Consider the following 72,089-nt stretch of genomic DNA (forward strand, 5'->3'; position numbering starts at 1 on the left):
AAAAATGAAATTGTGTGGTTAATGTCACTCGACTATAATAACCAACAGTTTGTCAAGGAAACTGTCGATCCAAATTTAGTTTCTTTTATATCGATAAAATTTGAAATAACCTAGTTTTGGAAACGCAAACCGCGAAAGAAGAATAGAGAGCATGATTAATTTGGTAGTTAATAACAACGTAAATGTAAATAGTTATAAGATCCTTAAATCTGAAATGGAATACAACAATGAAAATGTAATTGCAAGCTACACATGCAATAATCCTATAGATAAACTAGAGTATGGTTGGCAAATTGTCTCTCAGATAAACAGAACTAGGAAACCAAAAAAGAATAAGCACGAATAGAGTAAAGGCGCTAATCCCTTCCATGTCATAAGACAATAGCATTTTAATCCTATATAATTGTTTTTATTATAATCATTGTCTAGTTTAAAATTTTCATGGAAGACATGTAAATCAATAGTTGATAGTCATACAAACTGGTAGAATTAAATCAAACTTAAATGGTTCTTGAACTAAAAATTCAAAAGGTAAAAATATCATAAACTGGAATATATTTTGTTTTTTGCCTCTGACAAGATTGTTTATATATTTTTCTACGACTGCAATACTTCATTGAGTCAACTCTCCGTAAGGGACCAAATGACGTAGACGTTAGCAACTATATGTCACCGTGCGGCCTTCATCAATGAGCAAAACCCATACCACATAAAAAGCTCTAAAAGCCCCACAATGAAAAATGTAAAACAATTGTAGAAACTAAAGCCTTATTTGTGTAGAAAACAATATAAGAAAAACAAATATGCTTTACAGCAACAAACAATAACCACTTTATTACCGGCTCCTAACTAGGGACAAGAATATGTGCCCGTTACAAATACGTTTCTGAAAGTTAACGTGCGTTAACTAATTCTCATCGCAAACATTTAGGTGTTTTAGATTTTAAAAAAAAATCTTATTATGTCGACCACTTTACCTGTGTGACACACCTGTATATAGGTAATCTAATCAGTTTTGATTTTTGTAGTGCTTAATTGAATTGTTTATTCATTATACATATACCTAAACCTTTATCTAGAGATGGAGGTGTCAACTTCATGGATTTAACCCGATATGACATGGACGAACGGACGGACGGATGAGCATATAGGATGATGGCCGAATATACTAGGAAATGAATTACACCTTTACCATCGTAGGCGGGTAAAAAAACAAAGTTCATCATCATCAAGTTGCTTCATTGAGAATAACAGCATAATACGCTACGTCAACTTCTGTTTGTTTATAATATACCCCTTCCCCTAAACACTAAAATGATAAATAAAGGTAACCAGTAATTATAAATCGTTGTTAGCAATAAATAGTATGCAGTATTTTTTTTTTAATTTAGCGTAACTAATTTATTTTTATATAAAATACCGATAATTTTATTTTGTTGTTTTGATTGGTTTCTTACATAAATGTTTCAGATATTTATAACCATCATTATGAGTTCTTTTTATACACGGAAATATCGTTCATATATAACATTCTATAGTGCATTTAATTTCATGTTCTATGACAAAGGAAATGTTATTTTCAATTGGACAGGAAGATAAGAATATGTTTTAATCTTAAACCTCCCTCAGCATTTCTTGAGCCATTACACATCATGTAATGAACAAATACATTGTAGCTGTACTAATATAATTGCTTTGTGTTTTGTAAACATGTTTAGTTGAATTATAATAAAAGTAAAGTTATTAGTCTGTTGTTTCAAATGTATATGGTTTTCTTACGGCGTAACTTCACTTTTAAGATGAATTATAATGGGATTTTGCAGTCAAAGAATATGAATAATGAACGCGTTTAACATCAAGATGTATTCAAAACTGCAATGTCCATTTATACTTGCAACAGCTCCTCAAATAATCATTATGTAATAACAACGTCACATGAACCGGCTTTGCAAATTTAGTCTCTTTCTCAGCTAAGATTCGATATATTCAAGAATATGAAGATTATTGTCGTTTGCACCGCAGCTAACAAGTATATAATTGTCGTTGTAAATACTTAGACAGTAGGGATGAGTTATATTAAGATTGGTTAAATCTAATATACGGAGACGTGCGCCATCAGGGTCCAGAACTTGAAGTTTACTCTGGCATACTTGTAATATAACAAGGTTACCCAAGGGTGTATGTACCATATCAGATATAATGACCGAAGTGCTTGTATCACCGTATATCCATTTTACTTCCCCTGATTTGTTTAGTGTAACCACTCGACTGGAATAGTCAGAAATCGAATCAGCTATACAGATCATTTCGCTTATGGAACTTATCTTATCCGGAAAACAGAACAAATCTCTGTTAAACTCGAAACGCGAGATTTGTTTTCCTGATGATGTCAGAATGTATATCTCAACGTGACAAGGTTCATCCATTGGAATTGATTCTCGACTAGGTTCGACTGTGCATATAATAATGTTATTATCCGGTGAAACATGGATAGCTGTCGGAATTTGTGGATGTGTTTGATAAAATGTCGTTGAGTCATAGAAGTCTTTTCTATGATTGAAATCGATAAGTTTTGATGTGATAGTTCGAATGTCGGATTTATCTGACGAAATAAATATTATATCACCGGAACTAAGAGCTGAAATGTCTTTAACATCCAATTCAAATTTTTCATATTCGTAAAATTTATTCTTGGTGCTATCTATTTTAATTTTATGAATCATATTATTTTCCAGATTTCTTAACAAGATTATTCCACCTTCTAAGGATATAATTTTGTCTATGCAAGTTAATTTCGTTTGAATACACGATACAAGTTTCATCTGAAATATGTCTTTAAATTTTATTTCTCCTAGAAATGGCAAAGCCCCTATTTCCTTTTCACAGAAGTTACCTATTTTGGCTCGAACCTTTTTTGTATGACTTGTAACCTCCACTAGCTGCAATTGTAGAGATCCTCTAACATCGTTGACTCTTTTAACATCACCGCACGACATAACTGTATCAATGTTGATAAGAATATCCTCTATATCTTGTTTAGTTGTTTTCAGTTTTGATATTTCTGGCAAAATTGTTTCTTTGGTTTCAGTGAAATTAAAGTCTAGTCTTTGAATCAATTCCACTCTCTGATTTTCCAGTACGTTGGCTATTGATTCTTTCATGTATTTTTCCCATTTGTAAATTTTCTGCTTTGCCTTTTCATACTTTTGTGTATGAAAAATAATCAGATGTTCAAGACGTTTTTGTCTTCTGGTGAGACCTGGAAGTATACTTTGCTCAATTCTGTCTTTATTATTTTCTATTTCTGATGTTTTATTCAAATAGTAAGTTTTTAAATTTTCTAATGTATGGTTTTGATGTTTTATTGATATACACGATGTACAAGCTGTTTCCTCACAATCGAGACAATACAATACACAGTTTTCTTCTTTATGTAACAAACATGGGAACATAGGAATGTGGAACAACTTTGTTAAAGATGCACTGTCATCTTTGATATTAATAATATGGTGAAAGTCTACCGTCTTTATCTTTTCATGAAAACGCCGACATCTCTCGCACAAAATGAAATTGCACTCTAAGCATCTGTATTTAACTTCAATTGTTTCTTCACACATGTTGCATGTTTTGGGAACCTGCGCTTTGATAGCAATAGAATTGACTCCAGTCATTTTGGATTTGCCGTTTATTGATGTTCTAAATGTATGAGGCTATGAATTATGATATTGTTTGTGCAAGAAAAATTTCCTTATATAATCTAATTTTAAAATTACTTCCGCGATTTATTTATGAGAAAATAAAGTAGAAACACTGAGTGACTATTATTAACAAAAAGCTGCACAAGGTCAACATGTTTCCTGATTTTTAATCATTTCCTTTACATTCAATATTCAATATCTAACAATCACCAACAAATATATTGTTGGATATGATATGATTATTATTGTATACTGCGTTGTTCAAACAAAACTTTAAAAGAAGATCAAGTCACTGAAATTTCATATAACGCAAAAATAAATATGAAATCTCAAATATGTCAGTACTCTTCGCTGAAAGGACACTCAAAGGAAAAGAAATGATAAGAGTTATCATTTCATCAGAAAGAAATTCTGAAATCCTTTCAAATATATTATTGCAACTGAAAGTCTGCCTTTAACAGTCTGATCGAATATTCACAGAACCGAAATTAGCTGGGCAACATTTCTCAGTCATGTCTGATCTCAAAACAATCAGAAATGCCACTGAGAGTTATATGATTTTTGTAAATATCATAAGTTGTTTTAATTGCTACTTTTCCTACAAATATTTATTGTTTATAAAGCGTACGGATCTAGAAAAACACAACTCTTCGAGTATTTAGCTTCGTTAGGCTATATAAGCTCGAATAAGGTATGAACATCATTTTCCTTTGACAATTTTTTTTCAAAAGAAATTTCAGTTTCTGTATTAACAATGGAATTTAATATTAAAAATTACTATTAAAATCCTTATTTTCTATCCCCAAATAAAGATTGCCTTAGCCTTTGCATTTTGCACAACTTATCGGAATTTTCTGTTCTTGAAGCTCTACAACTACATATATGATTTGACCTTCCAACTGTTTTATTTGAAGTACCACTGATAAGTCACTCGCGTCTGGCATACAAAATTATAAGCCTGGTATCTTTCATGATTTATTACAGGCATATTTAATTAAACTTTATATTATTTAATTGTTTATCAAAATCTTGAAATAAAGAAAGTTAAAACACATGTTGCAAATTTAAGTTACCTGTTAACAGATATAACGGTGTTTTTCGTATTACATGCCAACATGGTTTTCACCTTTAATTGTTAAATCTATCCAATAAAGATATCATTGACATTTCTTAATTTCAAATATAGATGACACTAAAGTAATATAACATACACATTTTCAGGTTTACTATATACAAATTTTTCTTAAATCTCGTCCACTTTTTAAAGATTTTGCGTAGCAGACAGTATAATTTGTTTTTGTCATATTTGTGAAGATTTTTAGTAAAATAAAAGAATTTTGTTTCAATAAAGTGAGAGGTTTTCTAGAGTTTTATAATTTGAAAACTCGGATATTTATTTATTACAATATGTAAATACACGTATCTTATGTGTAAAGAACCACTACATTAGTACATGCTAAAAATACATTTAATTTTATTCACTAGTACCATTCAAACAATTTAAATTTCTTTCTAAACACTAAGTACTTGTGTTACATTTTAATTTATCTCAACTTCCAGAAATGTTAGGCGTCAATTTAGGACAATTTTTGAAATATGATTTAAATTCATCAAATTGATTCTGTTAAAAACATAAACTCCAAGCTAAATTTTTCGGAAATTCTTTAAGGTGGAATGTATTATAAACTATTCCCTGTAGTTTTTGCGTTTTCTAGACCTGCTTGACTTCATCTCTTTGAAAAATAAACCAATAGCAGTTTCCCTTTTCCAGAATGTGACCTACCGAATTAGACTTATTACCGGGTTTGTACTAACATGAGCAACACAACGGGTGCCACGTTTGGAGAATGATCTGCTTACCCTTCCGAAGCACATGCGATCACCCCCAGTTTTTGGTGGGGTTCTTGTTGCTCAGTCTTTAGTTTTCTATGTCGTGTTTTGTGTACTATTGTTTGTCTGTTTGTTGGTCTTTTTCTTTTTTAGCCATGGCGTTGTCAGTTTATTTTCGACTTGTGAGTTTGAATGTCCCTCTGGTATTTTCGCCTCTCTTTGAGAGTAAAATCACTTAGGCGTTTGTATTTTATTGCAGGATATAACCCAAATATGCAAAGTATCGAAAATTTAACAATCATGTAACAGGAAGGAGGAAATCGCATTGCACTTGGAAATCATAAACATTTGGTGGCTAATTTATTTAAAAAAACAAATATAGGTGACCTTGTTATTTTGGAATCGACTTTACAGACATTTAAGGCCCTGAATTATCCAAAATGGTGATAACCCGAGAATTTAGATCAATAAAGTTTTTAAAAAAACCTAGATAAGAGGCAGCAGTAGTTAACCGATATTCATATACTAGTATTAAAAAAGTATTAAGAAGATACAATCAAGAGAAAAACAAAAAATGGAATGATTTGCAAAAGGCCCCAGACCGGTTGCGTCGATTGGGTAAGCGTCCCCAACCATGGGTGCATCACCCGCCATTCAAATCCCGACTTAAAACGACACAGTCGAGAATAAGACACAATTTGTAAAATTACAGATCACATGTGTACGACTATTCTGGTATCCAAAGATTTAAGACCGCGAAAACATGTCGGTTTAGACACCGACACTTTGTATTCGTGAAGGTGACATTAAAACATGGCGATTATTTTCGTTTTACCTCATAACTCGGTTCTAGCAGTTTTTGTGTAAGAAGCACATACCTGTATGAAGTCTTTATAGTCCAGATATGATGCAGACTCAACTGTATCTGTGGTATCCTTTATTTTTTTGTTCGATGGGATAGATGCGTTAAACAAAGTCACCAAACTTTTAATTCTTGAGTGAGAGGACAGCATCTATATAGCGGAGTGTGAAGTAAAATGATAATGATAGCTTCATTTCATTCTTCCTTAGAAGCTCCTGTATGAAGTCAGCCTCGTATGGGAAAGGAACAAGTTGACAAGACGAGGAGCCCATGTGAATATCGAGTGTGTGTTGAAAAACACGTCCATCAAATGTTACAAATATGTTGTCAATCCACAAATCAATCATCTTGATAACGTCAATTTAAGAGAATGCTTCCTATGAATTACAGTGTTTTTACGAAGTATGATTCATCCCTCCCTAAAATACAACATTTGTATCTACGCTGGTCATTCTCTTTTTTTTATGAAACAAAGTTGGACCATTTCTTTCAATCTGTCTAAGTTTGGAATGGGGAATACTTGTGCAAAGGGTTGAAAAGTCAAATGTTTTTTTATACTATTGCAAGAGGAAAGAGGCTTAGATTGTATGTACTCTAACAGATCAACGGAATGTTTTAGTATTCACATCTGATTCACACCGCCCCTAGAGAATGTAGTTTCATATTAACTCTTTTTTAGTCTGGCTTTTAATGCGTAAAATAGTTTGGAAAGAGATTTTGCGGAGCACTAAGAAGACCAAGTAATACAACGCTCTTTGTAAGGACACTTATGTTATTTATATTGGTTATTGAGTGACAAAATATCATAAATATGATTTTGTTTTTGAAAACAAAGTTATATATGAATTCTGCTTCTATATGAGAACAATAACAAGTCGGTCAATATGAATGCACAGTTAGTACTCATTACAATACCGACTGTCTGTTGAAATATCAATCCATCAAACTTACGCATTTTTATGATATCATTTTTGTGTATTTGTTGTAAATATAGGTGTTGTTCTTCAGAAAGTAAGATGTTTCGTGACCTAGAACAATGACTTTGTATATAAAATAGCCATGTTTGTTAAACAAGCTTTGTTTGATTAGATGATGTAGTCGATATTTCAATTGAACATGGGAAATAGTAGTGTACAGCCTATATTACTGCAAAATCGTAAAGATAGTGTTTTAAGATTTTGGAGTAGGATCTTAGAATTATATGATTGACAATACTTGTTGAATATGCTTCATCACAATATTTCCAACGGAAATCTTTTACTGCAGAAAGAATGATAGTAAAAAGTTTAGAAATACGTTTAGTCGAACATGTAGACGACACAGCTATTTATTGTTTTTTATATAAACAAAAATGAAGTTTAGGTATCTAGCATAAATACTGGATATTTGCATCGACCTTTTTATGTTCTTGCCAAAGGAGAGTACAGACAACTGTCTTGTACGTTCTTGGATTTACAAAATTGATGTGTAGGCAAACAATATATGAAGATGAAATAAGACAAGAAAAACGAAGTATACAAGGACATTGTAGGTAGGTGTGTCCTGCCAAATTTTGTTCTCGTTAAAAAGTCTGAAATTTCTGATAATCCAGAATTATTTTTCAAATTTACAAGACTATTTTCTTATTATGTAAACAAGCATACTGCAGTATTTGTATCGACCATTGAATGACCATAGAAAACTGTTATCGTCTCCCACTGCAAAATTATTAAAGTTATGCAAGTCTTTCAAACATAAAGCTTAATTCTGTTGATTAATGAACATAATGATATAGTCTGGAAACTTTAGGACATACGATTTCGCTATGACGTCATACAGATGTTAAACTTGACATATTTTATTAAAATGGCCATTTTACATGTAGTTTTCTGGTCAAAATAGAAATAGATATGAGCAAAAGCCTTACCCCAAAAAACACTGAACGCACATTTGCATCTTTGTAAAATACATCTGATAGCAACATTTGACAAGATTTCAAAATAAGGGTATTTTGGCAGTTTTTGCAGTTTTGAACATAATGCAAGTTTGAAGCCCCATTTGAAATATGTAAGACGAAATTCAAAATACTGATGATTGACAGTAGAAAGAATATCTGATATTATTTATTTGGCAAATTTTTAATATTTTTTTATTTTCGAATTCAAGTTGCCAAGAAAACTACCTTATAATAGTTACCTCCTCCTTTGCCAATAATAAACCTTGACAATTTACTTTTTTGGGATTACATACGCGCATTACATAGTATTTGATAATGTAGAATATATTCATTAAAGAAGTTGACGTGAAAATGTCATAAAGAAACATCAGAAATTGCACAATTAAATCTATCCAAAGAAAGGGTTTAATGTATTGCCTTTCAGATACACGTTATAAAAATAAGAAGATGTGGTAGGATTGCCAATGAGACAACTCTCCACAAGAGACCAAATGACACAGAAATTAACAATTATAGGTCACCGTACGGCCTTCAACAATGAGCAAAGCCCATACCGCATAGTCAGCTATAAAACAATTCAAACGAGAAAACTAACGGCCTAATTTATGTACAAAATAATGAACGAAAAACAAATATGTTACAAAGCAACAAACGACAACCACTGAATTACCGGCTCCTGACTTGGGACAGGCACATACAGAATGTGCCGGGGTTAAACAAGCTTGAAGGCGCCAACCCTCCCCCTAACCTGGGACAGTGGTGTAACAGTACAACATAAGAACAAACTATAAAAATCAGTTGAAAAAGGCTTAACTCATAAAATGCATGCAAATAGAAATACATCTAACAAAAACACAGAGTGGACGTGGTAGGGTATTTATACATCACCAAAAAGACACTAAGTACAGATCTGAGAGTACTCGCAGTTACTGACAGCTAGTTCAAAGCCAATAACAACTAAAAAAAAAATCATGCATCTAAGATTAATTCATTTTGGTTGAGGGTGTTCTTTGATGTAATATTTTTAAAAAGAAGTTACTATCAAAATTTCATAAAAACTCAGCAATGTGTAAAAGGCAGTGATTTATTCCGTACTATTCGAATTCCACAAAGCTGCTTCATTCTACGGGTGTGCTTGCGCTGCGAGTAAACAATATTCTTTATTCTGACACAAGTACTGGTTATGTTATGATTCTGTCTACAATAAGAAATACAATCTTGTGAAGGCATCAGATGCTTTCCTACTAGTACTTTTATAGTGATTGTTATTCTAAATGTTACGCTTGTCTGTTCATCCCGAAATTAATCATATTTTGTACTTTAATTGGTAAATTATCATATTTACATTACATATCAAATACTGACTGTATGACAGAAACAAAGGAGGAAATGGCTACGCTTCTTTGATCTATAACAAAGAAAATTTCGGAAACCTTATAACTTGACACCGTTGAAGGTTATATCTTTGTTCTACATTATTTCCTCATTCATTTGGGTAGTTTCCTCAATTTTTTACCTTTAAAGTTAATTGCTTCCTTATCATTTAAGGAATTTTATTAATTTGAAACAAAACGTAAATACTTCTTTAAATGCGAAAATGTTCCTATCATACAATTGTTAGAGTGAAGGTAAATGTGTAACGGGACAAAAATGGTTCATCTTTTTGAACAGTTAGTCGTGTGGATATGTTTAACATTAAATACAGTAGTGTTCAGTGAGTACATTTTAATGTAGTAGAACATTTTTTAAATCAATCAAGTCACTGCACATCTACGCATATCATTAACTTTAGCAACTTAAAGCTTTGAAGCTGTCAACCGACGTAAACGCTCAAACATGGGACAGGTTATATAGCATTTTCGACAAAGACGTGCAATAGTCCACCTTTTGAACCGCACCTTGATTTACTAAGCTAGTAAACTGGGATGGTGGGTTGCTAAATCTTCGGATAGAAATTCTTTTACAAACTTGTAATGATGAAATTTATCTCATTCGAAACCATTTGATTGGGTCCCGAAAATAAAATATACATTCTTGCAACCCCTCTAATTCAATACTTCTCATACACATTTGGTTTATAGAGGATGGAATATTTTTAAAATATAACTCCTCAAACGTCACGTTACATGGATAGTTTATTTATTTGCAGTTATTTTTACTTGAGTTTAGAACAGCAATTAGAGCCTAAGTAATTCCCACCGACAAGGCTTACTCTACAACTCATTTAAAACTATTCAATTTCCTAAATTTAAGATGTAATTAGTCAGCTTCATATTGGATTTTCGAAATTTAGCATTGAATTTCAAATATGATCAGGCGTATTGATAAATTGTTTTCATCTTAATCTAGCCATTAGTTAGTCTCACAAATGAATTCACATTGTGCACAAAGGAGAGGACTGCAGTTTAATGAATTATAGAGACCAAAGTAAGATATGGAGTATAACAGTAAACAAGTTTTGATGTTAGTGTTATATTACAACTCTTAAATTCCGTAACCTATTCTAAAACTAAGGAGAAACTTTCTTTGATACATATTAAAAAGGTATGATAGTGTTCTTCAGTCGTTTTGAATTGGCTTTAACTTTTCTATAAATTCTATCTTTTAATGATCCCATGGATAAATATCTAATTCGAGCTCAATTTTACACATATTTATTAAATGACTATTTTATTTTGGGCTACATTTTGTTGTTGAAGACAATCTTGCGATAATATTATATGTTTTTTAATCATTTCAAAGAATCATTTACGAAAGAGAATTAATTTGTATCTGAAAAAATATAAAAGTCAAACCGGGCCAAGTTTGGTTTTGGTTAAGTCAGCTTACGGATCATTTTCAAAATATGCACAAATCTAATTAAATGTCAGTTTTTATCATTGCCAAAGTGTGAAATAAATTCAGTGAAAATTTACTCTACCTATTCATGAAAGAATCACGATTAAGATTCTTTTAAAAGAATAACTTCGAATCGGAAATAACATCTGACACAAAATTTACATCGGATGATGAACACTATCTCCAGGTTAAAGGAGGAGCAATAAAACACAGATGTGTCCTTCTTATGCCTTCTTATGCCTTTATATGAATTGCAAATAAGAAAATCAAATCCTCAAAGCTCTAAACTCTCAATAGAATTCACTAAGGCATTATCTTCCTCTAAGGTCACATTCCTTTACAAAACTATGCATGTACACTGAAAAAATAGTGTTTAGATCCTAAACACAAATCTAAACACTTTTTCTGTGTACGTTTTGAAACACGTTTAGCATCTAAACATGTTAAGATTTCAACAAGTTTTTAGATGTCAGATGTTTAGAAATGTATGCTGTTTAGAAGTGTTATACTACTAGTACTATGATTTTACAGGAAGGAACTACTTGTGGTACAGCACTATAGATTGGATAGTGCATTGTATTGTAGAATATACAATACATATGTACATTTCTGCTAAAATGTCCTTGCAATGATTTTTACCATCATTCGTCCTCAACAATATAGTATACTAAAGCTGGAAGACTGTAATAATAATAATAATAATAATAATAATAATAATAATAATAATAGGGTTACACATTTTATTTTTCCCGGATGCCCAAGTAAGTCTGTAAACCACAGACCAGGTTTAACCCACCATTGTTTTTAAAGGAAAATGCCTGTACCAAGTCAAGAATATGACTGTTTTTATTTCATTTGTTCCGTTGGTTGATTATGTCAAGCGTTTGATTTTGTTAGGTTTTATGGACCTCTCCCATATTTAGGTTTCATTGTGTTTACGTAAATATCAGTTTAGATCCTAAACGCTTTCCTAAACATGTTGTAGATGCGTTTCAATCCTAAACGCCATTTTTACAGTTAAAGAGTTGAATCCGCTCAACAAATATCCAATACTTTTGTTCCAAAATTGTCATCTTACTTACTGCCCTTGTACGCCATTGGCGTGTAGGGCAGTAACGAAGATTTTCCACTTTTGTCGGTCGTTGGCAGTTTTCTGTAGTGTGCCCCATGTCTGTTGATGTTTACAAGCAGCGCCTCTACAGTTCTCCTCCATGTCATTTTGGGTCTTCCTTTCTTTCTTTTAGCTTCTGGGGTCCAGTGGAGTGCTGTCGTTGTGATATCCTCCTGGTCTTTCTGAAGGACATGTCCAATCCACCTCCAGCGTCTTCTCATTCTAGTTGTGGCTATATCTTGTTGTTGGCATCTGATAAGAAGGTTCTCGTTTGAAATTTTTTGTGGCCAAAAGATTCGCAGAATCCTTCTGAGACTTTTGGTATGGAATACAGACAGCTTGTTTTGGTCGAGGTCTGTCATCCTCCAACATTCTGAACCATACAAAAATACAGGCGACACAGCTGCTGCAAAGTTTGAGTTTGGTCCGGATGGTATATTGACCAGATCTCCATACAGCCTGTAGGTTGTTAAGAGCTGACCTTGCCTTTGATAGTCGTCTTTTGATGTTATATTCTGCTCTGCCATTGGTAGTAACAGTGCTGCCAAGGTATCTAAAGGTATCAACATGTGGAAATGTTTTCCATCCAGTAAAACTGATCCTGGGTTGTTTACGTTTAGCGTCATGATTTCAGTTTTCTTAATGTTGATTTTTAGCCTCATATGTCCTGAATATTTTTGTAGTTCTGAGGTCTTATCTTGGATATGTTGGTGTGTGTGAGACATTAATGCTAGGTCGTCAGCAAAATCTAGGTCTGCCAAAGTGATGAAGGTGCCCCATCTAATACCCCTTGGTGTATCAGCAGTTTTTTGTCTCATTATCCAGTCTATGACTATGATGAAGAGTGTGATGACATGACACACCCTTGTCTTACTCCTGTTTTTACTTGGAAGTATATATCACTGTATCCAACCCTGCACCGGAATCTGGTCGAGGTCTGTCATCCTCCAACATTCTGAACCATACAAAAATACAGGCAAGACACAGCTGCTGCAAAGTTTGAGTTTGGTCCGGATGGTATATTGACCAGATCTCCATACAGCCTGCAGGTTTTTAAGAGCTGACCTTGCCTTTGATAGTCGTCTTTTGATGTTATATTCTGCTCCGCCATTGGTAGTAACAGTGCTGCCAAGGTATCTAAAGGTATCAACATGTGGAAATGTTTTCCATCCAGTAAAACTGATCCTGGGTTGTTTACGTTTAGCGTCATGATTTCAGTTTTCTTAATGTTGATTTTTAGCCTCATATGTCCTGAATATTTTTGTAGTTCTGAGGTCTTATCTTGGATATGTTGGTGTGTGTGAGACATTAATGCTAGGTCGTCAGCAAAATCTAGGTCTGCCAAAGTGATGAAGGTGTCCCATCTAATACCCCTTGGTGTATCAGCAGTTTTTTGTCTCATTATCCAGTCTATGACTATGATGAAGAGTGTGATGACATGACACACCCTTGTCTTACTCCTGTTTTTACTTGGAAGTATATATCACTGTATCCAACCCTGCACCGGAATCTGGTGTAGAATGCTTTTATGAGGTTTATAAGATGTTGTGGAATGCCATATGATCGCAATATTTTCCAAAGAGTATCCCCGTGGATGCTGTCAAACGCTTTCTCAAAGTCGACAAAGTTTATATACAGCTGCCGTTGCCATTCTGTGCATTGTTCTATAATATTTCTTAATGTAAATATTTGGTCGATGCAACCTCTCCCTGGGCGAAAACCTGCTTGTTCATTTCGCAGCAGATCATCAATGGAGTCTGCAATTCGTCTTATAATAATTTTTGCCATGATCTTACTTGGGATGGAAAGTAGTGTAATTCCACGCCAATTGTTTCAATCATTAAGTGTTCCCTTTTTTTTTGGTATTTTGATTAAAGTGCCATTATTCTAGACGTATGGTATCTGGGCTTTATTCCAGATGTCTTTAAAGATGTTATAAAGCAGGATGGCAGATAAGCCTGGGTCTATTTTATACAGTTCAGCATTCACATTGTCGTTTCAAGGTGGTTTTCCATTTTTTAGACTTTTGATTGCAGATATTATCTCCTGCATTTCAGGTGATGCTATGCTGATTTCAAGTTCATTGTTATTTTCTGCAATAATAGGGAGTTCTGAGGGAGTTTGTCTATTTAGTAGCTCACTGAAATGTTCTTGTTCATATTCAGATGTTAACAAATTCCCTAGCTTGTCTTTTACAGGAATATTAGACGATGCTGTGTTTTTGCCACACATAATTTTGGTGATTTTATATAGGTTGCCTTGCTTGTCTTTGCAATCTGCTTCTTCTGCCTTTTCAGCGAGACTATCCATGTATGTTCTTTTATCATTTCGTACCATTCTATTGACATTTCTGTATATTTGACTATATTCATGTTGGTATCTTTCCTTAAGACGTTGTGAGTTTGTCTCGTTCAATTTCTTCTTTGTATTTCTTTTGATAATAATATTGTCCCTTGTTCTAGGTGTGATCCAATCTTTATTTTCTGTTTTTATTTGAATCCGATTCATCTGCACTTTTAGTAAATATTTCAGAGATTTTCTCCCATTTATCATGAATTGTTTATGTGTCTTCTTCATCATTTAAGTTTTCTAAAAGTCTGTATCGATAACATTTTAAAGCGTTCTTTCCAGTTAAGCTCTCTTATTAAAGCGTATTTGCCTCGCCAATGAAACCGTGAAAAGGTGATTACAACAATTTCGCGGCCTATCAACAAAAATATACTGCAAGTCCAAAGACAAACCACAATACCTTTCATACAGAACTGGCATCTAAAACAATGAACTAAAAGCATTCCTTACAGCATGGCTCTCTTAATAAAATTGATTTATTCTACTAATGATATCGTTACAAATCGATTACAACTTCTTAGACACAGCCTAAACAACTTAATCTAAAGAAGAAAAAATAATTGATAAAAGCTTTATGTGTGCAAACAACATCAGTCGAAATGAACTTTTACAGTATAGAGAAAAATACTTATACAGTCTATTTTTTTGCGGAAACAGTTGTAATTATTTCTATACGTCTGTGAATATTTTCCAATAAGTTAAAAACATAATGATATGTTTCTCCTCTCTATTAAAGACAAAATTACAAGATTTGTTTTCAAATGAGGTATTATAAAAGCCTGAAAATAATGCTGTAACTTTATAACTCATGACATGATTTACTTTACTCTTAAAACATTTCATGTATTTGCAGTAATTTGCTCCAATAGCCTACACATTAAGTTCGAAGTTCCGTCTATCATTGTCTATCAAAAGGAAAACCTTGAGCTGAATTGCCAACTTGCATTTAACGCTTCTGTTGATGATTCTGTATATTACATTAAACTGTTGAAAAACATTTCTGGCACTTATAAAGATGTTGTCAAGTTAGCATATTCATCGAAAGCTGGTATTAACAATAGTTTTCTCCTTGTCACATGGAGTGACGATAACCTCAAATACAGAGCGCGCGTGAATGGATCTGTTATTTATCCTGCCTCTGAAGCAAAGTTGAAGTTTATTATTCCTGCTGACAATATGACATGTGGAGATGGAGGAAGCTACCAATGTTTAATCAGTTACTACACTGATAATTCGTTTTCTGAAACGTCTTCCGGAACTGTGAATTTATCAGGTAATACTGCTGAATCATAGAAAACAAAAGTATATATATTTCGTTTTAATTTAGCAAAGGGTATTTAAGCTGAAAAAATTATATTAATAACAAATAAGGAGAGGTCATCCCGTCTATATGTATGTATATTGATTTTTTGCCATCTTCGATTTGAAAAGAACAGATGAAAATGAATCTAAAAACAGATTAGCTGCTACATGTTAAAACAAAAAGTCGATTGAAAATTCAGTGAAACGTGACAATTATCTGGTATAATATTTAATAGTTTGTGTTTCGTATCAGGATTTCCTTTATAGATGATTGCTGCTCAGTCAAAGGTTCTAAATGGTATACTTTGAAAATTATAGATGTTTTGCTTTTAAATTTTGAATTTATACTTTAACCAGATAACCTGCTTCGCAGGCAATTCATATTTGTTTATTTACGATGACATGTGTGTTCAGTCCACACAGTAACGTTACCTGAAATAACAAATCAGTAAAGATCTGACAATACTTAAGCAACAGTTCTAAAATCATGGCAGTGCAATTAAGTGTCAAATATTCTTAGTCAGACAACTTCAACTATAGCCTTTTCGGTGTAAAGTATCCATCATAGTAAATGATAACGAAAAAATAAATAACGATTTTCAAAGAGAGACAATGTACATGCAATTATAATACGCTTCCTATGGACAATTAAAATCGTGAAGCTATCGACCTCTATTCTAACGTATTTTTACTCTTTTTTTTAAATGCATGTGCTGTTTGATATTTCAAAAATTATCATTTTCAGTGGAGTCAACAACAGTCAAAATATCAACAAAAGACTCGTTAGAAAATGATTTCCTGTTCTCAACTGGAATGGTTGTAGATCTGCATTGTAATGGGACAGTTGGTTCACCACCCGCAGACATTTACTGGTGTTATCAACGTATCGGAGTCGACACAAGGCTCATACATTATCCTGGTGACATTAAACAGGAGCCTGCAACTAAAATGGACTGTCAGTATAGTCGTCAGTCTACTTTATCATATAATATCACAAATGAGTCATCAGCTGTCGTATTTCAGTGCAAAGCTGAGTCGAATAATACATGTTCTCCTGGAAGGATTAATGCAAAGTATACACTTATGATAAGTAAGTTTATATGTATCTCATAGAAATAATTGATTTCTGTATAGAAATATGATCAGCCATCCGGCAGCATTACCTATGCTGAGGGAGAGTATAAACATGATCAGCCGTCCGGCAGCGCGACCCATGCTGAGGGAGAGTATAAATACGCATCCACCTCAGATTGGATTGGGGAATATGTATGACATATTGAAAGCAATCTATCAATCACTCCATCACATGTTAAGGTCCGTTGTTATGTTGTCGTTGTTCTCTTTAATATGTGTTCAGTTAAAAATATATTAATTTTGTTTAAGTCATTTTTTTTTTATTTCTCTCTTATGGTCTAACTGTCGACAAAGATAAGATGACTTTCTATAATTACCCAAAAAAATGCAATCACTGCGACCCTACACTTTTTATATCCTCATCTTGGTATCATATTACTTCTTTGACAAACAGTGCTTATCCAGAAAGTTTATATATTCATCAGAAGAATACTTAATCAATATCATATATGTAGATATAAACATGTTATGATTTAAATGATTATTCACAGATACGCTGAAAATTAAACTTGTTTCAAATTTTACTCTTTGAGCAGAAAGAAAAACTAGTATCAATATACAAGACGTACTGAGATATTTATTTATTTTTTACTGAGATTTAATACATTGAAGGTACTTAGATATAAGAAGATGTGGTATGAGTGCCAATGAGACAACTCTCCATCCAAGTCAAAATTTATAAAAGTAAACCATTATAGGTCACAGTACGGTCTTCAACACGAAGCCTTGGCTCACACCGAACAACAAGCTATAAAGGGCCCATAAATTAATAGTGTAAAACCATTCAAACGGGAAAACCAACGGTCTAATCTATATAAAAAAAAAGAGAAACGAGAAACACTTACTGTCTTGTTTTGTAATAACGGTGTTAATTGTTAATTGTTTGTTGTTTGTTGTTTGTTTTATTATTATTTTAATATTTACTCGCTTGCTATATGTATATAGCTTTTGGTGTACAGCTTGATTAACTATGCGCACTATATCGCTTCCTAATTTTTATCTTTATACCAAATTGTATTGTAATGACATAGAACATATTTGACATAACAGTATTATATAATAGCACATAGCTGAGGAGGCGAATCCAAACTTTAAAGGTATGTAATGTTAGTTCGGTTACATTTAGCACCATTATGAAACTCTTAACGATAAACGATTTTTTCATTTTATTTTATTGTTTGAAATAAGAAAATTATTATAAGAAGTAATTGAGAATATATATTGTTGCTTTAAATTGTATAATATTCACTTTGTTTAATTAAACGGTAGAATTGACATCTTTTTCGGCAATAATAGAATATGATTTTTCGCTTTTTTATTGCATCACATACTATAAGGACATTTCTTGTGTGAAAGACATTAATTGTATAGTCAAATCTAAGATGGTTGTTAATTCGAAATATGCTAAACAAAAGGCAGTCGTAATTTTTGCTGTAATAAATAAAACTTTTATTTATGATATATACATATAAAAAAGAGATGGGGTATGATTTATATATGCCTTTATTTTTTGGGGTTTTGCAAATTACATGCATTCAGTATTTAGATGGTAAATGTTTCCTTAACATGCTTAATACGTGTATACATTTTATTTATAGATTGCCCTTGTGTTCATGACTTGCAGGACATTAGCCACATCTTATGAATGAGTTATTCAAAGGACTGTTTGAACTGGTCTATATTTTTACAATTTAGTAAATTGTGTACGTGTGATTAAACGTGTACTTATTTCATGATTTTGTATAATCTGCCTTTCCAAATTTTATTCATTTTCAAACCGTTGAATATATAACATTTCCTTAATGTAAGCACACATTTCTATAATGATATATACTGAAAATCAGAAATTTAAAGAAATGAATATGGATTTTTTTGTGTAGATATTACTATTGATAAAAAGAAAAACTATTTAACAGATTGAAAACGGAAATTTTTGTAGATATAGAGAGAAACGCTTCCCTGGCTTAATGTACAATAAACGTAGTAAAGTATGAACATATAAGTTATTTAAACAAGACTTTTATAGAGTGAAATATTTATGTATGAATATGCCTGGTAAATATAATAGTGAAAATTCATTAGGTGTGGTGTTGCGCCTCTGAGAATAGAAAGTGGTTGTTATGAAGATATTGTAGTATTGCAAATTTGCGTGCTTTTTAATTAAGCCATGCTAGCTCTTTTAAGTGTAACTTTTTGAATTTGTCCGTTGATGATAACTTTAGGTTTTTATTCACTGATGGAAGTGTATGTTATTTTCTACCCAAAGTATGCTGTGATGTGTTATTGATAAGACAAGTTATATTGTATAACTGTAGATAGTTATGTGTTTTGTAGAAATGAGTTTATAGTCTCTAATAACTCTTTTTAGAGTGTCTCTTGTTGTAACTTTGATTTTATCAATATGTGTATGAATATTTGTCTTGTCTTGATTATTTGTGTTTTTGCAATTAATTACGTTCATTAGAGTACCGACAATGACATTTAAACATGTTTCGTTCATTCATATCTAATTCAATTTCGATTTTTTTATTAAGTTTTTCAAATATATTTCAAATTTACCCATTATGTATAGAAACGTATAAAATTAACAAATATAAATGAATTACACAAGATTTTTATGTTATAACGTCACAATTAGGTGACAATACGAGCCTTTTTTCATGAAAATGAAGAAAAATTCTTCATTAATGCAGTTTTGAACCCATATTTTCTATGTGGAAACATCGTTCGAAGCCGAGAAACAGCAAAATGTTGTTTTTTTTTTCTAAATAAGCTGAAATTAGTTTTCCATATTACATGTATTTCATAATAGAAAAAAAGGCTATGGGGTATCCATCCATGACACGAAATCAGTACACATTTCTTTACATTTGATTGACGGTCTCCTTTTTACAAATATTTTACGGAATAAACGGCCATAAATCTAGGATAGTAAAAGTTAAATACTGATTAAATCGATAAAAATGAACTCAACCTAAACTTTAATGCTTTATTAGTTTCATACGATATTCAAACTATCTTCAATTATACCTAGCAAAAGATAGTTCCGATTGGTTTCTTGATGAGGTTGCTTGGATTCTTTTTGTTAAAATGAGTAATAAAATTGGGAACGCATATAAACGGCAAGTAGACGAAATTCTTCACGGAAGATCAGAATCCGGCTTAAATAAAATAACACTATGGGTATTCGAGACCCGATCGATGAATTATATTGACAAAGGATGGCGTCGCACACACACTGTTAGAACACGGCTGATGATCTAAATGATAATCTTATCATAACGCATTCCCTTTGTTGATATGCATTTCACGGAAGCCGGTGAGCGCAACATTGAACAGTTTTGTTGTTTTTTTTTTTTTGTTTTTTTTTTGTCGTTTAAACAACATCCTACATGATATTATTTTGGACAACTATTATCCCCTTGTTAGCTCACCTTGCCCAATGGGTCAAGTGAGCTTTTCTCATCACTTGGCGGCCGTCTTCCGTCGTCGTCGTCGTCTTCGTCCGTTAACTTTTACAAAAATCTTCTCCTCTGAAACTACTGGGCCAATTTTTTCCAAACTTAACCACAATCATTATTGGGGTATCTAGTTTAAACAATGTGTCCGATTATCTCGTCTGCCAACCAAGATGGCCGACGTGGCTAAAAATAAATCATAGGGGTAAAATGCAAGTTTCGTCTATTATTTTGAAAACTGTTACAAATAAAGAATAAATCTGACGGGGCAGAAATGTTCAGAATGATCAGCTCTACCAATTGTCTATTTAAGTCAAAACTGTCAAACGACTCCTTCTAGCAGTTATTGCCCTTATATGACAAATTTTACCATTTTTATTTTTTATTTTTGCCTATTATCATGAAAACTATCATAGATAGGGAGAAACTTTAAAATTAAAAAATGATCAGAAAGACAAGTTCTTCAAATAAGTCAAACATAGTCAAAATCGTCAGTCGACTCATTATTACAGTTATTGCCCTTTGATGATGATATTACCATTTTTTTTTATTTTTTTTTTTTTTTTTGCCTTATAACTTAAAAATTATAATAGATAGATAGAAACTTAAATGAGCAAAAATGATCAGCAAGACAAGTTTTACAAATAAGTATGTATGGTCGTATCGCCAGTAGACTCCTAATTAGAGTTACTGCCCTTTGATGATGATTTTTACCAATGTTTTGACTAATGGAGGAAATCGTTCGATGACTCCTTATTGGAGTTATTGCCCTTAAATGACGTTGTTTACCATTGTTTTTGCATTTTACTTGATAGGATAAAAATTATAAAAGATAAATAGACACTTTAAATCACAAAAATGATTAGCAAGGCAAGATCTACTAACAAGTCAAATTTTGCCGATATAGTTAGTAGAGTGTTACTCTTTAGAGGAGTGATTGCCCTTAAATGAGGATTTTTGTTTTACCCTCTTTTGTGTTTTAAGCAAAAACTATAAAGAAGATAGAGATAAACTGAACAGACTAAATGATCAGCAATACAAGATCAACAAAACAGAGATTTTTGTCATGAATTCTATTCACTTCTACAGTGTTGGAGAGTTTCCTTTGTTGAATATGCACATAGACCAAGGTGAGCGACACAGGCTCTTTAGATCCTCTAGTTATTATTGCTGATCATTTTTAACTGTTAACAGTTTCTGTCTTTAAAATATAGATATTGAGATAATTGCTTACCCTTCCGGAGCACCTGAGATCACCCCCGTTTTTGATGGGTTTCGTGTTGCTAAGGCTTTAGTTTTCTATGTAGTGTTTTGTGTATTGTTGTTTGTCTGTTTGTCTTTTTCTATTTTAGCCATGGCGTTGTCAGTTTATTTTCTACTTATAAATTTGAATGTCCCTTTGGTGTCCTTCGCCTCTCTTTCGCAAAGTAGGCTGAAATTTGTCAACAATTGTCATTCAGAAGCATTTAGTTCTACGAATAGTTATCCACAAATTCAGCCATCTTCGCCTTTTTGTAAGTCTTCTATTTCTGATGATTTCTGCTGTTTACAGTTTCTCTCTGTTTGTAGTTCTTAAGAAAAAGTGAAAGTACAAAAAACAATTCCTTTATATTTTATAACAATTAACTTAGATCTACGTCGTAAGTTATGTCGTTATTACGACAGAAAAAAAAACAACACTTTACATATTTGAAAGCCAAGGATTTATAAAAACTTCTAAATTCATAAACGGACAATTTTAGAAAGGTTTGTTATACACCATGTCATTTCTATTTACTAAGCTGATGATACCCTTGGGGACTGATAGTCCACCAGCAGCGGTATTGACCAGGTGCTGTAAAAATGAAAACAACACTAAAAAGATTGAATGCATCCGCAGCGCTTTTCTGGATTTACCTTCATCAGGAATGCTAAAAGCCGAATACTTGCAAGCCAAGGATGTATAAGAACCGAAACAATATACCTTGTATAATGCATGCCTGATACAAATGATGTGCCAGGTGGCAACACTATTTTATTGTTCTTGGTGGCTGCTTTGGCTTCTGAGAGGAGAAGTTTTTCAGGATTCCCAGTTAGATGACGTGGCACACTGTCAGCAGCATGATGTTTGACGCCTGATACATGAATCATTTGGAAACAATATCTGAGTATTTTCTCTTTCAAATTACGTTGGCGTGAATTCGTGATGACTTCTAAAGATCTGTCAATGAATATTTTCTAGAGAGGTTTATGGTCAAAAGCTATAATAATATCTCAGTACAAAATACCTCGCTTTGCCTAAAGTGTCCACAGTGGCTAGAAATTCGCCCTCTACTGACGCATAACAGGATTCAGTTGGATGTGTAAATCTACTTCCGACTAACGTTATTCGCCATCCTGTGTTACAGCAGAATGGTTCACTTCCAGTGCAGGAACAATGTTTCTGAAATAGCCAGAAGCATATACCATATTTCACCAAGCTGTAGCAAGACATATGGGTTTTCTTTTGTCAAAGATGCGAACGCCTTCTTCAATTTCGATTATGATATCGGCAATAGATTTCGCGAACAGTCTGTTGATGTGTTCATCCAAGAAAAATGGTGTTCCCGGGTTCAATAACCTGAAGGGTAGCGTCTTATCAGCCATTCTGAAGGCGTAGCACAGTTAGTTAACAAGACCAAAGCATGATCGTACATCCGTGATATTCATAGGAGTTGGAAAATCTAAGATCGCTCTAGGTACTTCATACAAGGGCTGACAGTGATGAAGGTGATTTCAAATCCTGCAAATTCTACAACCTCTTGACCGCATACGAACTTCTCAGGATTAAGAGTGATGTCGTGTTGTCCACAGATGTCAAGCCATTGTGCAGATTGCAAACTGCCTATTCTAGAGGTGGCGTGAATCAGGTGTGGATACTAAAAAATTCCAAAGATCTTTTAGAGTACATATAATCTAAGACTCTCTCATCTTGCAATAAACATTAGACTTTTCTACACTTTACACAAGTATTCCCCATTCCAATCTAAAAGACAAATTGAAAGAGTTGGTATTACTTTGTTTCATTAAAAAGAATGGCGAACGTAGATACAAGTACTTTGTCTTGGGGAAGGATAAATCCTACTTTGTAAAGAATCACTCTGATTCAAACAAAAAATTCTCTGAAACTGACATTATCAAGATGCTTGATTTCTTGATTGACAACATATTTGTTATGTTTGGAGGACGTGTTTTTCAACAGACTGTCGGAATTCCAATGGGAACCAATTGTGCCCCTCTTCTTGCCGACTTGTTTCTTTATTATTATGAGGCTGACTTCATACAGGAACTTCTTAGGAAGAAAGTTAGCAATATCTTTTAACTTTACGTTCCGCTATATAGATGTTGTTCTCTCACTAAATAATACAAAGTTTGTTGACTATGTTGAACGAATATATCCAATCGAACTAGAGATGAAAGATACTACAGATACAGTTAAGTCTGCCTCATATCTTGACTTACATCTAGAAATTGACAATGAGGGTAGGTTGAAAACAAAACTTTACGACAAAAGAGATGATTTCAGCTTCCCAATTGTGAACTTTCCATTTCTATATAGCAATATTCCAGCAGCGCCTGCATACGGAGTATATATCTCCCAATTGATACAATATTCCCGGGCTTGTATTTCCTATCATGATTTCCTTGGTAGAGGATTGCTGCTCACAAGGAAGCTATTAAACCAAGAGTTCCAAATGGTGAAGTTGAAATCATCCTTTCGTAAATTTTACGGACGCCATCACGAGTTGGTTGACCGTTATGGAATAACCGTTTCACAGATGATTTTGTATATGTTCCTTATGTCGCAACTACAATACCCTTCCCTTTTCACGAATGTGACCTACCGAGTTAAGACTATTTACCGGATTTGTAATAACATAAGCAACACGACGGGTGCCACATGTGGAGCAGGATCTGCTTACCCTTCCGGAGCTCCTGAAATCAACCCCAGTTTTTGGTGGGGTTCGTGTTTCTTAGTCTTTAGTTTTCTATGTTGTCATCTGTACTATTATTTGTCTGTTTGTCTTTTTATTTTTGGCCATGGCGTTGTCAGTTTGTTTTCGATCTGTGAGTTTGACTGTCCCTTTTGTATCTTTCGTCCCCCTTTTGCAAAACGATTTCCTCAATTGAATCAGTCCATAGAAGAACATCATCTAAACATTTGGTTTTGTTTGGAACATCGCCAGCAATTTCATCATATCGCTGTGTATAGGCGTCGCCTGAAGCTATGTTATCTTGTAACGATTTCTTCCCCAGAATGCAATGAAGGTAGTCAAATGGTGATCCTTCCCTGGTGTGGCACACTATTTTAGCCGTTCCAGGCGTCAAAAACGGTTTTCCTCTTTCCATTAGGTACTGATCTAACCTTGTAAAAAGGTGAAGGCGTATGGTGTGTTTCACGTATTGCATGCACATTTAGGGGTTGAAAATCAACTGTGCGGCGGGTTTTTTCACTCTTCTTGGCACAAACGACCAAGTTATTGTATCATGTGACAGGTTGCCCAACTGAAGCAGGTTCCAATACGCCAAGTCGGACGTTCTGGTCAAGACCAGCTTTGCCTTCCTCTTTCCAATAGATTGGAACTGGTACTTGTGTGTGACAGGCTCGGCATCGAGATCCACCATCAACCGCATTGGTGGTCCCTCAATCAGTGGCAATGGTTGGTGATCATATGAATTGAATGTACTAGATTTGTAATAGTCTATGATAAATTGTTTTATTTTTGTTAGGTTCGCTTCAGATGCTAGATATGGTAACTTCGTAGGTATTGGAGGTGGTAGCTTCCGTTTGGATTAGTTAGAGGTGGTAGCTAGGCCATCAAAACTTCCAATTTTGTTTGTGGTGTTTTGAGGATTCTCAGTACCGAGAGTTTGTTGCGTCTCGTCGATTTTACCAATGACTGGAAAGCTGTCGGAGATCATTCGAAGAGCAATACAAGCTTCTCTGCTAATAAATAGCTTATCAGAGGTGTCAGTAACATACGTCATTTGTCTCGTTTCGACATGTCATTTTTGCCGGAGATGCGGAGTATGGTTGCACCAAGGATCGTGATGCCTTTGTTGTTGGCAGCATGCATTTTCTTATTGACAGGAATTAATTCATTCTGAGGCCACACCAATTTGATTCCTAGTTTTTTTGGATTTTCCCGCTCCTGTTTTGGAGAAATTGACTTTCAATAAAAAAAAATAATTACCGCTTCTGCATATTTTTGGTCCGCATGCCGCTCCAAAATTAGTTTCTCCTTGACATTTTTTTTTCTCACATAGACGCTTTTCTGTTGCATATATTGCTCCGATCGATTTGTAAATAAAATGTCTAAATAAAGGCAATAGTAGTATACCGCTGTTCAATAGTCATAAATCGATTTAACTGAAACAAACCCGGGTCACAAACCAAAACTGAGGGAAACACATCAACTACAAGAGGGGAAAAAACGAAATAACAGAAACACTGAACTGCTACAAAAACAAACGCCAACATACATAGAAACAGACTATCAATAAACTCGGGATGCCAACATATAGTTGTGTCTTCTCACTGCCGTGAACACACAGTTATCCGATATGCTTCTCGTTTTACCTTTAAAGAGCTGTTCTAGGAGGCAAAAATTAAAATTATTTCGTTAGATGACCACAATCACATCAATATTTATTAGAACCATCGTCATCCCCGATCCTTGTTTCAACAGGCATAGACCTATCTATCTTGTATGAAATTAATTGTAAATTCCCATGAACTTTTTTAAAAAATCACAGAAGTAATTCATTTTGATGGAATCCCATATGCCCTCGTTAGTCTTTTGGCATGCAAGCAGGACTCTTTTGTTATCGGGAATTTAAAGAGTTCCAAACGGGACCAAGGTGGTGGTATTGTGATTGGAAGGCTCATAATAATTAGGGGTGTATAATTGGTTCAACCACTTCTAGTCAAGCTAAAGAGTTTTAAATGCATTGCAGCTTTTAGGAGCAAAAGGAAAGAGCATTTTGTTCAGTCAGAATAATGCATGTGAGTGGGGTGACAGGTATTTTAAGGGAATATGTTAATACATTGGGGTCTACATGTATAGCAATATAACTATCTTATTCAGGATGTTGTTTAAGTACAAAGCAAGAAATATTCATCCCACTCATTATTTTGAAATATGGATAAATAGTTCCAACTGGATGTCAAGCAGCCAATAAACAATCATTACCATATAATGAAAACAACTTATATCAAATATCTTGCAGAGGCTTTTTTTGGATACATACACACATTTCAATTTTATTCAACATGTGTCATTTACCTAACTAACATAATTCCTCTTTTAAAAACTGCATCTGCTATGCTTCCTAAATATATATATGGATTTAAATGAAAATTCACGCAGACAAAGCTTACTTGAAGAAACTAACCAAAATTAACTAAACCACAGTGAGACAAGAAAGTCAAGACAAGTAGTTATCCAAGTTTTTGATGCCTCTTTACTCCTACAAACCTTTTCAAAGTGGTGTTCGCGGTTGCAGTATCAACACTTATGTCCATATGCAGGGCTATCTGATTTACGGATACGAGCTTGTGCAATTTTGCCGCATCCCTTTAGCCACAATATTAACACTTTTCGTTTTTGTCTTCACGGCTGTCTGCTTTGCTTTTTATAAGGGCTGCTAGCTGCTTGAACCATTTGAGAATCTAGCAGTCTAGATGCAGAACGTTATTTTTGCTTCATCGAACTGAGTGACATCTTCAAGAGTCATGCCATGTTTTGGATTTTGTCGCCGAGGAGATCAAGTTGTATTTCAGAATCGAAAATGCCCCGTGCCAGAACGTCCCGACTAATTTTGTCTGTATACACTGTAGTTTACATCCGTGTTCCAAGTAGGGCTCTTTATTAAGAATTTGCAGACTCCGGCTTGTCCACGCAAACGTGCACTAAAACTATGTACTGGTTCATCACGGTCTATTATTATTATTAAGTGTGACTCTGACCATCATTATATTTTTCTCAAGAACAGAATTTTTTTGATTGCGGCTAACACTTCTTGTTCCGGTTTGTTAGTTAGGCTACCCCCCCCCCCCCCCCCCCTCTGATCGTGTCAAGTCCTTGTGTAGTTGCGCATGCTCATCACAGCATTCTAGTAGTTGTTTATCTTGTCACGGCCGGTAAATTTAGTTGCTTCAACATAATTGGACCACCGTGATTCAAAATATGCCCATTCCTCACTAGTGCCAGCTGTTGATATAACAGGTCTTTTCACTTTTTCTACTTTCGCTTCTCTGAGTGGTCCTGGAGCGTGTGTTGTGCTATGATCAGTGATGAGTGTAGCAATGATAGCTGCATCAAGATCGTCAGTGACATATTCACATCCAGGTATAGGACATTGTACTGCAGGCATTGTCGTTTTGGTGTTGCTCTCCAAGGTCTTCAATAATTTTGTCCGTGGTGATAAATAAGAACAATGTCTATGTATTCACACCAGTCTTTAATGTTGAACAATGACCACGATCATCTACAATGAACATAACACAGTATAAACATTGATAATCACAGTTGAGTCCATAGTTATAAGTCATAAATGAATAGGCAACTGTTATCCTGTACTAACCAAGATATATTTTCATTAGAAATATACAAGAATTGTTATTTTTTCATAGTATACAATTTGAAAGTATGAATCTCAAATGTGCACGTACAACAAAACCGAGAACATAAGGTAAACAGTGTATTTGCAACCTTCGGAATACAGTTAATTCAAAGCTTTAATTAATGTACTATTCTCACGGTGTACTTAAGCTGACGATTAAGTCGAGAGTATCACTCTAATTTGACACAATGTAATTAACTACAGAGAGTAATCCCGATATTTCAAAATGAACGACATTGCGTGTCGGTGTAATCAAGAGATTCGAATATAACCGCCGACGTAGGTCTGATGAAAAAGTTATTTTTTTTTACCATTGTGTGTTATTCCCTTTCACACTTTAGCCTAATTCGCGACCTCGTGAACGAATGGTCTCACTTTGTGTCATATTATATTTTTAAACAATGCAACTAAAACTCAAATAAGAGTTTTCGAAAATGAAAAATATAGAACTAATAAAAACTCCCTACTTTCCCCTAAAAATCACACAGACACAAAAATACAAGCTGACCAGACGTAATTGGTGATACTGCGAAGCCTTCTGTACCTTTTTAGAAAGGTTAAACTTGTTATTCGTAGTATAGCAGAGAATATAAAAATATATTGGGTTGATGAATATCTATTCACCATCAGGCCAAAAAAACTGTAAAGTGGTAAAAGTGAAATAGCATGTTTTCGAGACCACAGATTTTCAATTTTAACTGGAAAACAATTGCCCAATTTTTACATGGTTAAATGGAAAGAGCAAAAATCGAAAAATTGTATTTCATTGTCAGAAGTTTGTTTAATATTCCTGGTAATTTCAATTATCACTTTCGTTGAGTGATTTTCCATTTATTTGCTAGAAACAGAAGTGTATACATTTTTTGAAAATCAAGCGGTATAAATATTGAATGGTAAAAGATTGAAAAATTTAACAATACTGTTTGTATTTCTTTATCGGTATACAGCTAATACGAAGCAATTATAAATAACATTAAAAAATGCATACATATTTGTGAAAATAAAGTATGTGCATCGTCCTTTTCATTTTAATAAGGATAAGAAAAGGCGACTTCAATCATAATCTGGACCATGTGCAATTTAGAGCGTCAAAAAGAGCTATGGTTGCAGATGAATAAACTTGAGCTATTGCATACTCGGGTTAAAGCAAATTTATGAATTTTCAGAATACGAAAACTCAATTAATTCCAGTACTCACTCATGTGCATACTTTAATTAGTTGCGTTTTTTTCATGTATAGTGTACTTGTATGTACAGGTATGTTTTATAAATATTTAAGTGTTACATTTTTATTGATATTCTGATAGTTTTTTAAGCTAGTATCCGATATTGAAGCAAACCAAATTATCAAGTGTAAATCTAGCATGTACCACCAGCTTATAACTATGACATTAATTTATGGACCAAAACAAGGAAGAAAATATACAATGTATCTAAAAGTATCTATAGAGTGTTATTTGCTTATTACTTGTCTAGACCCTCGATGATAGATCAATGAATTTGATTTGTGTCCTTGTTTATAGACTGTTGATTGGTATATAAGTTATAAATAATTCCATGATTAAAACATCCTACAAATGATTAATTTAATTTGAATTTTGAATTCAACTGTATCACACTTTGTGCTTTATTGCATTGCATGAACATATTATCTATTGCTTGTCAATGCATTTTACTAGCTTTGACCGGTCCATTGAATTTCTTTAAAAAAAAATCTTATGTTGGTCGATTACAGAATAAATTGATGATGGAATCTTGAATATACTTCTATACAGTTAAAGGGGACACAAATTAGGCCACCCTATAGAACGTTATAGGTACATTCAGATATATAATTTCTATATACGTCAAGTTTTGAGTTGTCCCTCTTATAGTACTTTGCATTCCATGATTTTGAACAGTCATACAGTAAAAAGTAAAATCACAAAAATACTGAACTCCGTGAAAAATTCAAAAAGGAAAGTCCCCAATCAAATGGCAAAATCAAAAAACAAACACATCAAACGAATGGATAACAACTTCATATTCCTAACTTGGTACAGGCATTTTCTTATGTAGAAAATGGTAGATTGAACCTGGTTTTATAGCTAGCTAAACCTCTCATTTGTATGACAGTCGCATCAAATTCCATTATATTGACAACGATGCGTGAACAAAACAAACAGACACAATAGGTAAAAATGTCAAAAATAGGGTACAGCAGTCAACATTGTGTTATCATCTTAATCACTATGGATCAGTAAACAGGGATCGATTGTTTACACAAATGTAAAAAATTCATACAAAGTACCCATAAAACAATTTATTGCGGAATAATGTTTTCAAATAACAAAATGTTTTGCTCACAGTTTTTTTAAATATTTTGTGATTTTGTGGATAAAATTATTTAGACTAAGTAATTGGACACGAGTGAGACAATTATGATTTCTACACTATCATGGTTTGTCAGCAACAGATATAGATATAAAACTGCAACAAACAGTTGTGTGGAGGGATGTTGCACTGCTGACTTATTTAAACAAAACCTTTGATTTATATTTCATACACGTTTAATTTAGAAATAGTTGCCGATGAGAACAAAATGATAACTCATGTTCTATCATGCCAACAAAATGCCCCAAAATGAAAATAACACTTTACAACTTTGAGGTTTCCGAAGGTTATTTTGTTTGGTCCTTCATCAGAAACGATAAGATGATTAAAGTACCTTATCGCTAGAAGAGCTACAGGACACAAAGAAACCACTCAGTAATAGCCAAATTCATATTAGGATTCATTTTTCCTGACAAAGATGGAACCTTAGTTTGAAGTAATTCTAAATTTATCAACGGAGAATTAAGAAAGTTATGATAACAAATCATTTTAGTGCCAAAGCACTGACTACTGACCTAGATTACGGAGTGGTCTAAGTATGATGTTGTAAGTTCAAACCCCGCTCGTGATAAGGTGCGTTCGACTCCTATGTTAATTACCTATGATTGCCATGTTTTGCTGCCGAAGATCGGGTCTCTTAAGGGCACGTTAAACACTAAACGTCGGAGTTCCTAAGGCCAATCCGACTTCTTCGAGACCATTAATAACTAATCACCATAAAAAAGTCAAGAGTACTTAAAGTGATGTTAAACACCACGATCAATCAGCACTGATTATAGAGCTAATGATACCCCAGGGACTAACTGTACACAAGCAGTGGTATAAACCCAGTGAAAAAAATTAAAATAACAATTTATAAATTTGGTGCGTCCGAAGCGCTTTTCTGGATTTACCTTAATCAGAAACGCTTTAAACAAACAATAAGTAGCTAATGATGTATAAGTACCTAAACAGACGAAGAGCTAAATGACCAAAAGGGACCTAAAACGAATAGCAAAACCCATCTAAGGTCAATTTTGCCTGAGGGAGTTCCTTGGTTTATTTAAAATTTCTAAATTTATCAAAGGAGAGTTTAAGAAAGTTATCCTAATTGTGTTTAATTGTTATGAAAAAAATTGTGTTGCAAAATAGGCTCATTAATGACATCCTCTTGAAAGATGACACTGAATCAAAAGTGTAGACAAAATATAAAATTCACTGATTGTCTGAATAAAGTCTGTATACAAGTCATGGTTTATATATAAAATTACTTTATTTGGCCTTTTTGATTTTTTTTTTATTCGAGTGTCACTGAAGAACCTTTAACAGACGAAACGTGCGTCTGATGTACAAAATTCTAATCTTGGTATCTATGATGAGTTTGTTATGTAACATCGATTTTTTTTGACGTGTCAACACCAAAAAACAACTGCGTTCTTCAAGATTGAAAAATCTTATGCATGTCAGTTGAACAATTCGTGTTTAAAATGTTCTTTTCGTCATTCAATTTGTATAAATGCATCTTAAATAAAGGCAACAGTAGTATACCGCTGTTCGAAATTCATAAATCGATTGAGAAAAAAACAAATCCGGGTTACAAACTAAAACTGAGGGAAACACATCAAATATAAGAGGAGAACTACGACACAACAGAAACACAACATTAAAATGTAACACACACAGAAACGAACTATAATATAACAATGGCCATTTTCCTGACTTGGTACAGGACATTTTAAGAAAAAAATGGTGGGTTGAACCTGGTTTCCTGGCTAGCCAAACCTCGCACTTTTATGGCAATGTTAAATATAACACTAAAATGACACCATTACATGACATGAAAACAGTACAACATTACGGACAGAGAATTACGAAAATAAACAATACAATATAGTACATTTGGACATCGAAACAACAGAAACACTGAAGTGAACAAACAACAAACGACAATGCAACACACACACAAACAAACTATACGATAACAACTGCCATTTTCCTGAATTGGTACAGGACATTTTTAAGAAAAAAAATGGTGGGTTGAACCTGGTTTTGTGGCTAGCCAAACCTCCCGCTTTTATGGCAATGTTAAATATAACATTAAAATGACAACATTACATGACAGGACTACAATACAAATAAATGGGAGAACATATAGGACAGAGAAACATACGAATAATAGCTAACAAAAGGTACCAGGTTTGAAATTTAATACGCAAGACGCGCATAAGACAGAATTATTATCAGACAATATATTTGCCATCTTATATCCGCAATTTGTTTTTGACAATTGAATTATAGGGTGACTTGTAATTCAAGTCATATATTCTGAGTTGGTATTGTTAAGTATTCATTAAAATTATGCACAGGCGATCGATCAGTTAAGAACTTGATTAATATCACACATTGAAGTGTGCTATTCAATTTGTTCAATTGATTTAGAATGCAGACAATTGAAATTGCAGATCTTCCACATAAATTGCATCACCTTAAATCGAATTAGGTAATAGATTTTGTGGTAATAGGTTTTACGGTACAGAAGAATCTTATATGCTGTAAACACTTCTTACTTTCACCTTATTATCGTAAATATATGTTTAATCAATATCAAGTCAGTGCTCTGTATTGTCATGCTATCAATTGTGGGGAAGAGTAATTAGTTATGATATAAAATAAACATACAATGTCGCAAAATATTCAATTTATGTGCATGAGCTTCAACAGCAAGACAAAAAGCTTATCTTATAGAATAAAAACCGTTTGTTTTTCTCTATAGCATGCTTGATAAACGCTGCACATTGTTTTAGTTCATAATTCATAAAACAACATCAATTATACAATAAAACGGTTGTCAAATGTGGTTCGCACAAAATAGCAGCACCATAAATGGAGAGTTCAACGCCAGTTTTAGTTGGGTTGCTGTTGCCCAAGTTTTGGTTTTCAGTATATTGTTTAAAAGACTGTGGTTTGGCTGATATAAATGTCATCTGATTGATTTAAACCAAATATATCGAACCTTTGCCATCATGTCCCAAAAATTTTGCTTAACTTTGTTTCTTTTCGTGTATGTTCCGTGGTAGTTGAATAACATGTTCAGTTCCTCAATAACGACTTAATAAATTACTCATCAAAGATAACAACTTAAAATAAGGTATGTTTACAATGTAATAAGAATTACTTATCGCGACTGCAACAAATTGAAACTGAAGTTGTCCATCAATAACATCCTATAATCGAGTACGAAATCCAGCTATGCTCAGCGGGAATTGTTCGTCATTCATGTTTGTATTTGGAACATTTGTTTCTCTAATATTGGTAAACAGATCATTTGCAAAATTACCAAAATGAAATGTTTATGATAAAAGAACAACTTTAAGTCCAGTAATGTTCCAATGTTAAATATTAATTTGACTTTTGAAAATATTTGTCTTTCAACTACGATATCACCATATTCATCAACGTCTAGCATTTTAAGTTTTTTTGTTTTGTCATATAAGTAACATTTTTTAAACAATATGTGAGCAAGATCTGTATATTCAAATTCTTAATTCGATTAATTAATTTATTCGGTGAAAGTTTAAACTGTTCAGTTGCGCTGGTTGAAGTTGCCATTCTTCCCTGATGAGGAGCCTGTCGTGTAAGAATTTGACTGATTTACGAGTATTGCCTTTTGTGGGTGTACTACTGCTTGTTCAGGCAATAGCAATAATTGAGGTAATGATGGTTTCTGCTGCCTGTTTCAATTTAATTTTTTCATAGAACTGATGATTCAAGAGCCGTGTCATCAGTAATGACGTTTATGGTGGCCTTTGGTGACTCCATATAAGTTTTAAAAATAATGGTTTTGTGCAAAATAAAAGCCGTGTACTCAAATTTATAATAATTGTATATATAATGTATATATGTATAACCAATTTTATTTGCTAATTGAAAATTAAGCTGAATAAAATAATTGAAGACAGCAGAGAAGATAATTCTGTTTTAATTGTTTATTACTAAGACTTAAATAAAGAGTGAGCTATTTATACTGTAAATTTATGATGTCTCTAGTCTGGTCCAAGGGTCAGAGTGTCCTACTTAATCAAACGATAAATTGTTGAAATTAGATAACATGTTTTCACGTGCAGAGAAATTTCACTTATGACCAGTGCATGATTGAATTACATCTTTCTTATAAGTCAATGATCTTGCGGGGTCAGCACGAGTTCACGTGTAAGTGCTTTGTGGTCACTTCCTTTTATCATCAGCATTTGATGTGTTAACTTGTGATTCTTATCAAACAATTTGTTAAAAATTTTAATTTTATGGATAATTTTGGACTGGAGTGATTTCCTTTTAGCAATTTGAGGTAAAATCGAATTATACTTTTATTTTTTAGCTATTTTATGCTTACATTCTGAACAAACGTACAGTTAATTTTTTACCATTCTTCCATTCGAATAGATCTCACGATTTTGATTTATGCAAAACATGTAGCAGTTAATTGGTCAAATTCGTTTCTTTTTAAAAGAGATGGGTCAAATTAATGTTGGTGTTGGTGGCGACACTCTGCGTTTGCGATCAAAATGTAATTATTTACCATACTTATAAAAAATGATAGCTGATGATTAACCCGATGTTGTAATTTTACAAGTTACTGAATCCTTAATAGCATCCTAATGTTTGCAGAACGTATATCCGCCTTGTTTATCTGTAGGAGACCTGGTTCATTTAAATTTAACTACAAATACAAAATTTGTTGCATAACGATAAGAATACCATACATAATAGAATGCAAAGTTACACATAAAGGCAACAGTAGTATAGGTAGCACGGTAGTATTTGCATTCCAGAATTTAGGTTGCTCTTGTGTGTACCCTACTTAAGTCAATGTATCTGAACATTATGATTGGACAAAAAATACAGTATCAACTGAACATACTTTCCCAAACTGAGGGATGATTCAGGTGTAGAAAAATATGAAATAATTTTACATACAGATGAAAATGAATTTTTGAGAATTTTTTTTAATTTTGTATTCACTGCACGATAAAAGACCTAAAAGCACTAGTGGCTTTAGGTTCTTAAAGATAGCAAAAAAAGTAAACGGTCATGATACATATTCAAATTCATTTCTGAATAGTAAAATGAAAGTACTTCAGTTAACTATGAATGTAGAATTTTTAGCAGTGTTAGAAAGTGGTGAAAATTCTAAAAAGGCTATCATTATCCCTTATGGGCCAGGAAATACTACCGTGCCACCTATACCTCTGTTCGAAATTCATAAATCGATTGAGAAAAAAACAAATCCGGGTTTCAAACTAAAACTGAGGGAAACACATCAAATATAAGAGGAGAACTACGACACAACAGAAACACAACATTAAAATGTAACACACACAGAAACGAACTATAATATAACAATGGCCATTTTCCTGACTTGGTACAGGACATTTTAAGAAAAAAATGGTGGGTTGAACCTGGTTTTGTGGCTAGCCAAACCTCCCGCTTTTATGGCAATGTTAAATATAACATTAAAATGACAACATTAAATGACAGGACTACAATACAAATAAATGGGAGAACATATATGACAGAGAAACATACGAATAATAGCTAACAAAAGGTACCAGGTTTAAAATTTAATACGCAAGACGCGCGTTTCGTCCACACAAGACTTACCAGTGACGCTTAGATAAAAAAAGTACGGAAGCCAAAACAAGTACAAAGTTGAAGAGCATTGATGACCAAAAGTTCCAAAAATTTGAGCCAAATACGGCTAAGGTTATATGTCTGGGATAAGAAAATCCTTAGTATTTAGAATAATTCATACTTTTGAAAACAGTAAATTTATAAAAATTACTATATAATAGATATACATGATAACACCGAAGTGGTGACTAACTACAGAATAAAATTGGATACATAAAACAACATAAACCAGCACATAAAAATTCACAGCCGAGTTAGCCAAAGAGATCAACGCTAAAAAAAGGTGACGTCACATTTGAATTTCTGAAATTTCCCCAAAATAGGATAGAATTAGGATAGAATTCAAGATTTGGTTTATAATACTCATATAACATTTATCAATAACAATGAAAATTACAATACTAATTAATATAAAATGTGGTAGTAATAAGATAATTAATAGTATTATCTAGCTATGTCGGTGTTTCTTCTAAATCAAACTGTAAACCAAATATATTGTATAAATTTAGTTGACCCAAACTAAAATCTAATTAACGAACTGGGTGATTAATAATCTTTACCATAACACACGAATACAACAGAAAAAAATAAGATTTACAACTACAAACAATAAGACATTTGACAAAATCCGATGAGAATAACAAATATAACATCAAAACTAAATACATGAATTTTGGATAGAAAGGTACCGTGACACGTCTTAAAGCAATGCGAATTCACACTCAGCAAAACAGTACACACTTACATACGATGTTATTCACGATTCCATATATTTAAACACTCTCATATGAAAGAGCAAGACAGTTTAAGTTTTAAGGCTATGCTATTATTTACTGGGTTACAAACCCATTTGCCTTACTTGTTTGGGTAAGGTGGACAATATTTTAATTGGTGCAGAGAGCTTGGTTGCTTGTACTTATGACCTCTGTGTATTTCCTTTTGCAATTATATTTTATTTAGTGTTCATTGTTTTATGCAATGTCACGAAACTCATGCTACTTTCGTAAATCTCGTCACGGTGGTTTGTTTGGAGCTTATAATTTTGCAAGTTAGCCTAATCGCTAAAATTGTTAGTATTTTAATTTATGCAGGTGTACCTTGTTTGCTTAATGTTAACGGTATAAAAAGGATATGTCTCTTACCTATATCGCAACCCAATGCTTATTTATTACGAACCAATTTACCTGCCTTTGCCTGTTTGGGTAATGTGGACGATATTTTAATTTTTGCAGAGGGCGAGGTTGCTTGTAATTGAGCCCTCTGTGTATTGTTTTTGCAGAGGTCTAGTAGCTTGGTCTATGACCTCTGTGTATTTACTTTTGCAAATATGTTATTATATAGTAGGTATTGTGTTAGGCTTCGTCATGAAACTTATGCTACTTTTACAGAGGTCGTAGTAGCTTGGTCTATGACCTCTGTGTATTTGCTTTTGTAAATATGTTAGTATGTAGTGGGTATTGTTTTATGTTTCGTCATGAAACTCATGCTACTTTTTTTTTGCAGAGGTCGTAGTAGCTTGGTCTATGATCTCTGTATTGTTTTATGCTTCGTCATGAAACTCGTGCTACTTTTAATTATTATTTCGTCATGGTGATTGGTTTGGAATAAATTATTTTTGTAATCAATCCTTTTGCTACATACAAAATTGCCAGTATTTTGAGACATGTAGCTAGATTCACATAATGTATATATGTATATATATTTAAAAGGCTTCGACATGAAAATTGTGAAATAATTTAAACGAGAAAACTATAACAGCCTAATTTATAACAAAACAATTTACGAAAAACAAATATGACAGACATGAACCAACGACAACCACTGAAATACATGCTCCTAACTTGGGACAGGCACATGAAGAACGCGGAGGATTACAAAAACAACAAAAACAAAGCAACGATATACAGAGTACTCGCAGAATCAGCTTAAAATAATTGACTATTGATAATTCGTTACTATATTTTTTTAACTGTGTCAAACTATATACATGTACTACATCTGGTTTTGCATGTTTATTTTTCTGTCTATCTATACTTCTAAAGGAAGAGACCGATCTCATTGAGCCGCAACTCCTCTGAAACCATACAAAGTCGGAAATATTTGTGATATGACGTATAAATGTAGTGTTTTGTTCTTCCTAAATTTGTCTTTGAAACAATCTTTTTCCACAGAAAACGCCAATTTTGAGAAAATATCCAAATTCGGAGACCGTTATCGATCCGTGTCTTATACAGTTTCGCGCATGCTTAGTCGACGTACTGCCCGACAACTCGTCCAACAGCCAACTCGCACCACTCTAACACTATCACTAATTATTACAACTTGCATCACTTTATCAAACTCGCACCACTCAAAAAAAAAAGAAATATAATAAACTCGAAGGAATGTGTTTAATCATTAGATTGTTTTCTTCTTCTCTTAGTAAGTTCCTCCTTTCTTGGAGCACCCGTGTCACACAAAAACAGAATTCGCACCACTCGAAAAAAAATACTACAAACTCGCACCACTGAAGAAATGTTTTAAATCATCAGAGAGTTCTAGATTGTCTTCTTCTCTGAGTCATTTCCTCCGTTCTTGGAGCACCCGTATCACACAGAGACAGAACTTGACTCGCACCTTTCGAACAAAAAAATTCTACAAACTAGCACCACTGAGAAATTTTTTAATCATCAGTGTTCTAGGTTGTCTTCTTCTTCTCTGAGTTATTTCCTCCGTTCTAGGAGCACCTGTGTAACACCGAGACAGAAGCTACTAATTGGACATTCAAACTCCTATGGAAGAAGAACTGACAAACTAATAAAAACTATCAACATAATGCATCAGTGCATAAAGCAGTTTGAGAAACACGAACCATAGCTGTGAATCACTATAAACATTTCAAGTAGTCTTCAAGCCGCGCTCGCGCGGGTTTTTTCTAGTATTGTTAAAAGAAACACGTTTTTGTCTATATTCCAAACGCATTGAATGATACATTAGTATGGTAGGGAGGAAAGGAAATTGCTCAAATTGTAATATTTTCATTCCTTTCTAAATTGTTTTAGTTCTACTGATACATAAATAGGATGATAAAATCTTCGAATAAAAAAAGTCAACTTTGATATCACTATGACCTTAAACATTTTGAAATTAACGTTTTCCACCTAACAAGATCGTTTAACGGTAAAGTGAGTAATGATTAAAGGCTTTACATAAAACGACATTTAATTCACATTAATATATGTGACTAAGACATCTTGTAGCAATATATTTTTTTTAAAGCCTGTATTTGTAACTATATCATGAAAAAGATCTCAAAGTGTGATTATTTTGTAAGATTTGTAGTTTTGTATGGGATTAGAGAATATGTAAGCCATAAAACAAATCGTCAGACACAAGTCAAAAATGTATATACTTATATCTGGCAAACAAATGTGTTGTGGTCAATTGAACAATGTTATCTGATATATTTTTCATTTCCGAATTCAAGAGGCAAAACAGAAGCCTTATCATTATTTAGTATTTAGATAAAATAAAATAATCAACTGAGACAGACTATTTTTTATTGTGTTATCGCATACTAAGACATTATTTCTTTGTTTAATTTTAAACCATCTCGTAAGATAAGTATGTGCATCAATGTCATGACTTTGAAATAACTTTTTGTCTATTTGTGTTTCCTAAAATTCCAGAATTTTTTGTAGTTTGCGTTGCTCTATGCGATATCATTCCGTCCTTCACCACCTGGTGGTAATTCCAATTCTGGAACATAAAATGATTTTAAAAAAAAGCCAAGAGAACATCTCTTTGAGAAAGTGGTCGACTTACAATTACATTCCATGATATTTCAACAATTGCGTATCAAATGTTAAGGCAAAAAACATTCTAATATTTGCATATGACTGCAGACTTATATAGTTGTTAAAATATCCAATTCTTCAAAATGTCAGGTGATTGAACAATAATCAGAAGGTTCTATGAAAGAATACAGTCCATGGTTACAACCTTAGTATTATTCTTTAACATACGTCGCAATGATTACCAATTTCAAACTTTCATTGTGAAGAAATAAACTTTACAGACTGACGTGTCACATATCTCTTCAAATTAGAAAAGTCAATTATATTGTCACGATCACGTTATAAGCATGTTGAAATGAAGTTATTGACCTAAACGACAATTTTATGCAGTTTTTGGTAAAATTAATTTTGATCCACGGCTTTGTCCAAAAAGGTATCTTACTCAAATAAATATTTGTGTCTTAGACATTTAGTCGCAAAATATATTTCTGTGTAAATTATGCAATCGTGGCTAAATATTATTGAAAAGATCTGAAAATATGATTTGTTGGGAAGATGTTTAAGTTTTGTTAGAAGTGTTGGATGTTAAAATACCATTAAAGTCGTCTGGTCTGTATTTATACCAATTGTGTCTAATTCCTAATTAAACATAGCATGATACACTTACCCTGTCGACGCACCCGGTCTCGCTCCTTCTGGAGTTTATGCGATTAACTCAAATTTTGTTTGTTACCTTCATTTGTTTCTTTCTAATCAATTAACGAAATTTGAACATCTGTAAACTACTGTCGACAAACTAATGTCTTGTAATTATATGAAGGATATTATTTGATACATCTATTATACTTTTCAATTTTCGAATTGAAGAATCTACAAAATGCTCGTTTAAAGAAAATAATATCATCAACCGAGACGGAGTTTTGTTTTATTTTGTGATCTCAAACTAAGTTACTTATCCTTAGTTTTATTTTAAACCAACTAGTGGGATACGTATGTGTATCAATTCTATGCATTTGAAATATATTTTTCTTTTGTATTTGGATTTTCAAAAAATCCTTGATCGTAGGATTTGTGTTTACGTAATCAATTAAGTTCTTGTTTGCATTGCTCTGTGCATACTAATTCGGTCGTCCTGGAACACCTGGTGGTAATTCCAATCCTGAAACATAAAATGTTTTAAATAACTGATGAACATCTCTTTGACAAAGTGGTCGACTTATAATTACATTCCATGATATACCATTAAATGCGTATCAATGCTTAGTAAAAAATATTCTAATGTTTTCATGTGACTGCAGACCTTATACAGTTTTTATACTATCAAATTCTTCAAAATGTTAGGTGACTGAATAATAATCAGAAGGTTCTACGAAAGTCCATGCGTTACAATCTTTTTTCTTTAGAATACGTCGCGATGATTACCAATTTCAAACTTTCATTGTGAGGAAATAAGTTTTACAGACTGACGTCTCAAATGGTTCCTCAAATGAGAAAAGTCAATTGTGTTGTCACTATGACATGAAAAGCATGTTGAAATGACGTATTTGACCGTAACGACTATTTTACGTCTAGTCTTTGATAAAATTAGTTTTGATCCAAGTCTTTACACTAAAAGATATTTAGCTCACATCAATATCTGTGTCGAAGACATTTTGTCTCAAAATATATTTCTGTGTAAAGTCTTCACTCGTGACTAAATATATATGAAAAGATCTCAAAATATGATTCGTTTGGAAGACTTTGGAGTTTTTCCAGAAGTATCAGATGTTTTGATATCAGTAAGGTTGTCTGGCATTAATTTATACAGATTGTGTCCTATTCTCGATAATGCATTGCAGTAGAAACTTACCGTATCGACGTACCCGTTCTCGCTCCTTTTGGAGTTTATGAGGTTCATTCAGTTTTTGTTTGTTACCTTGATTTGTTTTCTTCCTTGACGATTTACGAGATGTAAGCATCAGTAAACTACTGTCGCCTTCATTTGAGCATTGAACCAAATCCGTGAGATTCAAAATAGTAAATACAGATATCCAACAGACTAATGTCTTTTAATCATCTGAATGATGTTATTTGATACATTTATAACAGTACTTTTTATTTTCGAAGTGTCCAAAAAGTGGCCTCATCATAATTTGTAGTTTAAAATAATATAATCAACCAAAACTGATAATTTGTATTTAATATGAGATTTCATACTTAAAAAATTAAAACAACACTTTATAAATGTCATGCGTCCGAAGCGCATTTCTACATTTACTTCATCAGGAACGCTCAAAGCCAGAGACATTTGAAGGTCAATGAACTAAGTTAGTTATTTTTCGATTTAAATAAACTGTCTCGGGGAAAACGTGTTTGTACCAATGACATGACTTTGAAATATTTTTTTTCTTTTCGAATTGGATTTCCCAAAATCCAGAATTCGTAAGATTTGTGTTTGTGTTACCAGTTAATTCCGTGTTAGCGCTTCTCTGTGCATTCTCATTCGTTTGCCTGGAACACATGGAGGCAATCATAATACTGACACATAAAACGTTTTTTAAATAATGCTGAAAAACATCTCCGAAAAGTGGTCGCTTTACAATTACATTCCGTGATATTCCAACAGTTGCGTATCAATATTTAGGAAAATAAACTTAAATATGAGAAAATAAACTTAACTATGAGGAAATAAACTTAAATATGAGAAAATAAACTTAATTATGAGGAAATAAACTAAAATATGAGGATACAAACTTAAATATGAGGAAATAAACTAAAATATGACGAAATAAACTTAAATATGAAGAAATAAACTCAACAGATTGACGTACCAAATGTATCTTCAAATTAGACAAGTCAATTCTATTGTCACTATTATGGTATAAGCATGTTAAAATGACATATTTGACCTAAACGACCATTTTACGCGTAGTTTTTGGTAAAATCAGTTTTGATCCAAAGCTTTACCCAAAACGTATTCAACTCACATCAATATATGTGTCTAAGACATTTTGTAGCAAAATATCTCCCTGTAGTAAGTATTTACTCGTGGCTAAATATTAATAAAAAGATGAACATATGAATCTAATTTTCTTATGAATAACATGAAATGTTCGATATTAATGAATTAAAAACAAAAAATTATCTGTTCTTATTGCTAAAATATCAAAATTAGAAAAAGGGAAACCGAAATAAAGATTCGAACTTTGTCTACAAGTGTTACTCGCAACGTTAACTCTTCTACTCATCCTAACCTTACGGCTACCAACTAACACTCAGTAGACATATCTTCTACCGCTAGAGGATAATAAGATTCTATAATTTACTATAAGATTGATTATTGACATACGGGTGGACCTTCACGTGTAATCAGGACAGAAGTTTATTCAAATCAACACTAAAAATAATGTGACTCACAAGGTTTATGCTTATTTGAAAAAAAATATATGATCGACCAAGAGACTACATTACAAAATGTGTCTAACTTCCTCTATAACAGCGATTTTCAAATGCCGGTTTAAACAAAATGGTGTCATCAGAGACGCTGAACGACCTTAAATCAGTAAGATTTTGAAATTCTATACATTAAGTATAATAACGTTATGATTGATAAAACCGGGCAAAACCGACATTTTTTCTTTATTTCGATAGTCAAATTATAAACCGAATTATATCCCTTTGATCAATCAATCGCTATAGACAACTTCATTTATATAAAGCACCGATTTTTTTAATTCTTTTTTTGCTGTAGTTGGGGGTCTTAATAAATTGTTTCATTCTTCTGAAGAAAAATTTGTTTCCACCGAAAAATTAAGGAAAAATAGATTTGACATTAAGTTTAAACAAATATTGTTCCTCTATGTTATTGAAATAAATAGCTTGTTTTGGGATATTGTTGAGAAAGAGAAAATGTTTGCCCATTGAAAATTAAAATCATGTTTACAACCCACGAAAGATGAGTGGTCAAAGAAAAATATTCATTAAGATAAACAATGAATTCTTATTATATTTGTTTTTGCTGTTTATCTAAGTTTGATATGGGCTATACCTATTTGCATTTAAACTTTCTCTTTATAATAGAGTTTGGAACAATTTGAAGGGAGAGACACAGACACTTGTCACTTGTCTCCTTTAAAATACCTCTATACGTTTACTTTTAAAACAAATTTATTTTTAACATAGACAAGTGCCTCTTAGGAGGGAGTGACAAGATAGACTTATAATAATACGAGTTTAACATGTCTCTAGTTTCAAAATAAACTCAGTAATAATACATGAAACAAAATTCTAGCCAAAAAAAGAAGTAATAAATTATTTTAAACTGTCAGGATGAATGAAATTAGAATAGAGTTAGTACAAGAAATGTTTGATAAAGATTCACAATACTCTGTGTGAAATGGCTAGAGTGGACACAAATAATCTGAATCCTGCCAACACGTATCATAAATTTGATAAGGTTTTAGTCAAAATTAAAAGATTAGCAGGAATGAATGAAATCTGTTTACATATATGAATAGTTATTTCATATAACCGGTGAAAGTAACATAAAGAAACCGAGAACAAAATTACAATCACGAAGGAAAAGATTCAAAACGATTACCAAAAGAAGTACAAACATCCAAACTTTTCTCAAACAAACGTAACGAAAACATTGTTGAGATATCAGAGAATCAGAAAAAAATAAATATACTGTTGTATATCAACTGAGAAGGCAGGTAGAAAGACACACATCAACAATTTCCAAATTATGACAATCAGTTACAATGTTTAAAAAATACAGCTAAAACTCGACTCTAAAATTCGTCCATAGCTTCAACCCGGTGTTTTTTCAACAAGGAAATTTCAAACATTATATCCAAAAATTATTAATATGCAATATGAGATGAACATAGAGAAAAACAATAACCATGATAACTCTCTTTTATCTGATTCATTAACTGATGAGATAGCATACAGGAATAACTTACCTGTATATAAGACAAATGACAAAGGAAAATCGTGCAATCAAGATATTCGTCAGCTATATTATTTTATTAGGAGAGAAGTAGTCAGATTGGTACATAGTACATTGGTCCAATACTAAGAAAAGTACTAGAAAAGGTTAGTAAGCTAATAAATGACTTGCAATCAAAAACAATAACTACAAGCATATCATATGAAAAATTTGAAGGAAGTAATCGAAAAAACTAAAAACATTAGCATGTACCGAGTTGCAACCACCAAAAAACGTCGTCACTTTATAGCATGAAGATTTCAGATTTCAGATGGAACCCAAACGTACTCGCCGCGATATAGCCTTTTTGTGCTGATGCGACGTAAAGCAATCACCAATCAATCAAACTTACACCACTGATCCTAGGGAAGAATCGGATGGGACAGTCATATATTCTACTCATTATGTTCGTGACATGGTACATGACATTAGTCCAGAGTCAGATAAGAAGAACATATACCAGAAAGTCAAAAATTTTATAAGTGCAAGAAGTTCAATCGACGAAAAAATTACAAAACAATAACAGTAGAAATTAATAATGATTATGAAGCAAATGAAATTAACTCATTCAAATGTGCTGTCCATCCGTTACTAAAATTAAAACCATTTTCGTGACGTCATCCTTTTCATTTACCGTGGATTCTTTTTCTAGAATCAACGCTTCCTAAATCTGTCGCATAAATGGACTCCCCAGGTTAAATTTAATTGTTTCCTTTGTGTGGCTAATTTCATTAGTTTCAAAAATGCCCTATTTTATAAATTACGTATGATATTCAGATGCCTGAATTTTTTCAAAGATGTGCTCTGGTGATCCATTACAAACAAATACTTTACTAAAATCCAATGGCATCCATGAAACTCCAATAGAAAATTACCGTGGAGACAGATTCAACACATTTTTCATAATGCAACAGGAACATTCTTTTTTGCCGAACAATTGATAAATTATTTAGTAAATACCAAATCTACGTTAAAATATACACAAAACTTAATTTTAAAAAGCGCAGAATAATCAGTTATCAGCAATATGAAAAACTTTGGGCGTTATTAGTAGGAAGATCAAAGAAACTTACTGGACAATATCTGGCGTCAATACCATAATTCCAATACAGTTGGGTTATTACTACAACAGATTGACAGTTATAGAGGTTCCTATGCTACTACACTACTACAGTCAAACTCAATGTCATCCCTGTCTGGGCCAGAATAAGGTTTACCGCCGAATTCAGTCGTTTTATTTCAACTCTTTGACTTAAACGAATATGTTGAAATTTTTGTTACACGCCTTTGTTATGCTATCAAGACAAAATCCACTGCTCTGTATTAAGATTTTCTATCTAACGGAAAAAATTTTATGCCATCAGAAAAAATACTAAAACATTCATCTGCATGCATCGGAAACAATATATCTCTGGAACGACTAATGGCAAAAACGGACAGTAAGATAACTCATCAGCATTAACAATATGGAAAGCGTTATAATGTATGCAGACATAATAGTAGACTCTTGGCTTAATCAGTCATCGAAAGAAAAACGACAACTGGTTATATCATCTGCCATGTCACGAAAGAAAACAATAATGGAAAACAGTAAATGTACAAAGAAAGCTCATTATTGAAATGTTGAGGAATAGTAGAATTGAAAGACTTTAAGGACAAAAAGAAACAACTTGTAAAGGAACGCATATAGGTAACCCTAAAAGATTGGACTATAACCTCGGATAGTTGAAAGATATGGTCACGACTTTAGTTTTGATGATTTTAAGAAATTGTTAAACAGCGGAGACAAAAATAGATAAATTGATTTAAAATTTTTAATAATGGTATTGTTGTCACCATTTATAGATATAAGAAGATGTGGTATGAGTGCCAATGAGATAACTTTCCATCCAAGTCACAGTTTGTAAAAGTAAACCATTATAGGTCAAAGTACGGCCTTCAACACGGAGCCTGGCTCACACCAAACAGCAAGCTATAAAGGGCCCCAAAAATGACTAGTGTAAAACCATTCAAACAGGAAAACCAACGGTCTAATCTATATAAAAAACGAGACACGAGAAACACTTATGAACCACATCAACAAACGACAACCACTGAACATCAGGTTTTGTCTTCTTTTATGAATGTATGGTTTATCGACATTTTGTGTTTACTTATCTAACATTGCCCTTTCTCCATCCAATATATTGGTACTTTATAAATAATATATATGATGGCATGATAGCTTTGAGTGTTAATGTTTGAACTAATCAAAGCTTTAGCTCTAAGATTATATATGTGATCACAGATTTGTATGTGCTTTGCGTCTAATTACCATTTTATCCTTTCAATGTTCGACCTACTTGCCAAAAGTTATACTGTATATGAAAATAAGAAAATGTGGTATAATTGCCAATCAGACAACTCTCCATCAGAGACCAAATTACATTCAAGTTAACTATAGGTCACCGTATGGCCTTCAACAATGAGCGAAACCCATACCGCATAGTCTGCTTGAAAAGGCCCCGAAATGACAAATAAAAAACAATTCAAACGAGAAAACCAACAATCTACATGAACACGTGTACATATAATATAAAAATAAGAAGATGTGGTATGATTGCCAATCAGACAACTCTCCACAAGAGACCAAATGACATAGAAGTTGATAGCTATAGGTCATCGTACGGTCTTCAACAATGAGCAAAACCCATGCCGCATAATCCTGTTTAAAAGGCCCCGAAATGACAAATGTAAAACAATTCAAACGTGAAAACTAACGGCCTCATTTATGTATAAAATAATGAACGAAAAACAAATATGATATACAGCAACAAACGACAACCACAGAATTACAGGCTCCTGACTTGGGACAGGCACATACAGAATGTGGTGAGGTTAAACTAGTTTGAAGGCGCCACCATCCCCCTTACAGTACAACATAAGAACAAACTATAAAAATCAGTTGGAAAGGGCTTAACTCATCAGATCGATACAAAGCAGAAATACATCCAACAAAAACACAGACCGGACTAGGCTGGGTACTTATACATCCTCACAATAGAAAAGACACTAAGTACAGATATGAGAGAACTCACAGTTACTGACATCTAGTTCAAAGCCAATAACAACTAATAAAAAAAATCATACATCTAAGACTAAAATATCAATCAGTTCATCCAACATCCAATGGATTTAGTGTAAAGACGTCATTAACAGTCAGAGAAAAACATGACCTTGTGCAATGCCAAGATACAGGTATCGACAGATTGTAGAGCCATCATGGATGTGCATTATGTATATAAAAAATAATATTTAGTTTGATTTGAATTTACTGATAACAAAATCAATATTAATACCAATAAAAACAATATTCAAAGATCTAATAACTGTGTTGAATTGGTAACCTTTTAGAATAAGTTTATTTAAAGGATCGATAAGTTTACCCGGATCGTATCTTAATTTCTGGGCTCGGTAAACAACATCTCCGTAAAAATTAGGATGTGTTATCCTGTTTAAAATAAGTTTCCTACAGGTACAACCAAACTTCCAAACCAAATCTTTGTATCTATGGAAGAATTTAGGAAAGGTTTTAAGTAATTTGTGGAAACAAAATCCCTGACTTAATAATTTACCAGTAATACATAGATTACGTTCATAGAAATTCAAAACGTCACAACAGACACGGGTATATCGAACGCGTTGTGATATATAAACACCGTAAGACATGCTAGTTTTCAGTGCAACCTCTCAGAAATGCTCATATGTTGAATTCAGATATGTAATGAATGGTGTACATCTTGTACAGTCAAACCTTTCAATCTGTACATACATAAGTTACTTGTTTTACAGATTGGAACTGGGTGGATGACCCAAAATGACGGAGAAAAAAAAATTAAGTGAAGAGTATGTTGATAGGAATTTTTTTTTAATACATGTAAGTAAATACAATATTTGTATACCGCTGTCTCGAAGTGGGGCTATATAGTGATTCACCTGTCTGTTGGTCCATCTTCTAACTGGTTTCCCTGTTATAATTAGAGTATCACTCAACCAAATCTTTTGAAATTTGAACTCAATGTTATGGATCATAAAATACAGGTCAAGTTCGAATTTAATGATTTTGACATTTGCTGTTAAAGAGAGATTCGCAACGAAGTTTTGTTTTTTTTTTTTTGGCATTTAAAAATTGTAGAAAACTTTTGATGCTCAAATAGATGATTTTTTAGATAATATGTTTACATATTGATATATTTAAATCGACACTTGCATGACGATTTGTAGCCGACATGTTTCGACTATGTGTTCATGAACAGTGACACATAATATATGTCAAGAAAGGACTTCGAAACCTAGTAACGGCAAATAAAAATTTGCAAAAGTCAAGGTAACTTTTTAAATTTAGAATAAAGCAAAGTGCTCTCGACAAATGAAAGTGTAGAATTTGGTGTTCCTTAATTGTGAAGAATGAATGTAAATCATGTTCTTAGTAAGGGATTATCCCTTTCTTTAGGCCTATTTACAGTTCAAAACAAAGAATTTCTATAAATGAGTTACAACTGCCTGAAGCACATTTATTAGGATTATTGATTGAAAGTTAAATTTTGAAACAAACAAAAATGATCAAAATAACTTTGAAGTTTACTTGTGCAGTACAATTGATACCATTTGTGTTATTATGTGAATATTTAGAACTTTCAAATTACCATAAAAGAGCTGGAATAAAATTGGCTGTGGAATACAATTAAGGGATTATCATTCTCTTACAAACTTAGAATATTGTTAAGTGCTCAAGGCTTAAATGATCTCTTGATTGTTTGTATTTAAGAATTAGTTTCATTGTCAGTGCAATGTTTGTAATTAATGCATGACTTCCTTTTTAGGCATGATTTCATTTATGGATTAGTTTTAGTGATGTAAGGACCTTATTATAATTTTGGAAAATATAATAAATTATGTTTTATACATTAGATGACACAACAGTACAATGAAATGGTAAGAAATGTTTCCTGATTGTGAGTATGAATGTAAATCATGTAATATTTTAGCGAGGAATTATCTTTTTGTTTATTTCCATTTCAAATCAATAAATTCAAAATTTGAGTTACAAATAAATTTTATTTTACAGCCAATATTTTAGTCCAGTCCTTTACATCAAATACTACTTCATTATGTCAGGGAAATGTTCAAATACAATGCCTTTAAAATAGTTTAAAATATATTCAAAAGTTAAACTAAATTCCTTTTTTAAGAATTTTATCAGAATATTGGAAATTACTATTCTCACCAACCGCGGATCCAGTAACCAATGTTACTGCACCAGTAAACTTCATCTAATTTTGATTTATTTATTTTTTGTTTCAAAATTCAACTTTTAGTCAATTTTAATCACAAATTCTTTCAAGCTGATAAATGTGCTTCGGGGCATTTGTAACTCATTTATAGAAACTCTTTGTTTTGAACTGTAAGTAGGCCTAAACAATAGGATAATCCCTTACTAAGAACATGATTTCATTCATTCTTCACAATTAAGAAACACCAAATCCTACAATTTCATTGGTCGAGAGCACTTTGCTATATTCTAAACTAAAATATTACATGATTTACACTCATACTCACAATTAGGAAACTTATACAATTTCTACAATTTCATTGTAATATTCTAAGTTTGTAAGAGAATGATAATCCCTTTCATCATGAAGAAAGGGATTATTTCTCTTACATATACTAAGTCTAGTTGTGAACAGAAATCAGTAAATTAGCAAATTCAAACTGAACAAAGTTGAGTACACAATGGGAACAATTGAATACAATTTGATGACTTCATTTCGGTGACGGATTGGAAAAGCGTTGTTCTATGATAAGAAACGACAATAGATAAATTGGCTGTTTTCACACCAGTGGTTTAGATGTATTGTTCATTTGTTTATATTGAAATTTTGTAATTTTTATATACGATTGAGTGTGTTTTAAATCAAGTGTGAGAGTTTGATTCAACTCGTTTTACATGAATTTGACAGCTTATGTCGCTTTAAATGCATACCTGAATGTTATAAACATGTTTAAGATAAAATGAAACAAAACACGACCCTACTTATAAGGAAAAAGTCATTTTAGAAAAATGAAGTGCAGATGTCAGAATCATAAGATATAAATTTTGTCTTTAGAAAATATTACAATATTAAATCAGTTTTACAGTAGCGCTACAGAAATATTCCATTCATTGACTTTTACATGAAATAAACGATCCAATTCGCCAATATTGTTTTTCATATTATGTTTTGAGAGATGTTGTTTTTACATAAGCTTTGAGTAATCTAGTCTAGTAGTTGAATAAACATAGACGGATAGTTTCGTCCTAAGTGACAGTTTGTCCTTCAAAATTCAAGTTAAAAAAAATATTTGTCTGCGTAACGAATTATTACTCATGATGGACAATGGAAAAACTTGATAAGTCCATGACGTAGCTGCATTGTAGCATTATGAGCACGTGCTTAAAAAAACGCGAGAAAACTAACTAGATATAGGAAGATGTGGTATGAATGCCAATGAGACAACTCTCCATCCAAGTACTGCCTATTTCATAACAAAACAACTTACGAAAAACAAATATAACAGACATGAACCAACAACCACCAATGAAATTCAGGCTCCTGACTTGGGACAGGTACATAAAGAATGTGGCGGGGTTAAACTAGTTTGCTGGCACCGTATCTATTCATCCCACAACAAAAAAGACACTAAGTAAAGATCTGAGTTCATCTTTTTGAAACAACATGACAAGTCAGATGAAAATGTTTTAGACAAAAATTATCACGTTTAGAATTTTAAGTTTTGTTGATTATTATAAGGAATGAGTTACAACTACAAATATTCCTTCCATTTTTATTATTTTTAAAAACACACTTAACGTAAAATAAACAAGTGGGCTTTTTTATCATACGTCATGAGAAAATATATATTTCTACAATGTACTTGTTTGCACGAATATATCTTTTTAATTAAGCTGTTATTTTTTCATGAGGATATTTATTATTTTGAATTTTAACAGTAATTAAGAGTTATAGTTTTCTTTTTATTATATTGACTACTGCGAAATGAAACTGGCATACAACTCTATCATATTGGAATATTTCCATTTCCATGGGGTTTTTTTTGTGTTTTTGCTATTGTTTTCTCTTGTCTAAATCTATCCTTGAAACTATTTATTGAAAAATGCTTTTGTCTTTGAAAGTCTTTGTGTTTACCAAAACTAAAAAAAGTGGCTAATTGACCAATCCTAACAAATAGAACACTGATATTAATCAAATAGAACAGTGATATTAAATTAAACGGACAAAATGCTACTTACCGTATTAATATCCTCTTTCGATGTTGAGTTTTACTTAAAAGCTTTAATTAACAATTCTTCATAGATAGAATCGATCAGCTGGAGCAAATTTCGTCCTTTGTACTGAAGAAAATAGCGGTTCATATTCATCTAGATTGGCAGGAATTGTAATACGTACTGAAACAGAAACCTTACATTAAACTACTGTCTAAAACTCCGTTGTTCATCAACCAAAACGTGGCACTGAAAGTAATGCAAAATTTAGTTATATCAAATGTGGTTTGGAAGGTAGTATATCTCCGATACGTGGAAAGTGACACATGCCGTAACATGCCAATACGATATGAAATAATCATTATGACTTTATAAATATACTAGGTCTTATATAGAACTTTCTGCTAAGAGATTTGACGTGTTGCACCAAACGAAATTCCCGATACAAGCAAGTATGATAATATAATCATACAGAAGGGATAATGGTAGGCTATCACTCGAAGAAAAAAATGTTTATCAGCAAGACGAAGCGGATTACCATCATAATGTCCTCGTCTAAAGGCATGATGTTTTATTTTGATAAGTAAATAATGGTTTGCAAATTTACAGGTTTGTTTTAACAGCTAATATTGAGAACATTTTATTACTTCAAACCTTAATTTAATGTTATTCATTGACCATAAATAAGCATCAAGATAGTGCATTGTTGACCTACTGATTTAGCCAGTTTAAATTATATCCTAGTATATGTATGTCCTTTATCATGTTTTGGTACAAGAACGGGGACATGTAGTCTTTTTGTTATTATTTTCATTTGTTATCGATTCTTCATGTGGATTTAATATATTCATCTACATTCTACCATTAGTACACCGGAAATACCAAGTTTATTTTTTATCGCTTCAATATGAGGTATTTGAGTGATAAACAAGATATTTGAATTTAATTAAGTCCTTAAATGCTGTTTTGTAACATAATGACACGTAATGTGTTTCAAAAGATGACTATCTGATAGAAATTAACATCAGATCACCAACAGTGACACATTTCAATATTGCCAATATAAATTGTCATTCATTTCCACTTAAACCTGAATTATAAAAGCTGACTTCAGAACATGAGATGTCATGCAAACATTCTTTTTACAAAGGCTTACGTAATAATTTCTCATTACCACATTTTATATAGGAATTTCCAACTTTGAATGTTTATGATGTAATTTTGGAAGGTCAAATCACAGGCCTTTTAAAACTTAGCAATAACTTGTTTGTTGGTTCTCTGGTAAACCCGCGACATTTATTGAAGCTATCGCTAAGCGAATACACAGTCATGTCGGCTATGGGTCAGAACATTGTGTCCTGTAATGGTATCATGTCTTCTTAAAAGTATAATAATAAGAAAATCTGGTATAATTGGCAATGAGACAAAACTCCACCAGAGAGTTAAATATCCTACTCAGCGGGTCTTTGAACTACAAAACAGGATACATGATCATCAATATGCTTAAAGGGTAACATCCGTTTCATATCAACATAGTGTGATAGTTTGTCGACGTCAATGTTAATATTGGCGTTATCTAGATCTTCTTGTGCGATACACCAGACATCTCCGACTTCAACCAATGGTAAAATAGTAGCATGTCATACCAATAAATGAATGTATGCGTTGTTGATGTAGGCTGTTTGAAAGCAATAATCTTGCGTCTTTCTCCAGGTACACTTTAAATGAACTTTAAAAGAGAGGCGAAAGATACCAACGAGACATTCAAACTTCGTTAGTCGAAAAAAAAAAACTGACAATGCCATGGAAAAGAACGAAAAACGATCAAAAGACAAACAACAGTATACAAAACACATCATAGAAAACCAAAGACTGAACAACAGCTTTAACCATTTGGGTTATGGTATTTTCAAGAATTCCAATGTAACTTTTTTTCATATATTTGTGAAAATTTTATTTTTTTACTTTTTATTGTTTAATACTATTTTTCATCTGATTATCATTCCATTGCATTTAAATCGAATATAGATAAAACTTTCACCTTTAAACTACCCTTTTCCAATTCAAATTATTAAATTTTGTTCCAAAACAACACCTATTTACTCAAACAACATCTGTTCAAGTTATTTTGTTGGCATTCGAGGAATGGATATTGCATAAAATGTAGGTATTCCAGGAAGAAACCAATTAGTAATACAGCATAAAGTCTTCACAAGTCTGCATTTAAAATCGGGCCGAGGATTCATTCATATTCATTGATTGTTTAGCTTCCAGTGGTAATCATTTCATGCATATACAGGTCAAGAACACATTAACACTGAATCCATTAAGTATAGGTTCTGTAAAGCGAGTCGACAGGGACGAAGTGCAGGAAATATGGACTGCCACCAGATGGGAGTATCTTAAATGAGGACATAAATTTTGACTTACAACAGGCCACCTACGGACTATTCAAAGAGTTGTTGCTAGGGTTCATTAACGTGTCTAGAGCCTGCCACACTACCTTCACGAGCATCAGATTTCTGACCGAAAGTGGCTCTGTATCTATACATTCCAAACTAAGTATTGGGTGGAAGGATACTGGCATTTGTGAGATAATTCCAGGACAGAAGGACCAAGGAAAACTAACAATCTTGAAGGCTGCCACTTCAAAATCAGAAAGTAGGTCAAAATTTCCCATCCTAATCTCATACGTCTGGTAGAGTTACTGTAGCAACAAGAGACCCTTGCAAGATGTCAACCAGTCCAGTATGCTGCAGTTGAAAAGCGTGTTTTAGGGAAGCGAAAATACAAGGAAATTGAAGCCAGACGCTCTTATCTCAAGATCAGACATCAAAACTGGGAGATTTCGACAGTCCAAGTTGCAGATGCTGTCTCAAACCTCCTTCACTTACACCAGATGACAATAAAGTGTGTACTTATGATGTGACTAATCATGTTATAAAATTCAAAATCACATGTTCTTAATTCATCCTGCAATCAGCCAACTATTGTACAATAAACATGTACACAAATATTTGTTTGCTTTCTTTGTACTTGTACAAATAAACTTAAAAGTCTCATGTTACTCCACTTCCATGTTAACGGTTAACTGAATATTTCTTTTTGGATAATAGTTTAATTTTGGGTTCTCTTCGCGGCCCGCGCTTAAACTATGTCGATTTCTTTGAAAAATCAGAGACAACTATTTGGATTTAAAAAATTAAATCTTAAAGTTCCGGATGAGAATTACAGGATAAAACAATATAAATATGAAATTCATTTGTACTCGCTACGAAACAGGAGAAAAGCTCGGCGAGCCTCGATGTTCGTCCTGTTTCTAAAGCTCATACAAAATGAATTATATATTTTCCGTCAATGTACATATATTGTATATCTATATGGGATTGTGACAAGTGCTTAGATATTTAAGTGCTTTAATTTTGTTCTTTATCTTGATTTATATCTATGTGCTTGTTGATATGATCAATTAAACAATCTTCTTTTTTATATGACTAAACATATATTCTTTATTTTAGTTTTCTTTCGTATATTTTCACTGAGCTTTCAAATAAGAGCTTTTTGTCATTCCTTTACAACATTTCCTCAGTGCAAACAAACAGAATAAAAATGAAAATGGGAAATCTAGTGAACGAGAACAAAAGAAAATTCACTCTTCTTATGAGAGAGTCGAGAAAATCAATAGTAAAACAATGTCGGTGACGATACTGATCTAAAGTTATTTCTAAATAACAATTGTACATTTTAAAGAGATTATTTGTTAAGGTGGATCATCACTAAATATTTCCTCAGATAGAATTTATTTATACTTTGCCAAAATGGAGATTTTGCCATTCTTTTTTAAAAAATATAATAAAAAAGTTTGAGTCACCGTGCTATTTTTTAAGCTACAAGTCGTCCAAATTGCCCAAATTTTGCATATACTGTTCATGAAAAAAACACTTTTTTGTGAATTAAAAGAAATCTATCAGAAAGAAGTTTGAAATATAATATGAGAAGATAGTTTTGATAATATGCTTTAAGAAAATGAAAAGAACAAATGGTGTCACCGAGTTTGTTTTCTTGCTACAAGTAAAAAATGAAAATTTCACTATCATTCCAGTATACAAAATTTACTATAAGAGTTATCTCCCCTTATATAGCTAAGTTAAACAAAAAAAAGTATTTGTTAAAACAACATAAATAATGCAATAAATCACTTGTTTGTTTTTTTTTTTTAATCTAACGGTCTTACAAATTAGTTGCCAATTTGTCTGAATATTTGCAGATTTAAGCAAAGACCTAGACCGATTGTCCACTGCTATCTCACAATCCAAGATAGCGGTATACAGTTAATCTACCTTAAACTGTGTTATTAGAAATATACATGCAAATACACGATGTTTTATGTCCTGTGTTTATCGAGATAATTGCATTAGAAGCTTGTGAAACTGAAATCTAAAAATGTTAATCTTTGCTGCATATTGATAAAAAAAAATGGAAAAAAATCATGTACATACAAAATTTAAAGATCTTTCTGGTCACCAATTTTCGGCGTGTTCCATAAAGTCCTTAACATGTTACAACTTCACAAAATATACTTAGTTTTCGAGTACACCGGTATGCTCTTTTCACATGAACATTCAATATAGAAATATTGTCTTTTCGTGATTATTACAATTTAAAAGTCTGTCTGGCAAGTTCAAAAAAATTAAAGATAAATATTTTCATTAAGTAGGTATCTTTTGACTATTTTTATACAATTTTAAGAAAAGGTCGTCTCGATTTTTGTACATGTATTTGCGGTCTTATCGATCTATTCACATTCAATGTTTACATCGGGATAAGGTCCGTTTGAATTTGCTTGGTAACTTAATTTCAAAAGTGTTAATCTTTACTGCATATCAATCGATTCCATTGGAATTTTTTTCCCTGACTTTCTCTGATCTAGCTGCATATGTATACGGATAATTAGCATGTTCTAGAGACAGATTGATATCCAATTGAAATTAAACAAAAGAAATGGAATTCTTTATTAGAAAAGGTAAAAAAGGCCAAGTTGGTATATTTGAATTGTCTGCATCTGTCTTTATGTCTCTATGGTCTTTAAAAGAGATGAAGGTGCATAATTTAGGATTGTATGCATCTTATATACGTGTTTTTACTTAAATTATAGTATGAAGCTTCAAGATATTTGTAAAAATTTTAATAAAAGACAAATTTTCACAAAACAGCCGGTTGTAGTAGGTGCAAATACACATGGATCTTTTTGTGCATAAGCATGAATTCCCTTGAAAAAAATCCACAGAAAGATGAAAGATTGATCTTATTAAAGTATTAATTTGCATCTCTGTCCCCGGCGACAGTTTTTTAGGGAAAAATCCTAAAAACGGGCAATAATTTTATCGAAAAGAGAGAGTTGAGTACACATTTTTTATGTTCAGGCGTGTTTGAGTTGACTATTTTGTTTTGAAAACGTATGAAGCAGAAGCAAATATTTTTGATTCATCATCTAGCTTTAATTCTATTATTTATATATATTTAGGCTACAGGTGGATATAATAACATTACAAATTCACAGTACTAAAAAATGAAATACATGGGTCAGGTGAAATACCTTTCTAATGAGTCATAATACCAGAGTAGGTGTGTTCGAATAACATTTTTTTACTATGTTTTTACTTTTTACTTAAGTACTTGACTATGGAAGGGAATATCCGCCATAATTATTTCTGAATTTGTTAAATGCAATTTCTTAATTTGTAACATGCAATTTCTTAATTTGTAAAATGTAATTTCTTAATTTGTAACATGTATTTTTTTCATCCGTTACACGAATTTCTACATTTCTTGATTTTTTTAAATGTAACTTCTAAATAAATAAATGAAATTTCTTAATTTGTTAACGTATCTTCTTCGTTACATGAAATTCTGCATTTCTTGATTTGTGAAATGTATGTCTTCGTTTGAGTCACGTCTTGGGAGAATGTGTCAGTGTAATTGTTACCGCTGTCAGCCAATGAGAAGTTCTCGTTTCTCAAGAAAAACTACAAGTTACAAATCATGAAGTTTAACAAATCAAGCACATTAAATTATGTTTAGTATCAAGAAGTTTTTTACATATCAAGAAGTTTTACAAATCAAGAATGAAATAGTTCCACAATTAGTAGGGTGCCCAGTCAACGAATTTGATCGATTTGGGTTAACGAAATAACACACGGCTGTATTTCATATCATTGGAAAGAGGAGAACAATCCTCATCGAAATATTGATGTCGTCGTTGTCTACAGTGGTCACGATTTTCTTAAATTTGGGTCAAAGGTCAAAGCTAAAATTTCAAGGAAAAACGCATAGTCACGTTTAGACAGCTGGCCGCCCTACATATATGCGTTTATAGCAAAATGAATTCGAATAATTCAAAGGATTATAACTATAGTTTCTATATTTAGGACTAATTTGATATTTCTGTTGCCAAATACGGTTCGAGATTGATATTTGTACGTATAGGGTGCACATTTAAAATTTTCATTCAGCTGTTAAATAACAGTGACCTTAACCTATTAAAATTTCCAAATTTGGATTTTTTACATAAGATTCAATACAAGTGATCTCTATAGATGTTTTTTTTATATTAACATTCATAAGTTTCCCTTCCCAAAATGTTATTGTTGCGTCTTTTGATAGAAGGTCTGGTGTTCGGAACGATTTTCTGGGTAATTATCCAATTTTCTTTTGTTGAGAGCGGAAGCACATCAAATTGTAAAATTGAAATGGAAATGGGGAATGTGTCAAAGAGACAACAACCCAACCAAAGAGAAGAAAACAGCCGAAGGCCACCAATGGTCTGGTGTTCGTAACGATTTTCTGGGTAAATATCCAATTTTCTTTTGTTGAGAGTGGAAGCACATCAAATTGTAAAATTGAGAATGGAAATGGGGAATGTGTCAAAGAGACAACAACCCAACCAAAGAGCAGAAAACAGCCGAAGGCCACCAATGGGTCTTCAACACAGCGAGAAAATCCCGCAACCGGAGGCGGGCTTCAGCTTGCCCCTAAACAAAAATGTGTACTAGTTCAATGAAAATTGACGTCACACTATAACTCCAAAACATATAAATGAACTAAAATTACAAAAAAAATACAAGACTAACAAAGGCTAAAGGCTCCTGACTTGGGACAGGCACAAAAATTCGGCGGGGTTAAACATACAAAAATGCGGCGGGGTTAAACATGTTTTGTGAGATCTCAACCCTCCCCTATACCTCTAGTCAATGTAGAATAAACAAACACACAGCAATACGCACAGTAAAACTCAGTTTAAAAGAAGTCCGAGTCCGATGACAGAATAGGTAACAAAAGAAACTAAGCAAAATGACAATGATACATAAATTAACACAGGACTACTAGCAGTTACTGACATGCCAGCTCCAGACCTTAATTAAACTGATTGAAAGATTATGTCTTCATCATATGAAAATCAAGCACAATCCCTCTCGTTAGGGGTTTAGTATCATACCATCATAAGATATATGAGAAGAACATAACCTGTATTGTACTTAGTTCCAAATCTGGTGTAATATTAACACAGAATTGATTGAATTAGCAGGTCTGAATATATCTTTGCTTTATAGAAATAGAAAAAACTGCAAACGGATTGAAAAAATACATGTTATAAATTAAGAAATTACATTTTACAAATTAAGAAGTTGCATTTTACAAATTAAGAAATTGCATTTTACAAATTAAGAAATTGCATTTTACAAATGAAGAAGTATATAATTATAGCGGATATTCCTTTCCATACTTGACGACAGACTTTACGAGTGGATCTAAAAAACGCATAACTTCCAAAAATTTTCATTATGTGTGATTATCTAGGGTAATTAGTCTTCAATCTCTTCAAAATTTTAGTCTGCCCTTCCACGAAATATTTAATTAGAATGTTTTTTAAATTGTTTTTGAACTTTCGAAAAATTCCCTCTGATAACCGATCAGACATTAGTTTTAAGTTGACTGAACGTACATTTAATTATGTTTAGTAGCTAATAGATGCATTTTTCTTTTAAAATACAACTGTCATATAAGAATATAAGAATCGTGATGATGCTATATGGATAATTTTGACGAAGTAAAATCCTACTGAGAGATGTAAACAGCCAATAGAAAAATAAATTGAAGTTGGTACTCCAGGAACTTATTCGCATAGCAACATTTTAAAGCAATTTTATATCAATCTTATAGCCTGCTGTACTCGTCGTTTGCTATTTAAGGAGGGAAATGATAACATTAAATGGAAGTTTTGTTTTTATTTCAACTTATTTCTATTTTTACTATTTACCAGAACTTTTCCCGTGCATTTATAATTGAAAGCGTCCTTGCTAAAACGGGAAAAACATTGAGTTAGTTACAGGGGAGGTAATATTTTGTCACTACATTTCCCACTGGGAAAACTCGGCCTATATGTACAGCTTATAACTATGAAGGGCCATTCGGGTCACAATGCAATGTTTTTCACGTTCGCGAGTGAATCGCGTAGCTGTTTGTTGAACGTTTGCTAGAGCAACGTGTTGCAACTTACACGACAACGTGGTTCTCGTTCCTGTAGGGAACGTGCGTCAAACGAAATTCTTCATTTCACTGATTAATGGAACTGTCTGCGTCATCTACCATTTGTTGTCCAATCAAATTTAGTTTAATAACACTAACGGTACCTTCTAGTTTTACCGTACCAAATGCGCTTTTAAACAATTAATGTCTCTTCAGTAAAGCTCGAGGCCAAAATATTTGAAGATCCAAAACATAATACAAACGCTGATGAGCTGATAAAACCGGAAAGGACAAAAAGATACACCGAATCTATACAAGGAATCAGAGCTATGCTTCAGGAAGATTTTTAACATTTAGTAAAATGGCGTAAGGCGGTAGGTCAAATAACACCAAACGGGAACTTACTGTTATGCGTTGCTCTAGCGTACGTTTCAAAACTGCATTGTGACCCGACTAGCCCTTCATATATAACTACTGTTTTCTTTGACTACACTTGATTTTAATGAAACACTATTCCTTGAATGCCAACATGTTTTTGCTTCTTTTTGTCGACAGATCAACTGTGGTAGGCATTCAAGGAATAAACCGAGTATGTATGTTTATTATACTCAGAGCTCATTGTAACAGTTCTTATAACCATAAAACAAGCAGCAAGAAGAATTTCATATCGTTACCGGTCGGAATGGGCGTTGCCTCATGTAGTACCTGACGTACCGTGCTGTCTGCACGTTAAAGAACCCTAGTAACTTATCTTTGAGGGGTCTGTAGGTTGCCTGTTGCAAAATTTCAGCTTTCATCTTCTTTATCCATCGTTTTTCTGTGGCAGTTGAAAGTCCCGACTTTCCTCCAGAACATATTTTTCATAATTTACCTTTGATGAGACAACTTTCCACCAGCGACCATATTACGTAGATGTAAAAAAAAAACATAGTGAACCAAGCGGCAATCAACAACGAACAAAACCGATACCCGATAGCAAGCATTCAACGGCTAAGACATGACAAAATGTAAACAATTCAAACGAGAAAACCGAAGACCTGATTTATGTACAAAACAATAAACGAAAAACAACAATACAGCAACAAACGACAACTACTGAATTGCAGGCTTGTGACAGGCACATACAGAATGTAGCGTGGTTAACATGTTTGCAGCGCCAAACCCTCCCTCTTACCTGGACAGTGATGTGACAGCCCAACATTAGTACAGACTATAAAAATCAGTTGAAAAAGGCTCACCACATCGATATAAAGCACAAAGCAACTAGTAAAACACAGACACAAAGTACCGATCTGAGAGTACTCACAGTTAATGAAAGCTTATTCAAAGTAAATAACAACTAATAAAAAATAATATGTGGAAGGCGCTACCTTGAATGCCAGCTTACCAAGACTATGTCCTACATATTGATTAATTGTTGGTTTGGTTAACGTCCAGTGGCAAATATTTCATGCATGTTCAGGACGAATGTCCTACATATAGTTTTTGGTCTTAAATAAAATAATAATTTCAGATGGAAAATGTTAAGGAAACGATCATTGAACTTCAAAAAGCAGGATGGAGTATGTTTTTTTTTCAAAAATATTCTGATTCCCAAATTGATGAAAAAAAAAATTCTTATCAAGCAGAGGACAACAAAATATTCTGAATCCAGATTATCCCCATACCTTCTAGTATTAATTTTTGACCAAATAATTTTGATTGATAGTGTTGAAGCCCTTTACGTGATTAAAAAATCTAACTCAAACAAAAAAAACATACCCCCCCCCCCCCCCCCCCACCACCGCCCTATTGAAGCTAAATAGTTGCACCCTTATTGTCCATATTGTTTTCTGCTGAAAATCAATTTATTGGTGATTTATCTAAATGACAATGCTTAAATTCATTATCTTGTGCCATTTTCAAATCCATTTTTCTTTCTTTAAGACATTTGTTTAATTTCAAAACTATGGATACTGTTATACAATCCATAACTTTATTAAATTAATTTTTTGTTGATTTTCATGAAAAGGTGGAGGATTTGGAATATCTTTTTCATCAATATCTAAAAGTTGTAGCTGGTTTTTTTTTTTTTATTTAATTAATTATTTAGTATTGCAAACAACGCTTTCTGTTTGTTGAATTATTTTTACTTTCTAAATTAGCTGGATGTTCATATTGTATTCCCAGTTTCCTGCATCTCATATATATATGATCAGCAAGAGGATCATTCTGATTGTTAAATGAAGAGTTTGAATTTCCAGTTAGCCTGTTTAGAATAATGTTTTGATCAGGTTTTTCATTTGATCTAAGCATAAGGAACCATAAATAGGATTGTTAAGTTGATAATCTAAAGATTTTGCTATTTTCTAGGATGCTATTTAAAATTTGAGGGGAGAACACTGCTCAGCAGTATAAATATACTCCTGATCATCTTCTGTTTGTGGGTTTCTACATCAATTTCATGTACTAATTCAGAGTCAGTTTTATGTCATTTTTGAATTTTGTTTTATTAGCTTACGTTTCAAGTTTTGATACGACGGCAAAATAAAAATCAGAATTGAAATGGGGAATATGTCAAAAATTTGCTTTCGAGTAATGCAATCATTTCGGTGTTGTTGTCCGAAGACACATTTGGTTTCCGGACAATAACTTTAGTTTAAGTAAATGGATCTCTATGACAATGTATGATATTGTACCAGAAGGTTCAACTGCAATACACAAAAGGAAGGTTAGAGTTGATTTTTGGGGTTATCATATGGTACCAATAGTTTAGGAGTCAGTGGGCAAAAACAACATTTTTGGGTTGTTTTTTCCATAATTTGGGGGTTTTTTCTCCAAAAATTTACCATTTTTACATTGATTATTTCTCTTTTATATATAAATGCAACAAATACTGATATGGCAGGAGATACACATGAAACAGGGTGTGTAAATTATTGTATCGGTAATAAAATTTTGTGCATTTTTCCTTTGATGTGTACTTCTTGATAATGTCGACGTCAGTATCAGTGAACTGGTCATGATAAAGAAAATATATTGGGTCAGTTCGCATGCGCGAATGCACCGCAAAAGGATCTTCTTTCCCTTTAATTCACAAAATTGCACATGATTTTTTTCGCAGAAACGCACTAGTTATTTCATGAATGAAACACTTGTCATTGTTTGAAACTTTCAGTAATAAAAAGTTAGTTTAGCCTTTTTGAGCGATTCACTGATTGTGTGAAAATTTAAACAGAAAATGTACGATAAACCATGGACTTTCTATAATGTTAGTATAGAAAGTCCTTGGATAAACCTGATAAAATTGCGTTATCTGCAGAATTATTGATAGCTTTCCTTACTATTCACAAGGACATATAACTAACATATCGTCCATGCTATTCCGATCTGAGTTTTTATTCATACATAGTCTGGCATGGCTGGTGCTGTTTCAAGTTGTCTTCATCTCTGCATGTTTCTTGAGAAGTATTTGTTTGACCTGGTCAGTCACTATAAAGTGTTACAATTCATATTTAGGCGCAACACACAAATAGTGACCAAAAGGTACCGCTTTCACATGTATGACATGAGAGAATGTAGAAAAAAAATAAATGTACACATAATTTTTCAACATTTTTGTGGGGCTATCATATTAAATTAAGGAGATATGTAGTTGGAGACTGCTGCTGAATAGAAATGTTCGGGCTCACCTGATACCTGTTTTCAAATTAGTCCATATTGAAGTTTGAAGGGTCCAAAATTAAAATATGTTTGATTTCAACTGACATAAACTTTTTGGTGTTTTTTATATGCTAAATCTACATCTGCAGTTGTATTATGCTGTGCTTGGCGAAGCATTTTATTGCTTTTTTGTTTGTACTTTATTTTATTTTGGTCATGAAAATTAACTTGTAGTTGTGTAGTTGCTTACATTTTTAAAAGATGATAATTAGATAACTTCGCATGGTGACAACACTGACGTTTTCATAGATTTACTTTTTCCCGGGAATGCTTCATCTGTTGATATATTCTCATTGTAAACGGTTTGTGTATATTTAAATATATTAACCGATGTTGAAAGACATGTATAATGTCAAATCATAACAATACAAATTGTTTAGTCTCAAAGAAAACTTGTAAGATTTCCGCAGTTATTTTTGTTGAATAGGTGCAAATTGGGTACTCGGTGCAATTTGGGAACTGTGACGTTATAGCCATAAGTGTTTATTGCTTTAATAGGTTGAAATGTGCACCTGATAAAAGTATTCAGTAGAGGGAAAATTTTTGATCAGGTTTAAACTGACGCATAAAATATACAGGCGACTGCGGGAGGCAATTATTTATATTGCATCCAAATAATGTGTCGGCAGCTTGAATTTCATAGGATGTAGCCCACATACTTCAAAGTAACATGCTCTATACCTATCAAAAGTCATGGTATTATCATGGGTTATCATAACTCCATCTTCCCATAAAATCCTATTTTGGACAATATGGGTGCATACAATATATATGTACCTATAAATGTATCACTCAGACTCAAGTCTCCTTTTACAGCTGTTTTATGATTAAACTTAGAGAGTGAAAAAAAACAGTCTCCATCTCCTGGGACTGTTTAAGGTAGATATGTGTCATAAATAATAACAAGATTTGTTGAGAGTTTGTCAAAGGAAGTACAGTCTACAGATAGTGAATTTGAATATATTTAAGTTTTGAATTTTTGCATTTGTCTGTGAGCTACAGGAATAACCGTGATCACATTCAACTGTATAACCAACTTCATTATCACTGTAACTTGATATGGGAAATTTTGTAGCAGATGAATAATAGTCGTCATGGTCAACCAGATTCAGAGCACCGGATTTTACTAGTCCAAATAATTATGACATCTTGAAAGGCTATTATATTTTTTTTCTTTGACGCCTTACATCGCAGGAAGGCGTCAAAGCAAACATTTAAAATAGCCTTCCAAGACGTCATAATTATTGGGACGAGGATTTTACTACCTCCGGCTACGTTTCTCCCGAAATTTATTGCTTGCAGAGGGTGTTTCTGTGTTCCCATGGCTGGACGGAACTTTTACACTACAAATGTTATCATAAATTATGATATTGTAACTTTTTAATGAAGTACCTGTGGTTGTTATTTAGAAATTTGTCACTGATAATGGAAAGATGAAGCAGACGATGAAACATGGCGTAAGATGTTGTTGTCCAAACTTCGGTTATTTCCGTGGTACAATAAAATTTAAATAAACTACACAAGTTACTAAAATTTCTAAATTCTTGTTTTTGTAAACAAATAAAAATTCATGTCGTATTTAACATCGAATTTATTCCGTTTTATCCCGTTTTTTCAAGATCGCGCTTAAACGAGAATCTGGCAGCCATTAAAAATATAAGGGTTAAACTAATGTCTTGACAATGTCCTGACGGATATTGCAATGCTAATTTCGTTTTCATTATTTGAAGAATTGATTTTATATTTGAAGCCAAGCAAGAATACAATATTTATTCAATAAATATAATGAAAAAAATATTTTTAAGAGTTAGATGACTTGACTTGATCAACTTCGAAATTTTTTTTAAAAAAATCGTACGAGATTTAACGAGAGTTACGAAACTTTTAAGATTGATCATGTAGAGAGAGTTATCGTTCTTTATTCCAATTCGATGCTTCTACCATAAGTGCCAGCTAAAGCTGGCATATCAACCGGTACACTTTCAATGGATTAAATGTGAAGACATCATAAGGAATAAGTATTCTCTCTCTCTCTCTCTCTCTCTCTCTCTCTCTCTCTCTCTCTCTCTCTCTCTCTCTCTCTCTCTGATTTCAAGATAATAGGCAAAAATAAAATAAGAATTGTAAAAATCTCCATGTAATGGCAAAACTTCTATAAGGAAAAGGAATCGTCTAAACGTTTTGGTATAGATAAAAAGTTAAATAAGAAGGTAGATTTCAAAATACAAGATATCCTTTAGGCATCATTTGCAATATACTCAATGTCCTAAAACCAGGGAAAATTGTCGACAGCGTAATAAAAAGTAACAAATCTGGCATCATAAGGACACGCTATTTATCTATAAGTGTATTAAGAAAACAACATACCGAAATGGAATAATATTGATTTATTCAAATATTTATTGTTGCAAAATGTTATTTCTTGAGTATGCATACAGAAGTTCATCATCAAACGTCAAATCAAGTATGTTTGCTTTCGATCAAATTTCTAGGAAAGCGTTATAGTAATCAATTTATTCTGATGTTATTTATTTACATTACAACATAGACAAGTAAGCATACTATAAATTAACGACACAAAGAAGTCCGGTTTAGATGGAGATGTCAAATCAAGCAATCCGATAGGCAATTATAACTAGAGGCTCTCAAGAGCCTGTGTCGCTCACCTGTATTTACTGATGCTTTGGAAATCATGTAAAATAAGGTTAAAATCATAACTAATAGTATTAGATATTAGATATAATAATGATATCTAAGATAATAACAAAAAACTGCAAAATTTCTGTAAAATTACTAACTCAGGGGCAGCAACCCAACAACGGGTTGTCGGATTCGTCTGAAAATTTCAAGGCAGATAATTCTAAATCCGATGAACATTTTTGCCACCTGTCAGATTTGCTCTAAATGCTTTAGTTTCAGAGAAATAAACCAAAAACTGCATTTTACCCCTATGTTCTATTTTAACTATGTCGGCCATGATGGTTGGATGGCGGGGTCATCAGACAATTTTTTTTAAACTAGATACCCTGATAATGATTATGGCCAAGTATGGTTAAATTTGTCTCAGTAGTTTCAGAGAAGAAGATTTTTGTAAAAGATTACAAAAATTTACGAAAAATTGTTAAAAATTGACTATAAATGGCAATAACTCCTAAACGGGTCGACTGACAATTTTGGTCATACGACTTATTTGTAGATCTTACTTTGCTGAACATTATTGCTGTTTACAGTTTATCTCTATCTATAATAATATTCAAGATAATAACCAAAAACAACAAAATTTCCTTAAAATTACCTATTCAGGGGCAGCAACCTAACAACGGGTTATCCGATTCATCTGAAAATTTCAGTGCAGATAGATCTTGACCTGATTAACAATTTTAACCTGTAAGATTTGCTGTAAATGCTTTGGTTTTAGAGTTATAAGCCAAAATCTACATTTTTACCCTATGTTCTATTTTTAGCTATGGTGGCCATCTTGGTTGGTTGGCGGGATGGCCGGACACATTTTTTAAACTAGATACCCTAATAATGATTGTGGCCAAGTTTGGTCAAATTTAGCCCAGTAGTTTCAGAGGAGAAGATTTTTTGTAAAAGTTTACGAACGACGGACGCAGGACGCAGGACGCAGGACGCCGGACGACGGACGATAGACGCCAAGTGATGAGAAAAGCTCACTTGGCCCTTTGGGCTAGGTGAGCTAAAATATATCAATTCGAGTCATTTTACTTTACACGGACCCTTACGCCTTAAAGCACCCTATTAGTGGGTTCTATTTAATTCTAGAGCCGTCATTACTGAGATAAAGCAAATCGAAAGTAGAGAACATCTTTAAGTTCTTCTTATTATCTAATATATTGATATCTTCCTCTTATGCAAAAGTCCATTTCTCATTGAGGAGTTACATCTTAAATATCCTACAAAACTGAATATAATGCATATCATAAAAAGTAGTTAAATTATTTCAAATTATGCTTTAAAATAGCTTTGAGTAACTACTATAACTCTTAGATTGTTATTTTGTGTCTTCTGTCATTCTGACATTCTGTTAAGATATTTTGTGCTTAGTACTAATCTGATGAATCAAGCCATTTTCAACTTATTTGTTACCACTCTTGCACCACTCAGAGACGGATTAGGGGTAGGGGCTCATGCCACCCTTATAGAGCTACATATATGGTGTATGCATAGATTTTTTTCAAGTCCCTATCCTAACGTTGCCTTGGTGCCCCTCTCCCCCTTTTTTTCAAAAAAAAAGGAAAGGCAAAAATGATCTCATCTTGTGTTTTTGAAAATGAAATTCATGTTTAGTTATTATAAGTTATTGAATATTGAAAAACTCATGTTGTGTTGAGAATATGTCTATGAAGCTTTTAAAATTCCAATATCTTACAATAAAAATATCAACGAAAATATTTTAACAATGAAAAAGAACAGATTGCATGCTCGTATTGACTTATTAGCTAAAGACACTTGTCTCTGAAAAAAAATTACCATTACTTTGATATTTTTTTAAATTACTATTACTTCAATATTTTTTTCAGAAACAATTGCCTGTGTTATAAGGCTTACGTTTCTATTTGTGTGTTTTTTAATTCTTTATCCGATGTATTTTGAGATATGTACAACTAAAACTTTCCTACGGAAGCGTATAGGTATCTTTTTTTTTTTTTTGTTGCTATTGACTTGTTGCGTTATAACATTCTTATCGATATGTTTTATGTCGACTTGTGTGGCGATACCGCAATAAGTTATGAAAAATATTGAGAAATATTGTGTTATATTAAAACAATGCGATATAAAAAATATTGACTTGAAGTAGATGTCGATATATTTATGTCGATACAAATTATAAATTTAATAATATCGATTAAAAACTGATGACAATCAATTTATCAATTATATTTATCTCAATATTTCGCGAACAATACCGCTATATGTTTCTTATATTACGATATATCGATATACTACAAAATTGTTTGTTGCGTTGATTCGACATATACCGATTTTAAAATATAGAATTATTGACACCTGCGCGCTTTTTGAAGCCGGAAGTTTTACGGGGTCTCACTAATTAGCGACAAGAAGCGTCAAGAAGCGTCAAGAAGCGACAAGAAGAATAAATTTGGCGACAAGAAAGCTAATTTAGCGACAAGAAAATAAATTTAGCGTTAAGATATCTAAATAATGATTATTTGAAATAAATATAGAAACATGCATTAAAATGTGCATGTCCAATCAGTAAAAGAGATTTTGAAAAGAAAAAAACTCATGACAGATCTTCCAGAAAACTATGCAAACAGCGAACAAATAATCATCACAAATAATGGTGTGGAAAAACAACTGAAAAATCTAAAACCACACAAGACTGCTGGCCCAGACAACATCAAACCAATGATTCTGAAAGAACTAGCCAGTGAAACTGCTCCGATCTTAACCATCATATACAATTTTTCAATGGAGAAAGGAAAAATACCCGATGACTGGCGAACTGCAAATGTCACTCCGGCATATAAGAAAGGTCAGAATTACATAGCAGCTAACTGTAGGCCAATATGCCTAACATGTATTTGCTGCAAAATAATAGAACATATAGTCACCAGTAACATCATGAAACATGCAGAGGTAAATAACATCCTATACCCACTTCAACATGGCTTCAGGAATAAAAGATCATGCGAAACACAAATCCTTGAATGTATCGATGACATCACAAAAAATCTGGAAAACGGAAAACATTTTTCAGGATGGAACTCCTCTTTCCAAAGTTTTTCCCATTTTGCCAGTTTATCCAGGTCTTCTTGGAGTTTATGGCAGTCGTTGTCTGCGGAAATGGTCAAATAGACCACAGTATCGTCCGCAAACAGTCTCACTGTGGAATGTAGGCCTTCTGGTAGGTCGTTAATGTAAAAATGAAAGAGATTGGGTCCTAAGACTGATCCTTGTGGTATTTCGGATTATACTTTCACTTTGTCTGTTGTTTCGCCTTAGACTTAGGACCCAGTTCCTTTCTTTTTTACATTAACGACATGATCTTTTACCCCTGAAGCCATGTTGTAGTAGGTATAGGATGTTAATTACCTCTGCATGTTTCATGATGTTACTGATGACTATTTTGCAGCAGATACATGTTAGGGATATTGGCCTATAGTTAGCTGCTATGTATTTCTTATATACCGGAGTGACATTTGTAGTTCGCCAATCATCGAGTATCTTTCCTTTCTCCATTGAAAAATTGTATATGATGGTTAAGATCGGAGCAATTTCACTGGCTAGTTCTTTCAGAATCATTGGTTTGATATTGTCTGGTCCAGCAAATTTTTCAGCTGTTTTTCCACACCATTATTGTGATGATTATTTGTTCGCTGTTTGGATAATTTTCTGGAAGATCTGTCATGAGTTTTTTTCTTTTCAAAATCTTTTACTGATGGGACATGCACATTTTAATGAATGTTTCTATATCTATTTATTTCAAATAATCATTATTTAGATATCTTAACGCTAAATTTATTTTCTTGTCGCTAAATTAGCTTTCTTTTCGCAAAATTATTCTTATTGTCGCTTCTTGACGCTTCTGGTCGCTTCTTGTCGCTAATTAGTGAGACCTCGTAAAATTCCCGCCTTCAAAAAGCGCGCAGGTGTCAATCATTCTATATATTAAAATCGATATATGCCGAAACAACGCAACAAACAATTTTCTAGTTTATCGATATATCGTAATATAAGAAACTTATAGTGGTATTGTTCTCAAAATATTGAGATAATATAATTGATAGATTTATTGTCATTTTTAATCGATTTAATGAAATTCGATTATAATTTGTATCGACATAAATATATCGACATCTACTTCAAGTCAATATTTTTTATATCGCATTGTTTTGATATAGCACAATATTTCGCAATATTTTTCATAATCTATTGCGGTATCGCCACACAAGTCGACATAAAATATATCGATAAGTATGATATAACGCAACAAGTCAATAGCAACAGCAACAAAAAAAGATCCCTATACGCTTCCGTACTTTCCAAACAAAAATCTGAAATTATATATAATATCGCAGCCATATAATAATTGATGAAAATATTTAATAGACATTCTGGAAATTGATTATGATACTAGATTTATGGTATTTCAGACAAAGTGGAACTCTTTGATGTCTTTGAAGAAAATCGTGAAATGAAAAAAATCCGTAAAAATATGAAATGAAATAATTACTAAGGAAATCTACGAACATACTCATTGTTGTAAGAAAGATTTTTGATTTATTGATTTACCGAAGTGTAATTTTGAAAACTTTTGAATTACTACCAACCAGTTCGACATCTATTATAAATATTCTTTTATTCTATATTCTTGTAATAGTAGTTTATAGTTCAGTAATGATATATCAAATAAGATGTGACGTAATCACTTGGAATATGTGCACGTAATGCTTTCAAGAATCATGATCAAAGAAGTTCCGAAACAATATACATTATGTTAAAATCACGTGTTGGTACCTTCCTTTGCGGACGAGAAATATTATCATGTCAATCTTGTTTGTTTCTAATAAAATCTATTCAACTGTTCAAAATAATAACAAGATGATTTTTCACATCCTA

This window comes from Mytilus californianus, unplaced genomic scaffold (assembly GCF_021869535.1).
Source record: "Mytilus californianus isolate M0D057914Y unplaced genomic scaffold, xbMytCali1.0.p SCAF_2, whole genome shotgun sequence".
Classification (NCBI taxonomy): Eukaryota; Metazoa; Mollusca; class Bivalvia; order Mytilida; family Mytilidae; genus Mytilus; species Mytilus californianus.